At 47.2% G+C, this 72,089-nt stretch overlaps 2 protein-coding genes and 1 long non-coding RNA gene across 3 annotated transcripts; 2 read left to right on the top strand and 1 right to left on the bottom strand.

The window, feature by feature from the left end:
- Nucleotides 1–7,048: 7,048 nt before the first annotated feature.
- On the top strand, nucleotides 7,049–14,784 carry LOC123398182. Its single transcript, XR_006610102.1, has 3 exons — nucleotides 7,049–7,145; nucleotides 13,921–13,923; nucleotides 14,772–14,784. It is a non-coding gene; the product is annotated as an uncharacterized LOC123398182 (long non-coding RNA).
- A 37,819-nt stretch (nucleotides 14,785–52,603) lies between these two features.
- On the bottom strand, nucleotides 52,604–53,291 carry LOC123400155 (defensin-like protein 1). The gene is made up of 2 exons (XM_045094571.1): nucleotides 53,137–53,291; nucleotides 52,604–53,030 (listed from the first exon to the last, which is right to left on the bottom strand). The coding sequence occupies exons 1-2, from the start codon at nucleotides 53,198–53,200 to the stop codon at nucleotides 52,846–52,848; spliced, it is 249 nt and encodes an 82-aa protein (XP_044950506.1). The 5' UTR covers nucleotides 53,201–53,291; the 3' UTR covers nucleotides 52,604–52,845.
- A 1,578-nt stretch (nucleotides 53,292–54,869) lies between these two features.
- Nucleotides 54,870–55,567, top strand: LOC123400154 (defensin-like protein 1). The gene is made up of 2 exons (XM_045094570.1): nucleotides 54,870–55,043; nucleotides 55,177–55,567. Exons 1-2 carry the CDS (start codon nucleotides 54,983–54,985, stop codon nucleotides 55,347–55,349), a joined length of 234 nt encoding a protein of 77 aa, XP_044950505.1. The 5' UTR covers nucleotides 54,870–54,982; the 3' UTR covers nucleotides 55,350–55,567.
- The last annotated feature ends 16,522 nt before the right edge of the window (nucleotides 55,568–72,089 follow it).

Genomic DNA, 72,089 nt, shown 5'->3' with positions numbered 1-72,089 from the left:
CAGAGTGTTATCGAGCGTGACGGGAAACTTGGTGCACCCCTGCAGGGATGAAAATTAACTATTCGGATAGCCGTGTCCACGGTTACAGAACGACTTGGAGTTGTGCCCTGATCTTATACAACTACAACAATTACTTAACTCGAATTAGTTGCCCCGAGATTGCTTCCTCGCAGGGAGTCGAGGAAGGATCTCTGGGCGTGACCTCATATTAATATTGCTGCGACAATATGACTAATATTTGTGCTACCTTGCTCTACTCTCGTCTATTGCTGCAAGACCCGTGAAGATGCTAGTCTTCGATAGGACTAGGCCTTCTCTCTATTCTCGCATTGCTACAGTCAGTCCACATATAAACCCCTTCCTTGATACTGATGCATACTTAGCTTAGTCCTGATGTAAGTCTTGCGAGTATTTTGGATGAGTACTCACCGTTGCTTTGCTTCCCCTTTGTTCCCTTGATCTGTTGCTGCGACCACATGATGGAGCCCAGGAGATGGAGTTTCCTGCCGACGCCTGCCACCCCGATGGTGACTTCTTCATGGAGGCTGCTGAAGACCAGGAGTAGTTTAGAAGGTTCCCAGGCAGGAGGCCTCGCCTCGTTCGATCGTGTTTCTTTTGTGCTAGCCTTCTCTAAGGCACCCCATGTTTTATGTGTGTACTCAGACATTTGTTGCTTCCGCTGACTCGTGTGTTTATCGAGCTTCTGTATTCTAGCCCTCGAGGCCCCTGGCTTGTAATATGAAGCTTGTATTCTTTTATTTGTGTCTAGAGTTGTGTTGTGATATCTTCCCGTGAGTCCTTGAGTTTGATCGTACGCATTTGCATGTATGATTAGCGTACGATCAAATCGAGGACGTCACACATTTCCTCCATTCAGCACCGTCGCAGTTGCTCGTTGCCATGGGAAACCACCTCCATCATAGTCGCGCCTCTGCACCGCTACGGAGCGGCAAATCATAGTAGTGTACAGGCCCTAGGTGTTGGGGAACGTTTCATGGGAAAGAAAATTTTTCCTACGCACACGAAGACCTCTCATGGTGATGTCCATCTACGAGAGGAGATTTGGATCTACGTACCCTTGTAGATCGCACAGCAGGAAGCGTTAAGAAACGCGGTTGATGTAGTGGAACGTCCTCACGTCCCTCGATCCGCCCCGTGAATGGTCCTACGTACCGTCCCGCGATCCAATCCGATCTAGCGCCGAACGGACGACACCTCCGCGTTCAGCACACATACAGCTCGACGATGATCTCGACCTTCTTGATCCTACAAGCAAGACGGAGAAGTAGATGAGTTCTCCGGCAGCGTGACGATGCTCTGGTGGTGGTGAGGATCTACTCCTGTAGGGCTCCCCCGAGCTCCGCAGAAATACGATCTAGAGGTAAAACTATGGTGTCTAGATCTGAGTTGCACGTGGCAAAAGTTGTCTCAAATCAGCCCTAAATCACCACTATATATAGGAGGGAGGGGAGGAGGCTTTCCTTGAGGGCCAAGACCTTAAGAGTGCGCCGGCCCAGGGAGAGGAGGATTCCTACTCCAATCCTACTCCTACTAGGATTGAAAAGTGGAGTCCTTCTCTTCCTTCCCACCTCCGCTTTTTTTCTTTGGTTTTCTTTCCTTGGCACCAAGGCCCTTTGGGCTGTCCCACCAGCCCACTAAGGGCTGGTGCGCCACCCCTAGGGCCATTGGGCTTCCCCCGGGTGGGTTTCCCCCCTCCTGGTGAACTTCCAGAACCCATTCGTCACTCCCGGTACAATGTCGGTAATGCCCAAAAACCTTCCGGTTACCAAATGAAGTCATCCTATATATCAATCTTCATTTCTGGACCATTCCGAAAACCCTCGTGACGTACGTGATCTCATCCGGGACTCTGAACAACATTCAGTAACCACATATATATAACTCAACTATACTAAAACAATGCCAAATTTAAGTGTGCACACCGTGCGGGTTCGAGAACTATGTAGACATGCCCCAAGGGACTCCTCAGCCAATATCCAATAGCGGGACCTGGATGCCCATATTGGATCCTACATATTCTTCGAAGATCTTATCGGTTGAACCTCAGTGTCAAGGATTCATATAATCCCGTATGTCATTCCCTTTGTCCTTCGGTATGTTACCTGCCCGAGATTTGATCGTCGGTGTCCGCATACCTATTTCAATCTCGTTACCGGCAAGTCTCTTTACTCGTTCCGTAATATAAGATCCCGTGACTTACACTTAGTCACATTGCTTGCAAGGCTTGTGTGTGATGTTGTATTACCGAGTGGGCCCCGAGATACCTCTCTGTTACAGAGAGTGACAAATCTCACTCTTGATCCATACTAACTCAACGGACACCTTCGGAGATACCTGTAGAGCATGATACGTCTCAAACGTATCTATAATTTTTGATGGTTTCACGCTGTTATCTTGTCATCTTTGGATGTTTTATGTATCTTTTATATCTTTTTTGGGACTAACTTATTAATTCAGTGCCAAGTGCCAGTTCCTGTTTTTTCTATGTTTTTGGCTCTTTTCAGATCTCATTTTGGAACGGAGTCCAAACGGAATAAAATCCCCGAAATGATTTTTGCCCGAACGGAAGAAGATCATGGGGTAGGCCAAGCCAGGTGGGCTCCAGGGAGCCCACAAGATCCCACTCCGCCACCAGGGGGGAGGCGGCGGTGTCAGGGCTTGTGGCCTCCTTGGCCGCCCCCTGACCTAGATCCTTGGCCTATATATTCCATAAAATATAACAAAAAATGAGGGGAGCCTCGAAAATACTTTTCCGCCGCCGCAAGCTTCCGTTTCCGCAAGATCTCATCTGGAGACCCTTCCCGGCACCCTGCTGGAGGGGACTTTGGAGTTGGAGGGCTTCTTCATCATCATCATCATCGCCCCTCTAATGACTCGTGAGTAGTTCACTTCAGACCTACGGGTCCGTAGTTAGTAGCTAGATGACTTCTTCTCTCTCTTGGATCTTCAATACAAAGTTCTCCATGATCGTCATGGATATCTATCCGATGTAATCTTCTTTGGCGGTGTGTTTGTCGAGATCCGATGAATTGTGGATTTCTGATCAGATTATTTATGATATATATTTGAGTCTTTGCTGATTTCTTATATGCATGATTTGATATCCTTGTAAGTCTCTCCGAGTCTTGGGATTTGTTTGGCCAACTAGATCTATGATTCTTGCAATGGGAGAAGTGCTTGGTTTTGGGTTCTACCATGTGGTGACCTTTCCCAGTGACAGTAGAGGCAACAAGGCATACATTAAGTAGTTGTCATCAAGGGTAACAAGATGGGCTCTTTCGTTGATATGAGATTGTCCGTCTACATCATGTCATCTTGCTTAAGGCGTTACTCTGTTCTTTTGGACTTAATACACTAGATGCATGCTGGATAGCGGTCCACGTGTGGAGTAATAGTAGTAGATGCAGAAAGTATCGATCTACTTGTTTTGGACGTGATGCCTATAGATATAATCATTGCCATAGATATCGTTACGACTTTGCGCGGTTCTATCAATTGCTCGACAGTAATTTGTTCACCCACCGTCTACTTGATTTCATGAGAGAAGCCACTAGTAAACACTACGACCCCCGGGTCTATTCACATCCATCGTTTACACCTCTGCTTTTACTTTTCTTTGTTACTTTGTTGCTTTCGGTTCTCACTTGGCAAACAATCTATAAGGGATTGACAACCCCTTCATAGCATTGGGAGCAAGCTTTTATATTTGTGCAGGATCTTGTGATACTCCTCCACTGGATTGATACCTTGGTTGTCAAAGTAAGGGAAATACTTACCACCACTGTGCTACATCACCCTTTCCGCTTCGAGGGAACACCAACGCAAGGCTCCAAGGCCACGGGGGAAATCCTCTGCATACTTGCCTAGGAAGTCCCGTATGGCGTAGCCGCAGCAGAAGGATTCCTGGTGCCGTCGACACGACTATTCTTGGCGCCGTTGCAAGGGAAGCACAACTAACATCAGAAGTATTTCTGGCGCCGTTGCCGGGGAGGAGAGATCCAAGTAGGTCTCACAAACTCATCTCTTGCATTTACTTTTGTTGCCAGTTGCCTCTCGTTTTCCTCTCCCCCACTTCACATTTGCCGCTTTCATTTGCCTTTCTCCTTCGCCGTTTTCTTTCGCCTTTGCCGTTTTCCTTTGTCGGTTCTATTGCTTGCTTGTGTGCTTGTTTGTTTGTTTGTTGAAGTCATCATGGCTGAAAACACCAAACTTTGCGACTTCTCGAGCACTAATAATAATGATTTTATTAGTACTCCGATTGCTCCCGCCACTAGTGCGGAATCGTATGAAATCAACGCAGCTTTGCTGAATCTTGTTATGAAAGAGCAATTCTCTGGCCTTCCTAGTGAAGATGTCGCATCCCATCTCAATACCTTCATTGAGCTTTGTGATATGCAAAAGAAAAGAGATGTGGATAATGACGTGGTTAAGTTGAAACTTTTTCCTTTCTCGTTTCGAGATCGCGCAAAAACTTGGTTTTCTTCTTTGCCTAAAAATAGTATCGATTCTTGGGATAAGTGCAAAGATGCTTACATATCCAAGTATTTTCTGCTGGCTAAGATCATCTCCTTACGTAACGATATCATGAATTTCAAGCAACTTGATCATGAACACGTTGCACAATCTTGGGAGAGGATGAAGCTTATGATTAGAAATTGTCCCGCTCATGGCTTGAGTTTGTGGATGATTATACAAATCTTTTACGCTGGCTTGAATTTTGCTTCTCGCAATATCTTGGAATCCGCCTCAGGTGGAACGTTCATGGAAATCACGTTAGGAGATGCTACAGAACTCCTAGACAATATCATGACCAACTACTCTCAGTGGCACACTGAAAGGTCGCCTGCTAGCAAAAAGGTACACGCTATAGAAGAAATTAACTCGCTTAGTGCTAAGATGGACGAGTTGATGAATTTGGTTGCTAATAGAAACGCTACCGTAGATCCTAATGACATGCCACTATCTTCTTTGATTGAGAGTAGCAACGCTAGTTTGGACGTGAATTTTGTTGGTAGGAACAATTTTGGCAACAACAATGCTTTTAGAGGAAACTATGTTCCTAGGCCTTTTCCTAGTAACTCCTCTAACAATTATGGAAATTCCTACAACAACACTTATGGAAATCACAACAAATTACCCTCTTATTTAGAGAGTAATATCAAAGAGTTCATTAACTCTCAAAATATTTTCAATGCGTCCATAGAGGAAAAACTACTTAAAATAGGCGATTTGGCTAAGAGCGTTGATAGGATGTCTTGTGATATTGATGCTTTGAAAGTTAGATGCGCTCCTCCCAAGGTCAACTTGGATGAAACTTTGAAAGCTATGCGTGTCTCCATGAATGAGAGCAAAGAAAGAACCGCCCAAATTCGCGCTAGACATGAATGGTTTAAAAGGGTGCGTTCTAGTGATGCAAATCACGAAGGTCTTAAACTGCTTGGTGTGCCTCCTCTTGAATCTTTGTTTTCGCATGTCAAACCTACTTATGGAGGGGCTGGATATGGATCCACTTTGGTTCAAAAACGCCCCAATGATTCGGAGTCCACCTATCTTGATGATAAAGGTGTGGAGAGTGGAGTAGAAGAAGTCAAAATTTTGGGTAGTAATGAAACTCCCACTTTGGATTTCAAGGAATTCAATTATGATAATTGCTCCTTGTTTGAATGCATTTCTTTGATGCAATCCATTGCAAACTCTCCACATGCTTATAGCCAAAGCAAAGCCTTTACCGCGCATATCGTAGATGCTATGATGAAATCTCTTCAAGAGAAGCTCGAACTAGAAGTCTCTATACCTAGAAAACTTCATGATGAGTGGGAACCTACTATAAAAATCAAGATAAAAAACTATCAGTGCAATGCTTTGTGTGATTTGGGTGCTAGTGTTTCCTCGATTCCAAAGTCTTTATGTGATATTCTTGGTTTTCATGAGATTGAAGAGTGTTCTCTTAATTTGCAGCTTGCGGATTCTACTGTCAAGAAACCCATGGGAAGGATCGATGATGTTCTTATTGTTGCAAATAAGAACTATGTACCCGTGGATTTCATTGTACTTGACATAGATTGCAATCCTTCATGTCCCATTATTCTTGGTAGACCTTTCCTAAGGACTATTGGTGCTATCATCGATATGAAGGAAGGGAATATTAGATTTCAATTTCCTTTAAAGAAGGGCATGGAGCACTTTCCTAGAAAGAAAATAAGATTGCCTTATGAATCTATGATGAGGGCTACCTATGGTTTGAGCACCAAAGATGACTATACGTGATTCCATCACTTTTTGCCTAGCTAAGGGCGTTAAACAAAAGCTCTTGTTGGGAGGCAACCCAACGAATCTATCTTTTTTCTTTCTGTTTTGTGTTTTCCACACTTTAATAATTCTGTTATGATTGTGTTTTTTGTGTTTCTTTTTGCGTTTGTGCCAAGCAAAACCGTTATGATTAGTCTTGGGGATGATCGTTTGGTCATGCTGGAAAAGACAGAAACTTTCTGCTCACGAAAAGATTTTTCGTTTTTTTTTTCTGTAAGAGCTTTTGAGTTGATTCTTTTTGCTGCTGATTTCTACGCAAATTCTTCAGACTGACGTAAATTTTTCAGAATTTTTGAAGTACGAGAGGTATACGAAATATACAGATTTCTACAGACTGGTGTGCTGTTAAGAGATTCTGTTTTTGTTGTGTTGGTTGCTTATTTTGATGAAACTATGGATAGTATCGGGGGGTATTAGCCATGGAAGATTGAAAATACAGTAACTCAACATCAGCATAAGTAGAATTTAAGTTTTCTACAGTACCTAAGGAAGTGGTGGTTTGCTTTCTCATACTAATGTTATCACGAGTTTCTGTTTAAGTTTCGTGTTGTGAAGTTTTCAAGTTTTGGGTGAAGTTCTTATGGACAAAAAGATAAAGAGTGGCAAAAGCTCAAGCTTGGGGATGCCCAAGGCACCCCAATAGATTCAAGGATGCCGTAAAAGCCTAAGCTTGGGGATGCCCCGGGGAGGCATCCCCTCTCTCGTCTTCAATCACGGAACAGTAAAGCTTCATAGGGTCTTTCTGTCCAGGTGCAGGTAGTCCGCATCTTCACAGACATGTCTATTTCACCGAGTCTCTCTCCGAGACAGTGCCCGTCGGTAACGTTACTTGGGGCTATATTTTTATTCACCACATGTTATGTGTTTTTCTTGGAGCGTCTTGTATCGTAGGAGTCTTTTATTTTTGTTGTGTCACAATCGTCCTTGCTGCACACCTAGAGAGAGAGACATGCACTCACCGTGATTTTGTCGAGCTTCACTTATATCTTTTGGTAGACAATTTAGCTCACATGTGCTTCACTTATACCTTTTGAGCTAGATACTTTTGCTCTATGTGCTTCACTTATATCTTTTAGAGCGCAGCGGTGCGTGGCTTGGTAGTTGATCTATCCTTTGAAAGTAGTCTCAAAAGGGGTAGTTATCCAAAGGGATACGAAAACTTCCACCGTCATGTGCATTGAATAGTTAGAGAAGTTTGATTCATCTCAATTAGTTTTGAGTTGTGGTTATGGTAATATTGAAGTCATGCTAGTAAGGTGTTGTGGATCTAGAAATACTTGTGTTGAAGTTAGTGATTCCCGTAGCATGCACGTATGGTGAACCGCTATGTGATGAAATCTGAGCATCATTAGTCTATTGATTGTCATCCTTTGCGTGGCGGTCGAGATCGCGCGATGGTTTATACCTACCAACCCTTCCCCTAGGAGTATGCGTGGAATGCTTTGTTTCGATTACTAATAAAACTTTTGCAACAAGTATATGAGTTCTTCATGACTAATGTCGAGTCCATGGTTTAGATGCACTTTCATCTTCCACCATCACTATCTTCTTAGTGCCGTGCAACTTTCGCCGGTGCACAAAACCTACCATTAGCCTCCCTCAAAACAGCCACCATACCTACCTACTATGGCTTTTTCAAAGTCATTCCGAGATATATTGCCATAAAACTACCACCATGACATGTGCCACCACGTCTATATTGCCATTGCATGATCGTAAGATAGCTAGCATGATGTTTCCACTAATGTCTATGCCATGCTAGATCTTTGCCACGGTACACTACTGAAGGCATTCCATATAGAGTCATCGTTGCTCTAAGTTTTGAGTTGAAAGTGTGATGATCATCATTAATGGAGCATTGTCCCATGTGAGTAAATAAAAGAGGCCAAAGAAGCCCACCAAAAAAAAGAGGCCAAAGAGCCCACTAAAAACAATAAAAAGAAATGAGAGAAAAAGAGAGAAGGGACAATGCTACCACTTTTTCCACACTTGTGCATATTAAGCACCATGATCTTCATGATTGAGAGTCTTGTTGGGTAACGTAGCATAAATTCAAAATTTTGCTACGCACATTCAGATATTCCTATGGAGAGACCAGCAACGAGAGAGGGGTAAGAGCATCTTCGTACCTTTGAAGATCGCTAAGTGGAAGTGTTGCTAGAACGCGGTTGATGGAGTCGTACTCGCAGCGATTCCGATCTAGTGCCGAACAACGGCACCTTCGCGTTCAACACACGTGCAGCCCGGTGACGTCTCCCACACCTTGATCCAGCAAGGAGGAGGGAGAGGTTGAGGAAGAAGACCAGCAACACGACGGCGTGGTGTTGGTGGAGAGACGAGGTCTCCCGGCAAGGCTTCGCCAAAGCGCCGGCAGAGAGGAGGAGGGAGAGAAGCAGGGCTGCGAGAGAGAGATTAAACCGTGTCTCAAACAGCCCCGGACCTCATCTATATATAGGGGGAGAGGGAGGGGGTGCAGCCCTTAGGGTTCCCACCCCTAAGGGGTGCGGCAGCCCTCAGATGGGGAAGGGGTGGCGGCCAGGGCAAGGGGGAGGGGTGGCGCACCCCTCTGGTGGGCCTAAGGCCCACCTAAATTAGGGTTCCCCCCCTCTTTTCCTTTCCCCTGCGCCATGGGCTGAGTGGGGAGGCATACCAGCCCAACTAGGGGCTGGTTCCCACCCCCACTTAGCCCATCTTACCTCTTGGGGTCGCAGCCCCCCTTCGGTGGTCCCCTGGGACCACCTCCGGTGGTCCCGGTGGTCCCGGTACGTTACCGGTGATGCCCGAAACACTTCCGGTGTCCGAAACCATCCGTCCTATATATCAATCTTTACCTCCGGACCATTCCGGAGCTCCTCGTGACGTCCGGGATCTCATCCGGGACTCCGAACAACTTTCGGTAATCTCGTATAACAATTCCCTATAACCCTAGCGTCATCGAACCTTAAGTGTGTAGACACTACGGGTTCGGGAGACAGGCAGACATGACCGAGACACCTCTCTGGCCAATAACCATCAGCGGGGTCTGGATACCCATGGTGGCTCCCACTAGCTCCACGATGATCTCATCGGATGAACCACGATGTCAAGGATTCAATCAATCCCGTATACGATTCCCTTTGTCTGTCGGTATAGAACTTGCCCGAGATTCGATCGTCGGTATACCTATACCTTGTTCAATCTCGTTACCGGTAAGTCTCTTTACTCGTTCCGTAGCACGTCATCGTGTGACTAACTCCTTAGTCACATTGAGCTCATGATGATGTTCTACCGAGTGGGCCCAGAGATACCTCTCCGTCACACGGAGTGACAAATCCCGATCTCGATTCGTGCCAACCCAACAGACACTTTCGGAGGTACCCGTAGTGCACCTTTATAGTCACCCAGTTACGTTGTGACGTTTGATACACCCAAAGCACTCCTACGGTATCCGGGAGTTGCACAATCTCACGGTCGAAGGAAAAGATACTTGACATTAGAAAAGCATTAGCATACGAACAATACGATCTAGTGCTAGGCTTAGGATTGGGTCTTGTCCACCAGATCATTCTCCCAATGATGTGATCCCGTTATCAATGACATCCAATGTCCATGATCAGGAAACCATGATCATCTATTGACTAACGAGCTAGCCAACTAGAGGCTTGCTAGGGACACATTGTGATCTATTCATTCACACATGTATTACTGTTTCCTGTTAATACAATTATAGCATGAACGATAGACGATTATCATGAACAAGGAAATATGATAACAACCATTTTATTATTGCCTCTAGGGCATATTTCCAACAGTCTCCCACTTGCACTAGAGTCAATAATCTAGTTACATTGTGATGTATCGAACACCCATAGCATCATGGTGTTGATCATGTTTTGCTCGTGGAAGAGGTTTAGTCAACGGGTCTGCAATATTCAGATCCGTGTGTACTTTACAAATATCTATCACTCCACTCTGGACATGGTCCTGGATGGAGTTGTAGCGGCGCTTGATGTGCTTCGTCTTCCGGTGAAACCCGGGCTCCTTGGCTATGGCAATGACTCCAGTGTTATCACAAAAGAGTGTCATAGGACCCGACGCGCTTGGAACCACTCCAAGGTCGGTGATGAGCTCCTTCATCCAAATTCCTTCATGAGCTGCTTCTGAAGCAGCTATGTACTCCGCTTCACATGTAGATGCTGCCACGACTTCTTGCTTGCTGCTGCACCAGCTCACTGCCCCACCATTCAACACATATACGTATCCGGTTTGTGACTTAGAGTCATCCGGATCTGTGTCGAAGCTAGCATCGACGTAACCCTTTACGACGAGCTCTTCGTCACCTCCATAAACGAGAAACATTTCCTTAGTCCTTTTCAGGTACTTAAGGATATTCTTGACCGCTGTCCAGTGTTCCGCACCGGGATTACTTTGGTACCTCCCTACCAAGCTTATCGCAAGGTTTATATCAGGTCTGGTACACAACATGGCATACATTAGAGAGCCCACGGCTGAAGCGTAGGGGACAGAACTCATCTTCTCTCTATCTGCTGCCGTGGTCGGCGACTGAGTCTTACTCAATCTCATACCTTGCAAAACTGGCAAGAACCCTTTCTTTGAGTTTTCCATATTGAACTTCTTCAATATCTTGTCAAGGTATGTACTTTGCGAAAGACCTATGAGGCGTCTCGATCTATCTCTATAGATCTTGATGCCTAATATGTATGCAGCTTCTCCAAGGTCCTTCATTGAAAAACTCTTGTTCAAATAGGCCTTTATGCTCTCCAGCATCTCTATATCATTCCCCATCAATAATATGTCATCCACATATAGTACGAGGAAAGCTACAGAGCTCCCACTCACTTTCTTGTACAGACAGGCTTCTCCGTAAACCTGTATGAACCCAAACGCTTTAATCACCTCATTAAAGCGAATGTTCCAACTCCGAGATGCTTGCACCAGCCCATAGATGGAGCGTTGGAGCTTGCACACTTTGTTAGCACCCTCAGGGTCGACAAAACCTTCTGGTTGCATCATATACAACTCTTCCTTAAGGTTCCCGTTAAGGAACGCTGTTTTGACGTCCATTTGCCAAATTTCATAATCATAAAAGGCGGCAATTGCTAACATGATTCGGATTGATTTCAGCTTCGCTACGGGTGAGAAAGTCTCATCGTAGTCAACTCCTTGAATTTGTCGAAAACCCTTTGCGACAAGTCGAGCTTTGTAAACGGTTACATTACCGTTCGCATCAGTCTTCTTCTTGAAGATCCATTTATTTTCTATGGCTCGCCGGTCATCGGGCAAGTCCACCAAAGTCCATACTTTGTTCTCATACATGGATCCTATCTCGGATTTCATGGCCTCAAGCCATTTGTTGGAATCCGGGCCCGCCATCGCTTCTTCATAGTTCGAAGGTTCACCGTTGTCTAACAACATGATTTCCATCACAGGGTTGCCGTACCATTCTGGTGCGGAGCGTACCCTTGTGGACCTTCGCGGTTCAGTAGTAACTTGATCCGAAGCTTCATGATCATCATCATTAACTTCCTCTTCAGTCGGTGTAGGCACCACAGGAACAACTTCTTGCGCTGCGCTACTTTCCTGTTCGAGAGGGGGTGTAATTACCTCATCAAGTTCTACCTTCCTCCCACTTACTTCTTTCGAGAGAAACTCTTTCTCTAGAAAGGATCCGTTCTTGGCAACAAAGGTTTTACCTTCGGATCTAAGATAGAAGGTATACCCAATAGTTTCCTTAGGGTATCCTATGAATACGCATTTCTCCGCTTTGGGTTCGAGCTTTTCTGGTTGAAGTTTCTTCACATAAGCATCGCAGCCCCAAACTTTAAGAAACGACAACTTAGGTTTCTTGCCAAACCACAGTTCATACGGTGTCGTCTCAACGGATTTAGACGGTGCCCTATTTAAAGTGAATGCTGCAGTTTCTAATGCGTATCCCCAAAATGATAGCGGCAAGTCGGTGAGAGACATCATAGATCGTACCATATCTAATAAGGTGCGATTACGACGTTCAGACACTCCGTTGCGCTGCGGTGTGCCAGGCGGCGTTAGTTGTGAAACGATTCCACACTTTCTTAGGTGTGTGCCAAACTCGTGACTCAAATATTCTCCTCCACGATCAGATCGTAGACATTTAATCTTTCTGTCACGTTGATTCTCAACCTCATTGTGAAATTCCTTGAACTTTTCAAACGTCTCAGATTTGTGCTTCATCAAGTAGATATACCCATACCTACTCAAATCATCGGTGAGAGTGAGAACATAACGATAACCACCGCGAGCTTCAACGTTCATTGGACCACACACATCAGTATGTATTATTTCCAATAAGTTGGTGGCTCTCTCCATTATTCCTGAGAATGGAGTCTTAGTCATCTTGCCCATGAGGCACGGTTCGCATGTGTCAAATGATTCAAAGTCAAGAGACTCTAGCAGTCCATCAGTATGGAGCTTTTTCATGCGCTTAACACCGATATGACCAAGGCGGCAGTGCCACAAGTATGTGGGACTATCATTATCAACTTTGCATCTTTTGGTACTCACACTATGAATATGTGTAACATCACGATCGAGATTCATCAAGAATAAACCATTCACCAGCGGAGCATGACCATAAAACATATCACTCATATAAATAGAACAACCATTATTCTCTGACTTAAATGAGTAGCCGTCTCGCATCAAGCAAGACCCTGATACAATGTTCATGCTTAAAGCTGGTACTAAATAACAATTATTAAGGTTTAAAACTAATCCCGACGGTAGATGTAGAGGTAGCGTGCCGACGGCGATCACATCGACCTTTGAACCATTCCCGACGCGCATCGTCACCTCGTCCTTGGCCAGTCTCCGCTTATTCCGCAGTTCCTGCTTTGAGTTGCAAATGTGAGCAACAGCACCGGTATCAAATACCCAGGAGCTACTACGAGCGCTGGTAAGGTACACATCAATAACATGTATATCACATATACCTTTAACGTTGCCGGCCTTCTTGTCCGCTAAGTATTTGGGGCAGTTCCGCTTCCAGTGACCTTTTCCCTTGCAGTAGAAGCACTCAGTCTCAGGCTTGGGTCCGTTCTTTTTCTTCCTCCCGGCATCTGGCTTGCCGGGCGCGGCAACAGCTTTGCCGTCTTTCTTGAAGTTCTTCTTACCCCTGCCTTTCTTGAAACTAGTGGTCTTGTTGACCATCAACACTTGATGCTCCTTCTTGATTTCTACCTCTGCAGACTTGAGCATCGAGTACAACTCGGGAATTGTTTTCTCCATCCCTTGCATGTTGTAGTTAAGCACAAAGCCTTTGTAGCTTGGTGGGAGAGACTGGAGGATTCTGTCAATGATAGCATCATCCGGAAGTTCGACTCCAAGTGAAGTCAGACGACCGTGTAACCCAGACATTTTGAGTATGTGCTCACTGACAGAACTGTTCTCCTCCATCTTACAGCTGAAGAACTTGTCGGAGACTTCATATCTCTCGACATGGGCATGAGCTTGAAAAACTAGCTTCAGCTCTTGGAACATCTCATATGCCCCGTGTTGCTCAAAACGTCTTTGGAGCCCCGTTTCTAAACTGTATAACATGCCACACCTGACCAGAGAGTAGTCATCACTCCGCGCTTGCCAGACGTTTAGAACGTCCTGCGCTGCTGCGGGAGCGGGAGGGTCACCTAGCGGCGCATTAAGGACATAAGCCTTTTTAGCTGCTTCAAGGATGAGCTTCAGGTTGCGAACCCAGTCCGCATAGTTGTTACCATCATCTTTCAGCTTGTTTTTCTCTAGGAATGCGTTGAAGTTGAGGTTGACGTTGGACATCTACAATATTTATAAAGACAACCTTTTAGACTAAGTTCATGACAATTAAGTTCATTTAATCAAATTAAGTATGAACTCCCACTTAAATCGACATCCCTCTAGTCATCTAAGTGTTACATGATCCATGTTGACTAACCCGTGTCCGATCATCACGTGAGACGGACTAGTCAGCATGGTGAGCAACTCATGCTGATCGTATTCAACCATACGACTCATGTTCGACCTTTCGGTCTCTTGTATTCGAGGTCATGTCTGTACATGCTAAGCTCGTCGAGTCAACCTAGGTGTTTCGCGTGTGCAAATCTGGCTTACACCCGTTGTATGCGAACGTTAGAATCTATCAGACCCGATCATCACGTGGTGCTTCGAGACAACGAACCTTCGCAACGGTGCACACTTAGGGGAATACGTTCTCGAAATTTTAAGAGGGATCATCTTATTATGCTGCCGTCGTTCTAAGCAATAAGATGTAAAACATGATAAACATCACAATGCAATCATATAGTGACATGATATGGCCATTATCATCTTTGCTCTTTCGATCTCCATCTTCAGGCATCGCATGATCATCATCGTCACCGGCGTGACACCATGATCCCCATCATCATGATCTCCATCATCGTGTCTCCGTGAAGTCGTCACGCCAACTACTACTATCACTACTACTATAGCTAACCGTTAGCAATGAAGTAAAAGTAGTAAGCACATGGCGTTGCATCTCATACAATAAATTAAGACAACTCCTATGGCTCCTGCCGGTTGTCATACTCAACGACATGCAAGTCGTGAAACCTATTACAATAACATGATCATCTCATACATCATACATGCAACATCACAACTTTGGCCATATCACATCACATGTCAAACCCTGCAAAAACAAGTTAGACGTCCTCTAATTGTTGTTGCAAGTTTTACGTGGCTGATTTGGGTTTCTAGCAAGAACGCCTTCTTACCTACGTGACAGCCACAACGATGATATGCCAAAGCTATTTACCCTTCATAAGGACCCTTTTCATCAAATCCAATCCGACTAGAGTAGGAGAGACAGACACCCGCTAGCCACCTTTATGCACGATGTGCATGTTTGTCGGTGGAACCAGTCTCACGTAAGAGTACGTGTAAGGTCGGTCCGGGCCGCTTCATCCCACAATACCGCCGAAAAGAATAAGACTAGTAACGGCAAGCAAATTGACAAACCATCGCCCACAACTTTTGTGTTCTACTCGTGCATAGAATCTACGCATAGAAAACCTGGCTCGGATGCCACTGATGGGTAACGTAGCATAAATTCAAAATTTTCCTACGCACATTCAGATCTTCCTATGGAGAGACCAGCAACGAGAGAGGGGTAAGAGCATCTTCGTACCTTTGAAGATCGCTAAGCGGAAGCGTTGCTAGAACGCGGTTGATGGAGTCGTACTCGCAGCGATTCCGATCTAGTGCCGAACAACAGGGGTAAGAGCATCTATTTTGAAGTCCTTCAAAAACTTGTCAAGGCATGCATCTTATTGAAACTTTCATTAAGCGCTTTTGATCTATCTCCATAGATCTTTGATGCTCAACGTTCAAGTAGCGCAATCCAGGTATTCCTTTGAAAACTCCTTTCAAACAACCTTATATGCTTTACAGAAATTCTTCATTACTTCTGATCAACAATATGTCTACCACATACACTTATCAGAAATTCTATAGTGCTCCCACTCACTTCTTTGGAAATACAAGTTTCTCATAAACCTTGTATAAACCCAAAATCTTTGATCATCTCATCAAAGTATATATTCCAACTCCGAGATGCTTGCACCAGTCCATTGAAGGATCACTGGAGCTTGCATACTTGCTAGTATCTTTAGGATCGACAAAACCTTCTGGTTGTATCACATACAATGTTTGTTGAAGGAAACCGTCGAGGAAACAATGTTTTGACATCCTACGTGCAATATTTCATAAATAATGCATCAACAACTAACGTAACTCTAACAGACCTTTAGCATCGCTATGAGTGAGAAAGTCTCATCATAGTCAACTGTTTGATCTTGTCGAAAACATCTTTGCGACAAGTCGAGCTTTTCTTAATAGTGACTTATCACCATCATCGTCTGTCTTCTTTTAAAGATCCATTTTTACTCAATAGTCCTATGACCATCAAGTAATTCTTCCAAAGTCTACACTTTGTTTTCATACATGGATCCTCTCTCGGATTTCATGGCTTCTAGCCATTTGTCGGAATCTGGGCCCACCATCGCTTTCTCCACAACTCGTAGGTTCACTGTTGCTCAACAACATGATCTCCAAGACAGGGTTACCGTACCACTCTGTAGTAGTACGCGACCTTGTCAACCTACGAGGCTTGTAGTAACTTGATCCGATGCTTGATGATCACCATCATCAGCTTCCACTTCAATTGGTGTAGGCGCCACAAGAACAACTTCCTGCGCCCTGCTACACACTGGTTGAAGTGATGGTTCAATAACCTCATCAAGTTCTACTACCCTCCCACTCAATTCTTTCGAGAGAAACCTTTCCTCGAGAAAGGATCCGTTTCTTAGAAACAAACACTTTGCTTTCGGATCTGAGATAGGAAATGTATCCAACTGTTTTGGATATCCTATGAAGATGCATTTATCCGCTTTGGGTTCGAGCTTATCAGACTGAAACTTTTTCACATAAGTGTCGAAGCCCCAAACTTTCAAGAAACGACAGTTTAGATTTCTCTAAACCTCAGTCTATACTGTGTCATCTCAACGGAAATACGCGGTGCTCTATTTAAAGTGAATGTGGTTGTCTCTAATGCATAACCCATAAACGATAACGATAATTCGATAAGAGACATCATAGCATGCACCATTCCAAATAGTGTGTGGCTATGACGTTCAGACACATCATCACACTATGATGTTCCAGGTGGCATGAACTGCGAAACAATTTCCACATTGTTTTAACTGCGTACCAAAACTCGTAACTCAGATATTCATTTCTATGATCATATCGTAGACCGTTTATCCTCTTGTTACGACGAACTTCACTCCGAAACAGAATTGAACTTTTCAATATTTCAGACCTGTGATTCATTAAGTAAATACTCTTGTATCTACTCAAAACGTCATTGAAGTAAGAACATAATGATATCCACTGCGTGCCTCAGCACCCATTGGACTGCATACATCAAAATGTATCACTTCCAACAAGTTACTATCTTGTTTCATCTCAATGAAAACAAGGCCTTGCTCATGTGGTATGATTTGCATGTCACTTGTGATTCAAAATCAAGTGAGTATAAAGATCCATCAGCATGGAGCCTCTTCATGCAATTTATACCAACATGACTCAAGCGGCAGTGCCACAAGTAAGTGGTACTATCATCATTACCTCGTATCTTTTGGCACCAATATCATGAACATGTGTAACACTATGATCGAGATTCAATAAACCATTGAAGGTGATTATTCAAGCAAATAGAGTAACCATTATTCTCTTTAAATGAATAATCGTATTGCAATAAACATGATCCAATCATATTCATGCTTAATGCAAGCACCAAATAACAATTATTTAGGTTTAATACCAATCCCGATGGTAGAGGGAGCATGCGACGTTTGATCATATCAACCTTGGAAACACTTCCAACACGTATCGTCACCTCGCCTTTAGCTAGTCTCCCTTTATGCCGTAGCTATCATTTCGTGTTACTAATAACTTAGCAACCGAACCGGTATCCAATACCCTCATGCTACTAGGAGTACTAGTAAAGTACACATCAACATCATGTATATCAAATATAATTCTTTCGACTTTTGCCAGCCTTCTTATCTACCAAGTATCTAGAGTTGCTCTGCCTCACTGACTGTTCCCCTCATTACAGAAGCACTTAGTCTCGGGTTCGGGTTTAATCTTGGGTTTCTTCATTAGTGCAGCAACTGTTTTGCTGTTTCACGAAGTATCCCTTCTAGCCCTTGCCTTTCATGAAACTTAGTGGTTTTACAAACCATCAACTATTGATGTTCCTTCTTGATTTCTACTTTCGCGGTGTCAAACATCGCGAATCGCTCAAGGATCATTTGTATCTATCCTTGATATGTTATAGTTCATCACGAAGCTCTCACAGCTTGGTGGCAGTGACTTCGGAGAACCATCACTATCTCATCTGGAAGATTAACTCCCACTTGATTCAAGCGATTGTCGTACTCAGACAATCTGAGCACACGCTCAACGATTGAGCTTTTCTCCTTTACTTTGTGGACAAAGAATCTTGTTGGAGGTCTCGTACCTCTTAACAAGGGCACAAGCATGAAATCACAATTTCATCTCTTTAGACCATCACTTATGTTCCGTGACGTTTCAAAAACGTTTTCGGCGCCTTGCTTCTAAGCCATTAAGTATTTTGCACTGAACTATCGTGTAGTCATCAGAAACGTGTATGTCGGATGTTCACAGCATCCACACACGACGCTCGAGGTGCCGCACACCGAGTGGTGCATTAAGGACATAAGCCTTCTGTGCAGCAACGAGGACAATCCTCAGTTTTACAGACTTAGTCTGCAAAGTTTGCTACTATCAACTTTCAACTAAATTTTCTCTAGGAACATATAAAAAACAGTAGAGCTATAGCGCAAGCTACATCGTAATTTGCAAAGACCATTAGACTATGTTCATGACAATTAGTTCAATTAATCATATTACTTAAGAACTCCCACTCAAAAAGTACATCTCTCTAGTCATTTGAGTGGTACATGATCCAAATCCACTATCTCAAGTCCGATCATCACGTGAGTCGAGAATAGTTTCAGTGGTAAGCATCTCTATGCTAATCATATCAACTATACGATTCATGCTCGACCTTTCGGTCTCATGTGTTCCGAGGCCATGTCTGCACATGCTAGGCTCGTCAAGCTTAACCCGAGTGTTCCGCGTGTGCAACTGTTTTGCACCCGTTGTATGTGAACGTTGAGTCTATCACACCCGATCATCACGTGGTGTCTCGAAATGAAGAACTGTCGCAATGGTGCACAGTCGGGGAGAACACAATTTCGTCTTGAAATTTTAGTGAGAGATCACCTCATAATGCTACCGTTGTTCTAAGCAAGATAAGGTGCATAAAAGGATTAACATCACATGCAATTCATAAGTGACATGATATGGCCATCATCATGTGCTTCTTGATCTCCATCACCAAAGCACCGACACGATCTTCTTGTCACAGGCGCCACACCATGATATCCATCAACGTGTCGCCATCGGGGTTGTCGTGCTACTCATGCTATTACTACTAAAGCTACATCCTAGCAAAATAGTAAACGCATCTGCAAGCACAAACGTTAGTTTAAAGACAACCCTATGGCTCCTGCCGGTTGCCGTACCATCGACGTGCAAGTCGATATTATCTATTACAACATGATCATCTCATACATCCAATATATCACATCACATCATTGGCCATATCACATCACAAGCATACCCTGCAAAAACAAGTTAGACGTCCTCTAATTTTGTTGTTGCATGTTTTACGTGGTGACCATGGGTATCTAGTAGGATCGCATCTTACTTACGCAAACACCACAACGGAGATATATGAGTTGCTATTTAACCTCATCCAAGGACCTCCTCGGTCAAATCCGATTCAACTAAAGTTGGAGAAACTGACACCCGCCAGTCATCTTTGAGCAACGGAGTTACTCGTAGCGATGAAACCAGTCTCTCGTAAGCGTACGAGTAATGTCGGTCCGAGCCGCTTCGATCCAACAATACCGCGGAATCAAGAAAATACTAAGGAGGGCAGCAAAACGCACATCAACGCCCACAAAAACTTGTGTGTTCTACTCGAGAAGACATCTACACATGAACCTAGCTCATGATGCCACTGTTGGGGAACGTCGCATGGGAAACAAAAAATTTCCTACGCGCACGAAGACCTATCATGGTGATGTCCATCTACGAGAGGGGATGTGTGATCTACGTACCCTTGTAGACCGTACAGCAGAAGCGTTAGTGAACGCGGTTGATGTAGTGGAACGTCCTCACGTCCCTCGATCCGCCCCGCGAACTATCCCACGATCTAGTGCCGAACGGACGGTACCTCCGCGTTCAGCACACGTACATCTCGACGATGATCTCGGCCTTCTTGATCCAGCAAGAGAGACGGAGAGGTAGAAGAGTTCTTCGGCAGCGTGACGGCGCTCCGGAGGTTAGTTATGATCTCGTCTCAGCAGGGCTCCGCCCGAGCTCCGCAGAAACGCGATCTAGAGGTAAAACCGTGGAGATATGTGGTCGGGCTGCCGTGGCAAAAGTTTTCTGAAATCAGCCATAATACCTCAGTATATATAGCAGGGAGGGGGAGGGAAGAGGCAGCCTCAAACCCTCAAGGTTTGGCCGAAATTGGAGGTGGAGGAGTCCTACTCCAATCCTACTTGGAGTAGGATTCCACCTTCCCACTTGGAAACTCTTTCCACCTTGTGTTTTTTCCTTCTCAAACCTTATGGGCCTTAGTGGGAACTTATTCCAGCCCACTAGGGGCTGGTTTATCTCTTCCCATAGCCCATGAGACCCCTTGGGGCGTGACACCCCTCCCGATGGTCCCCGGCACCCCTCCCGGCACTCCCGGTACACTACCGATGAGACCGAAACTTTTCCGGTGATCAAAACAGGACTTCCTATATATCAATCTTTACCTCCGGACCATTCCGGAGCTCCTCGTGACATCCTGGATCTCATCCGGGACTCCGAACAACATTCGGTAACCAACCATATAACTCAAATACGCATAAAACAACGTCGAACCTTAAGTGTGCAGACCCTGCGGGTTCGAGAACTATGTAGACATGACCCGAGTGACTCCTCGGTCAATATCCAATAGCGGGACCTGGATGCCCATATTGGATCCTACATATTCTACGAAGATCTTATCGTTTGAACCTCAGTGCCAAGGATTCATATAATCCCGTATGTCATTCCCTTTGTCCTTCGGTATGTTACTTGCCCGAGATTCGATCGTCAGTATCCGCATACCTATTTCAATCTCGTTTACCGGCAAGTCTCTTTACTCGTTCCGTAATACAAGATCCCGCAACTTACACTAAGTCACATTGCTTGCAAGGCTTGTGTGTGATGTTGTATTACCGAGTGGGCCCCGAGATATCTCTCCGTCACACGGAGTGACAAATCCCAGTCTCGATCCATACTAACTCAACGAACACCTTCGGAGATACCTGTAGAGCATATTTATAGTCACCCAGTTACGTTACGACGTTTGATACACACAAAGCATTCCTCCGGTGTCCGTGAGTTATATGATCTCATGGTCATAGGAACAAATACTTGACACGCAGAAAACAGTAGCAACAAAATGACACGATCAACATGCTACGTCTATTAGTTTGGGTCTAGTCCATCACATGATTCTCCTAATGATGTGATCCCGTTATCAAGTGACAACACTTGCCTATGGCCAGGAAACCTTGACCATCTTTGATCAACGAGCTAGTCAACTAGAGGCTTACTAGGGACAGTGTTTTGTCTATGTATCCACACAAGTATTGTGTTTCCAATCAATACAATTATAGCATGGATAATAAACGATTATCATGAACTAAGAAATATAATAATAACTAATTTATTATTGCCTCTAGGGCATATTTCCAACACTTAATGCGTAGAATGTAAGCAGCTTCTCCTAGGTCTTTCATAGAGAAACTTTTATTCAAGTAATCCTTCATGCTCTCCAAAAGCTCCAAGTTGTTTCCAATCAGCAATATGTCATCCACATATAATATTAGAAACGCCACAGAGCTCCCACTCACTTTCTTGTAAATACAAGATTCTCCAACCACTTGTATAAACCCAAATGCTTTGATCACCCCATCAAAGCACTTATTCCAACTCCGAGATGCTTGCACCAGTCCATAAATGGACCGCTGGAGCTTGCATACTTTGTTAGCATTCTTTGGATCGACAAAACCTTCGGGTTGCATCATATACAACTCTTCCTTAAGAAAACCGTTAAGGAACGCCGTTTTGACATCCAGCTGCCAGATTTCATAATTATAAAAGGCAGCTATTGCTAACATGATTCAGACGGACTTAAGCATCGCTACCGGTGAGAACGTCTCATCGTAGTCAACTCCTTCAACTTGTGAAAAACCCTTTGCCACAAGTCGAGCTTTATAAAAGGTCACATTACCGTCTGCGTCCGTCTTCTTCTTAAAGATCCATTTGTTCCGAATAGCCTTGCGGCCTTCAGGTAGTTCTCCCAAAGGCCACACTTTGTTCTCGTACATGGATCCTATCTCGGACTTCATGGCCTCGAGCCATTTGTAGGAATCCGGGCCCACCATTGCTTCTTCATAATTCACAGGTTCATTGTTGTCAAACAACATAATTGATAAGACAGGATTACCATACTACTCAGGAGCAGTATGTGATCTTGTCGACCTGAGAGGTCCGATAGGAACTTGATCCGAAGTTTCATGATCATCATCATCAACTTGCTCCTCAACCGGCGCCGCAGCAACAGGGGTTTCCCCTTGCCCCGCGCCACCATCTAGAGGGATTAGAGGTTCGACAAGCTCATCAAGTTCTATCTTCCTCTCACTCAATTATTTCGAGAGAAACTCCTCAAGAAAAGCTCCGTTTTTAGCAACAAACACTTTGCCCTCGGATTTGAGATAGAACGTATACCCAACTGTCTCTTTTGGGTAACCTATGAAGACGCACTTTTCGGCTTTGGGTTCCAACTTTTTAGGCTGAAGCTTTTTGACATAAGCATCACATACCCAAACTTTAAGAAACGACAATTTTGGTCTTTTGCCATACCACAGTTCGTATGGTGTCATCTCAATGGATTTTGATGGTGCCCTATTTAAAGTGAATACAACTGTCTCTAATGCATAACCCCAAAACGATAACGGCAAGTCGGTAAGAGACATCATAGATCGCACCATCTCTAATAAAGTACGGTTACGACGTTCGGACACACCATTACGTTGTGGTGTTCCAAGCGGTGTCAACTGTGAAACAATTCCACATTGTCTCAAGTGAGCACCAAACTCGAAACTCAGATATTCACCCACACGATCAGACCATAGGAACTTGATCTTCTTGTTACGATGATTTTCAACTTCACTCTGAAATTGCTTGAACTTTTCAAACATTTCAGACTTGTGCTTCATCAAGTAGACCATATCTACTCAAATCGTCAGTGAAGGTGAGAAAATAACGATATCCGCCGCACGCCTCCACACTCATTGGACCGCACACATCGGTATGTATGATTTCCAACAAGTCACTTACAAGCTCCATTGTTCCGGAGAACGGAGTCTTAATCATCTTGCCCATGAGGCATGGTTCGCACGTGTCAAGTGAATCAAAATCAAGTGACTCCAAAAGTCCATCGGTATTGAGTTTCTTCATGCGCTTTATACCAATATGACCTAAGAGGCAGTGCCATAAAAACATGGCGTATCATTGTTAACTCTAACTCTTTTGGTCTCAATGTTATGTATATGTGTATTATTGCTATCAAGATTCAATATGAACAATCCTCTCACATTGGGTGCATGATCATAAAAGATATTACTCATAGAAATAGAACAACCATTATTCTCTGACTTAAATGAGTAACCGTCTCGCAATAAACAAGATCCAGATATAATGTTCATGCTTAACACATGCACTAAATAACAATTTTTTAAGTTCATAACTAATCCTGATGGTAACTCAAGTGAAACTGTGCCGACGGCAATTGCATCAACCTTGGAACCATTTCCCACACGCATCGTCACTTCATCCTTCGCGAGCCTTCGCTTATTCTGCAGTTCCTGTTTCAAGTTGCAAATATGAGCAACAAAACTGGTATCGAATACCCAGGCACTACTATGAGAGCTGGTTAAGTACACATCAATAACATGTATATCGAATATACCTGATTTTTCCTTGGCCGCCTTCTTATCAGCCAGATATTTGGGGTAGTTGCGCTTCCAGTGACCCATACCCTTGCAATAATAACACTCCGTTTCAGGCTTAGGTCCAACTTTGGGTTTCTTCGTCGGATTGGCAACAGGCTTGCCGCTCTTCTTGGAATTACCCTTCTTTCCTTTGTCGTTTCTCTTGAAACTAGTGGTCTTATTCACCATCAACACTTGATGCTCTTTACAGAGTTCCGACTCTGCAACTTTCAGCATCGCGAATAACTCGCTAGGTGACTTGTTCATCCCTCGCATGTTATAGTTCAACACAAAGCTCCTGTAGCTTGGTGGAAGTGATTGAAGAATTCTATTAGTGATAGCCTCTTGCGGGAGTTCAATCCCCAACTCAGCTAGACGGTTTGAGTACCTAGACATTTTGAGCACATGTTCACTAATAGACGAATTCTCCTCCATCTTGCAAGCATAGAATTTATCAAAGGTCTCATACCTCTCGATCTGGGCGTTCTTGTGAAAGATAAACTTCAACTGCTGGAACATCTCAAATGCTCCATGACGCTCAAAGTGACGTTGAAGTCCCGGCTATAAGCCATACAAGACTGCACATTGAACTACTGAGTAGTCCTCCTTATGTGTTAACCAAGCGTTCTTAACATCTTGGTCAGCCGTAGCGGGTGGTTCATCTCCTAGCGCAGCATTAAGGACATAATCCTTCTTCCCAGCGTGCAGGAGCAACCTAAGATTACGAGCCCAGTCTACAAAGTTGCTTTCATCATCTTTCAACTTAGATTTCTTTAGAGACGTATTAAAATTTAGGGTGACTGTCGCGTGAGCCATTGATCTACAACACAAATATTTCAAAGTGGACTTAGACTATGTTCAAGATACTTAGAGTTTAACTTAATCAAATTACTTGCGGAACTCCCACTCAAAAAGTACATTTCTCTAGTTATTTGAGTGGTACATGATCCAAATTCACTAACTCAAGTCTGATCATCACGTGAGTTGAGAATAGTTTCAGTGGTAAGCATCTATATGCTAATTATATCAACTATACGATTCATGCTCGACCTTTCCGTCTCATGTGTTCCGAGGCCATGTCTACACATGCTAGGCTCGTCGCTTAACCCGAGTGTTCCGCGTGTGCAACTATTTCGCACCCGTTGTATGTGAACGTTGAGTCTATCACACCCGATCATCACGTGGTGTCTCAAATCGACGAACTGTAGCAACGGTGCACAGTCGGGGAGAACACAATTTCGTCTTGAAATTTTAGTGAGAGATCACCTTATAATGTTACCGTCGTTCTAAGCAAAATAAAGTGCATAAAAGGATTAACATCACATGCAATTCATAAGTGACATGGTGATACGTCTCCAACGTATCTATAATTTTTGATGGTTTCATGCTATTATCTTGTCAAACTTTGGATGTTTTGCATGCCTTTTATATATTTTTTGGGACTAACTTATTAACTCAGTGCCAAGTGCCATTTCCTGTTTTTCCATGTTTTTGACCCCTTTCAGAGGAGGATTTTGAACGGAGACCAAACGGAATGAAACTGCCAAAAAGATTTTTTCCGGAACAGAAAAAGATCGGAGAGCTGGAGAATCAGGGCAGGGGCCACCAGGGACCCCACAAGCCCTCATGGCGCGGCCAGGGGGGCCCGCGGCCCCCTGGCTTGTGGGCTCCCTGAGGCCCCTTTGCCCTAGGTTTTGCGCCTTTATATTCCCTAAAAATCCCAAAAAATTAGGAGATCATGGAAAGTACTTTTCCGCCGCCGCAAGCTTCTGTCTCCGCAAGATCCCATCTGGGGCACGTTCTGGTGCCCTGCCGGAGGGGGGGTTCAGATACGGAGGGCTTCTTCATCAACACCATTGTTGGGGATATTATCTGCGACATGACCCGCCCTAGTTGGGCCGGGTCACCAAGTGGGCGAATCATCCTTTGGTGATGCAAGCCTTGGCCCAGAGGGCCCAGGAGCCGGATGGCGGTTCAAGATCTACACAAACGATAGGCCATCGAGGAGCTTTCCAGCCTTGGAAAGCACGACGACTTAGAGATAAAGGAAACCACGATCTATACCGTGGTTGGGACTCTTGTAAACCCTAAGGCCTCGACCTATATATAAAGGCGAGTCCCGGGGAGGATAGGGCAGGTTAGAAATCATCGAGAGCTAGGTCAGGCGAGTTACGCCCTCCTTGTAATAGAAACACCATCAATACAACACAAAGCAGGACGTAGGCTTTTACCTCCTCACGAGGGGCCGAACGTGGGTAAATCTGAGTCCCGCTCCCGTTCAAACCCCTTTGAGTCGCCACCAAGGTGCGATGGCTCCATCATTAAGTCCTTTCACTAGGACATCTGCCGTGACAAAACCACAACAGTTGGCGCCCACCGTGGGGCCTACGCATGGTGGAGTTGAGTTCTTGAAGGGAGCCCTATCAGGGTCAGGGAGCTACGCGGCGGGGCTCATGACCCGGAGCCGCCGCGAAAAGTACTACATCGACAACTCGCTGTGGGGGCCCGAGGCCGATTCAATGAATCCGGCTACAGAGTCCCCTTCGGCAAGATCAACATCTTCATCGGCATAGTCGGTGCACCCATGCCCGAGCCGGACATCTCCACCGACACTGTCGAGCCGGCCAGGTGTGTCCATCCCGTCGCACTGCCAAGCCTGACGCGCCCGGTTTTCGTCGGCTTCACGCAGGGAGCTGATGAGCCGGAGCGATCGGCGACTCAGGAGACTACGCCGGTCAACACTGACGATGAGTCATCCATGGGCGACACAGGTTCAATCCAGTCTCTGCACGAGGGCTGCCTCAGAGATCTGTCGCTGGCGATGGATCCCGAAGTCCTTGACCGGACCCGCCGTCAGATCGCCGTATATACGGCGGGGGAAATACAGTCCTAGCAAAACCCTGCAGGCAACAACGAGGCTGGCGAACCATCGAAGAGCCCAGCTGCGGTCCTGGTGGACCTGTCGGCGGAGATAACAAGGATCATGGCTACCCCAGTGATGGTAGAAAACCAAGGAACAATAAACGCCGAGTTGGCAAAGCTGCGAGACGAGATGGCGAAGGCCCAGCGAGATGCGGAGGCAGAAGCCACCAGGATTGAGACTCGGCAAGCTCAGATCACTGCGGAGACGGCCCGCTTGAACACCGAGAACTGGCGACTTGAGAGGCATCAGCGCGCGTCAGACGCTGTCCATCAAAGGAGGCACCAGGGGCGTTTACCCCCCGATATGAACCCTACCCACCTCTTCGACACTCTCCGCACCCCCGGGGCAGGAACCGTTCCAGGGGGAGGGCCGGCTCAGCCGCCAAACCCGTCGCTTCAGCCGGCAGATGGTCGCGTGCCCCGTTTCCAGACGCCTCAGGGCCACTTTTCCAACCCCATGGACAACGTGCTCGCTGCGACTCGCCACTTAGAATCTCTACCGATTTATGGCAACACCCGACTGAAATAGAAGCGAGAAACGCCGTTGAGATGTTGAAAACGGCAGTGGTCCAGAATGCGCAATTCTCACACAGCCTCGATCGGCCGCACTCCACCCCCCAGGCGAGCCACACCAGAAGCCGGACGGAGGACCAACCCACCATAACCAGCGGACCGCGACACCTACCTCAAGTTAACCCGCCTGACCATCGAGACCCTCCTGTCCGCAACACCTTTGGGGCGACAGGCCAGGATCACCAGGACATCCAAACCCGCCCAGCGCCACTTAGCGGAGGCGGCAGACAAGTAGGGGTGCCATGCTTGGCCCCTGCCCTACGCAACGAGTGGATGCCGAAGGACTTTAAAGGACCAAGGAAGGTGCCCAACTACACCCCGAACCTCGAGCCGGCATCATGGGTTGAGAGTTACGAACTTGCAATGGACATGCTCGACGTAAGTGAAGCAGTCTGTGCGAGGTACTTTACAATGATGCTCGAAGGGATGGCGCGCACTTGGTTGAAAAACCTGCCACCCAACTCCATCTAGACTTGGGCTGAACTGAAGGAACGTTTCATCCAAAACTTCCGGGGAACTTGCAAACGCCCGATGATGATCGTCGACTTACAGCATTGCGTTTAGCGCCCCGATGAGTCGGCCCACCACTGGACGCGGCGGGTTGCGGAAGTCATCCACTCGTCAGACGGCATCACGGCGGCTCAAGCCGTGCTGATCCTGGAGCAAAACTGCCACTATGAGCCCTTGGTACAGAAGCTGGGGCGACTCAAGTGCAAGGTCCAGGATATGGGCGAATTGATGGACACCCTCACTCGATACGCCAAAGTAGACGACACTAAAGATCCAGGAGAGGACGACAGCAAGGCCAACTCGCCGAGGAAAGGCGAGTCATCCAAAAATCACTCCTGGTTTCAGGGACGCGCCCACCATAATCATGGTGGAAATGGCAAGAGAAGGCAGCAGGAAGGATCTACGGACTTCGTCGCCAACACCAATGCTATCAATGGCAATCAGCGCCAGAAGAAGAGGGGTTACAGTGGCAAGAAGCCACGCAACTATAACGAGATACTGAAGGGCCCCTGCCCACATCATGCCACGACGGAAGGACCGGCAACTCACTCTTGTGAAGACTGCTACGTAATGCAGGAATTTTGGGCGGAGGCACTCAAAAAGGGCCAAACCGGTGACCAGAGCGAGCGGCAGGAACAGTTCGGTGCGCCTAATCAACGTCAGAACCCGTTCGGCGGTTTTCACGAACCAGGGGCCCAGGGCGGCTCGCAACCAAGCAGTGGCCAGTACCCTGTGCATAACCAGCAACGGTATAACCCGCCCGGAGTGTTTCAGCAGCCACCCCCGCAGGGGGATCCCCAGGGGCAAGATGATAATGGCGGATTCCGCAGCAATCCCAAACAATTAAACAGCGGACAATACCACGTGTTCACCACCAGTGCGTGTAAGCGAGACAAGAAGGTGAAGCACAAGACGTATAGCGTGTCCGAGCCGGCACTCCCTAGGTACCTCCACTGGTCTGAGCAGACTATCTCGTGGAGTAGGGAGGATCACCCGCCCAGAATCGACAACCCCGGCGACTTGGCATTGGTCGTGGCTCCCCAAGTCGGGGGATATACCCTTTCAAAGGTTCTTATGGATGGTGGCAACAACATCAACATATTATATTTCGACACCTTTCGAAGGATGAACCTCTTGGAGAAAGACCTAATGCCGTCAACCACGGTATTCCATGGTATCGTCCTGGGTAAGTCGGCATATCCAATTGGGCGGGTCAAACTTAATGTGGTTTTTGGTACATCATCCAATCACAGGAGCGAGTCACTTATATTCGAGGTGGTCAAGCTAAAGAGCCCTTATCATGCGTTGTTCGGGCTGCCGGCTTACGCCCGGTTCATGGCTCGCCCCTGCTATGTCTATCTTAAACTCAAAATGCATGGCCCTAAGGGACCCATCACGGTCGATGGTGATAGGAGGATAGCAAAGGAGTGTGAGGAAGGAGACGCGGCTTACGTAGAAATCGCCTGTGCTGCAGAAGAACTCAAGTATCACCAAGCCAATGTTGACCCGGCGGATATGTCACCTCTCAAGAAGCCAACGAATGATGCCGAGCCGCTCCTCAAGTTCAAGCCGACGGATGACACTAAGATGGTGGACTTTAATCCTGGAGATTCATCCAAGCGGTTCACTATCAGGGCGGGTCTGGATCCCAAATAGGAAAGCACGCTCATCGAATTCATGCGTGAGAATCGGGACATCTTCGCATGGAAACCTTTTGACATGCCTGGTGTACCGAGAGAATTTGCTGAGCACCATCTTAAAGTTGACCCTAAAGCAAAGCCGATTCAACAATATCTTCGCAGGTTTAATGAGGAGCGACGCAAGGCAATCGGAGAAGAAATCGCCCGTCTTTTGGCCGCCGGATTTATCGTTGAGGTCTTCCACCCTAAATGGTTGGCTAACCCGGTCCTGGTGGTAAAAAAGAATGGCACTTTCCGCATGTGCATCGACTACACCGACCTCAACAGGGCTTGCCTAAAGGATCCTTTTGCCCTTCCCCGCATTGATCAAATCATTGATTCGGCTGCGGGCTGCGAGCAGTTGTGTTTCCTGGACGCCTACTCCGGATATCACCAAATCAAGATGGCTGTGGAAGACGAGGAGAAGATAGCTTTCATAACCCCGTTTGGGCCTTTTTGCTATGTATCCATGCCGTTTGGGCTCAAGAGAGTTGGGGCGACTTACCAGCGCTGTATCCAAAACTGTCTCCGCGGCCAAATCAGACGCAATGTTCACGCTTACGTTGATGACATCGTGGTTAAATCTCGCAAGAAGGAGACGCTCTTGGAGGATCTCAAGGAAACTTTTGACAATCTGCGGGTGTATCAGATGAAGCTTAATCCCACCAAATGTGTCTTTGGCGTTCCCGCAGGAAAGCTGTTGGGTTTCTTGGTGTCCGAACGCGGCATTGAGGCCAACACGGACAAAATTGAGGCAATCACTTCGCTCGGGAAACCAACGAATATTAATCAAGTTCAACGCATGGCGGGTCGTATTGCGGCCCTGAGTCGCTTTATAAGCCGCCTCGGGGAGAAAGCCATCCCCTCTATCAGTTGCTTAAGAAAGATGGTCGTTTTGTTTGGACGGATGAGGCCAATGAAGCTTTTGAAGCTCTGAAGCAGTACCTGGTTAACCCGCCGGTTCTGGCCGCCCCGACTGAAAAGAAGCCTATGCTTTTATACATCACGGCGAATACCAAGGCGGTGAGCGTGGCAGTGGCTGTCGAACGAAAGGAAGAAGGAAAGGAATACCCGGTACAACGCCCAGTGTATTTTATCAGCGAGGTGCTAACCCTCTCCAAACAACGTTACCCGCATTGGCAGAAGTTGGTTTATGGGGTCTTTATGGCGAGTCAGAAGCTCAAACATTATTTCCAAGAACATCCTATCATGGTGGTTAGCTCCGCCCCTCTTGGGGACATCATCCAGAACCGAGAAGCAACAGGGCGAATCGCCAAATGGGCGATTGAGCTTGGGCCGCACCACGTGCGGTATGCGCCTCGCACAGCTATCAAGTCCCAGGCATTGGTCGACTTCATCAATGATTGGACCGAGTTGCACATTCCGGAAGATAGGCCTGATATCACGTACCGGACTATTTAATTTGATGGGTCTAGGCAATTGGAAGGCTCGGGGCTGGCGTGGTGTTAATTTCACCACAGGGAGACAAGTTCTGTTATGTTCTCCGACTCATGTTCCCGTGTACCAATAACGCTGCGGAGTATGAAGCCCTGCTTCATGGTTTGCGACTCGCCAAGGAGATGAACCTCACACGCGTTAGATTTGGGCGATTCCGATCTGGTGGCTCAACAAGTTTCAGGTACATGGGATTCCCGGGACCCCCTGATGGCAGCTTACAGAAGGGTTGTGTCTGATGTGGCGGGTCATTTCCATGGTTATCAAGTCGATCATATTGACCAGCGACTCAACGAAGCAGCTGATGCCCTCTCGCGTCTCGGCTCGCAACGTAAGTCGGTTCCTCCTAATGTCTTTCTGGATATTCTGCATAATCCTTCTGTGAGACTGCCCTCGGAAGAGGAGTTGGCGATACCAGATCCTGAGTCCCAGTTTGTGGCGGCTCTCTGTGTTACACCGGATTGGGTTCTTCCCTACTTGGTATACCTCACACGAGGCGAGTTACCTTCTGATGAGGTGTTGGCCCGTCAAATCGTTCGTCGGAGCAAATCCATGGTCATCATCAACGGCGAGTTATATAAGCGGAGTACTTATGGGGTATTTCAAAGATGCGTTTCTTCTGATGAAGGGTGCGTAATTCTGAACGAAATCCATGCCGGAGATTGCGGGCATCATGGCGGGTCACGTTCCCTGGTTTCCAAGGCGTCCCGACATGGATTCTTTTGGTTGACGGCTCATGCGGAATGCAGAAGAGATAGTTCGTCGATGTGATGGCTGTCAACGTTTTGGACGACAGGCTCATGTGCCGGCTCAAGAACTAAGGATGATTCCTATCACTTGGCCTTTCGCGGTCTGGGGGTTAGATATGGTTGGTCCTTTTAAGATGTCATCCAATAAAAAAACTCATCTACTGCTGGCGGTTGATAAATTCACCAAGTGGGTCGAAGCAGAGCCTGTTGGCAGCTGTGATGCAGAAACGGCCGTCAAATTCTTGAAAAAGTTGATATTCCGGTTTGGATACCCACACAACATTATCACTGATAATGGTACCAATTTATCACAAGGGGCGATGCAGAGCACATCCGGCTTGATTCGTCTGCGACCGCTCATCCACAATCTAATGGGCAGGCAGAACGGGCGAATCAGGAAGTACTACGAGGAATCCAGCCCCGACTTATGGTTCCCCTGGAGCGCACTCGAGGGTGTTGGGTTGAGGAGTTGCCTTCGGTATTATGGAGCATTTGAACCACCCCGAATCGTTCTATGGGTTTTACTCCTTTCTTCCCGGTGTACGGAGCAGAAGCCGTTCTTCCCAGTGACATTAGGCAAGACTCACCTAGAGTCGCCGCTTATGTGGAACATGATAATGAGTTGGCACGACAGGATTCTTTGGATGCTTTGGAGGAAGCACGCGATTTGGCTGCCTCCCGATCAGCTATCTATCAGCAAGATTTGCGGCGTTATCATAGCCGTCGGGTCAAGAGCCGAGCTTTTCAGGAGGGCGACTTAGTGCTCCGTTTGATCTAAGATCGCACTGGCATGCATAAGTTGTCACCACCATGGGAAGGACAATTTGTCGTCAGCAAAAACCTTCGCAACGGGTCATACTATTTGATGGATCTCCGGCCTGATCGGCCAACCACGGAGGCTGAGTCAACTCGCCCCTCGAACATAGCCTATCTGCAGCCTTACTACACTTGAGCTATTGGCTCCGTTTTTTCCTCTCTCTCTTCCATCTTTCACGATTGTAAGTCTCTCATTTATATAAAGCAATAAAGTTGATACCAACGAATTCTGGGTTCTTCCTACCACTTCATCTTCTTGAAAGCATGGATCTTTATTGTTCGTCGATAAGTCGCCCAAACATGAACGCTATCAATACCAGAGAGCATAAGTCGCCATGTTGCACATATTACAACACTGGGTATCGATAAGCCAAAGAGGATCAAGTCGCTACACGCGCACGATTCAAACATGGGCGCCTTATATGATTCTGAGGATTAGGCCGGCTTACTTGGGGGCTATCGGCCCCAAGTCGTTTTGTGGTAAGAGCGTATACGCTTCTACAATCCTATGACCGGTCTTTCCCCTAATCATAGGTCACTTGGGGGCTTCCTCTCACTGAGATCAGCCTAACTACCCATTTGGCTAGCGAAAAATTACCGCACTACAAATGGTTATACTGGACTGTGTGTTGGCCAAATCGCCATATGGACCCATGAACTCTTGGCGAGTCAATCCACTATTTGGACCCTGAACTCACCTTGTTTAAAACATGCATGGTACCGGCTAGCGCCCCACATGGAAAATAGAGAAACCATTGGTTCATTGAACCTGCTTGATACGTCTCAAACGTATCTATAATTTTTGATGGTTTCACGTTGTTATCTTGTCATCTTTGGATGTTTTATGTACTTTTTATATCTTTTTTGGGACTAACTTATTAATTCAGTGCCAAGTGCCAGTTCCTTTTTTTTCTGTGTTTTTGGCTCTTTTCATATCTGATTTTGGAACTGAGTCCAAACGGAATAAAATCCCCGAAATGATTTTTTCCCGAACGGAAGAAGATCAGGGGGCCTGTGGGCCAAGCCAGGAGGGCTCCTGGGAGCCCACAAGCCCCCACTCCGCCACCAGGGGGAGGCGGCGGTGGCAGGGCTTGTGGCCTCCCTGGCCGCCCCCTGACCTAGATCTTTGGCCTATATATTCCCTAAAATACAGCAAAAAATCAGGGGAGGCTCGAAAATACTTTTCCGCCGCCGCAAGCTTCCGTTTCCGCGAGATCTCATCTGGAGACCCTTCCCGGCGCCATGCCGGAGGGGACTTTGGAGTTGGAGGGCTTCTTCATCATCATCATCGCCCCTCCAATGACTCGTGAGTAGTTCACTTCAGACCAACGGGTCCGTAGTTAGTAGCTAGATGGCTTCTCTCTCTCTTGGATCTTCAATACAAAGTTCTCCATGATCTTCATGGAGATCTATCTGATGTAATCTTCTTTGGCGGTGTGTTTGTCGAGATCCGATGAATTGTGGATTTGTGATCAGATTATCTATGATATATATTTGAGTCTTTGCTGATTTCTTATATGCATGATTTGATATCCTTGTAAGTCTCTCCGAGTCTTGGGTTTTGTTTGGCCAACTAGATCTATGATTCTTGCAATGGGAGAAGTGCTTGGTTTTGGGTTCTACCATGTGGTGACCTTTCCCAGTGACAGTAGGGGCAGCAAGGCACACATTAAGTAGTTGCCATCAAGGGTAACAAGATGGGCTCTGTCGTTGATATGAGATTGTCCATCTACATCATGTCATCTTGCTTAAGGCGTTACTCTGTTCTTTTGGACTTAATACACTAGATGCATGCTGGATAGCGGTCGACGTGTGGAGTAATAGTAGTAGATGCAGAAAGTATCGGTCGACTTGTTGTGGACGTGATGCCTATAGATATAATCATTGCCATAGATATCGTCACGACTTTGCGCGGTTCTATCAATTGCTCGACAGTAATTTGTTCACCCACCGTCTACTTGCTTTCATGAGAGAAGCCACTAGTAAACACTACGGCCCCCGGGTCTATTCACATCCATCGTTTACACCTCCGCTTTTACTTTGCTTTGTTACTTTGTTGCTTTCAGTTCTCACTTGGCAAACAATCTATAAGGGATTGAAAACCCCTTCATAGCGTTGGGAGCAAACTTTTGTGTTTGTGCAGGATCTTGTGATACTCCTCCACTGGATTGATACCTTGGTTCTCAAACTGAGGGAAATACTTACCACCGCTGTGCTACATCACCCTTTCTGCTTTGAGGGAACACCAACGCAAGGCTCCAATGCCACGGGGGAAATCCTTTGCATATTTGCCTAGGAAGTCCCTAAAGGCGTAGCCGCAGCGGATGGATTCCTCGTGCCGTCGACATGACTATTCCTGGCGCCGTTGCCAGGGAAGCACAGTTGACATCAGAAGTATTGCGCCGTTGCCGGGGAGGAGAGATCAAGATATATCCAAGTAGGTCCCACAAACTCATCTCTTGCATTTACTTTTGTTGCGAGTTGCCTCTCGTTTTCCTCTCCCCCACTTCACATTTGCCGTTTTCATTTGCCTTTTTCCGTTCGCCCTTCTTCCGCTTGCTTTCTGTTTGCTTGTGTTACCATGTGCCTTCTTTTAGCTTGCATCTTTGCTTTCTAAAAATCCATTGATATGTATCCTCACCCACTAGCTAATCTCTTTAAGAGACCCACTTATGTGGAACGAATTGCTAGTGAGTTGAGGGTAGTTGACTATCTTTATGGCGTTTTGCTTGAAATGTGTGAATCTGAAAATTGTGATGAAGAAACTTATGAATTGATTCACGAGAGCTCCTTGGATGAAAAGCATGATTGCAATGGTTTCACTATAAATTCTATTAGTGACAATCATGCTAACAATATGGAAAACACTAAGCTTGGGTATGCTAGTTTTTCTTTATCCACCACTTGTTGCAATAATCATGATTGGGGTGATGATCTTTCTTATGATCTTGAAAATTTGTTCAAACCTCATGATGAATATGATATTTGCAACAATATTGAAAGTGGGATTGGAGAAGTCATGACTTTGGTTAATGACAATCCCACTATTTTTGAAAAACGTCAACTTTGCATGCATGTGGATCATGAAAAGAATATCCCACTATTACTATGAGAGAGGATCATATGCTTCTACTTATTGCAATAGTATCAAGCTTCCTCTCCATATGTTGAAATTTTTGAAGTTATGCTTGTTTTGCCTTCCTATGCTAGTTGATTCTTGCTCCAATAAATTGTTTGATCACAAAATCCCTATGCATAGGAAGTGGGGTAGACTTAAATGTGCTAGCCATTTGCTCCATGATGCTCTCGTTGTGTTTCAACCCTTACCTTTTATGTGAGCATCATTGAAATCAATGCCTAGCTAAGGGCGTTAAATGATAGCGCTTGTTGGGAGGCAACCCAATGAATAATTTTTTCTTTGTTTTTTGCTTCCTGTTTTGTTTTATCCACACCATCATAATTATGTTATGATTGTGTTTTTTGTGTTTCTTTTTGCGTTTGTGCCAAGCAAAACCGTTATGATTAGTCTTGGGGATGATCTTTGGTCATGCTGGAAAAGACAGAAACTTTCTGCTCACGAAAAGAATTTTCGTTTTTTTGTTGTAAGAGCTTTTGAGTTGATTCTTTTTGCTGCTGATTTCTACGCAAATTTTTCAGATTGTCGTAATTTTTCAGAATTTGTGAAGTACCAGAGGTATACGAAATATACAGATTGCTACAGACTGGTCTACTGTTAACATATTCTGTTTTTGTTGTGTTGGTTGCTTATTTTGATGAAACTATGGATAGTATCGGGGGGTATTAGCCATGGAAGATTGAAAATACAGTAACCCAACATCAGCATAAGTAGAATTTAAGTTTGCTACAGTACCTAAGGAAGTGGTGGTTTGCTTTCTCATACTAATGTTATCACGAGTTTCTGTTTAAGTTTCGTGTTGTGAAGTTTTCAAGTTTTGGGTGAAGTTCTTATGGACAAACAGATAAAGAGTGGCAACAGCTCAAGCTTGGGGATGCCTAAGGCACACCAAGAGATTCAAGGATGCTATAAAAGCCTAAGCTTGGGTATGCCCCGGGAAGGCATCCCCTCTCTCGTCTTCAATCCATCGGTAACGTTACTTGGGGCTATATTTTTATTCACCACATGTTATGTGTTTTTGCTTGGAGCGTCTTGTATCGAGGAGTTTTTTATTTTTGTTGTGTCACAATCATCCATGCTGCACACCTAGAGAGAGAGACATGCACTCACCGTGATTTTGTCGAGCTTCACTTATATTTCTTGGTAGACAATTCAGCTCACATGTGCTTCACTTATATCTTTTGAGCTAGATACTTTTGCTCTGTGTGCTTCACTTATATCTTTTAGAGCGCAGCGGTGCGTGGCTTGGTAGTTGATCTATGCTTTGAAAGTAGTCTCAAAAGGGGTAGTTATCCAAAGGGATACGTAAACTTCCACCTTCATGTGCATTGGATAGTTAGAGAAGTTTGATTCATCTCAATTAGTTTTGAGTTGTGGTTTTGGTAATATTAAAGTTATGCTAGTAAGGTGTTGTGGATCTAGAAATACTTGTGTTGAAGTTAGTGATCCCCGTAGCATGCATGTATGGTGAACCACTATGTGATGAAATCTGAGCATCATTAGTCTATTGATTGTCATCCTTTGCGTGGCGGTCGGGATCGCGCGATGGTTTATACCTACCAACCCTTCCCCTAGGAGTATGCGTTGAATGCTTTGTTTCGGTTACTAATAAAACTTTTGCAACAAGTATATGATTTCTTCATGACTAATGTTGAGTCCATGGTTTAGATGCACTTTCACCTTCCACCATCACTATCTTCTTAGTGCCGTGCAACTTTCGCTGCTGCACAAAACCCACCATTAGACTCCCTCAAAACAGCCACCATACCTACCTACTATGGCTTTTTCAAAGTCCTTCCGAGACATATTGCTATGCAACTACCACCATGACATGTACCACTATGTCTACATTGCCATTGCATGATCGTAAGATAGCTAGCATGATGTTTCCATTGATGTCTATGCCATGCAAGATCATTGTCACGGTACACTACCGAAGGCATTCCATATAGAGTCATAGTTGCTCTAAGTTTTGAGTTGAAAGTGTGATGATCATCATTAATGGAGCATTGTACCATGTGAGGAAATAAAAGAGGTCAAAGAAGCCCACCAAAAAAAAGAGGCCAAAGAGCCCACCAAAAAAAAATAATTAGAGAAAAAGAGAGAAGGGACAATGCTACCACTTTTTCCACACTTGTGCATATTAAGCACCATGATCTTCATGATTGAGAGTCTCTCGTTTTGTCACCACCATATAGCTAGTGGGAAATTTTCATTATATAACTTGGCTTGTATATTCCAATGATAGGCTTCCTCAAAATTGCCTTAGGTCTTCGTGAGCAAGCAAGTTGGATGCACACCCACTAGTTTTCTTTAAGTTCTTTCACATACTCGTAGCTCAAGTGCATCATTTGTATGGCAATCCCTACTCATTCACATTGATATCTATTGAAGAGCATCTCCACAACTCATTGATATGCCTAGTTAATGTGACTATCTTCTCTTTTTTTTGTCTTGCAACCTCCACCACATTCCACACTATTTATAGTGCTATAACCATGGCTCACGCTCATGTATTGCGTGAGAGTTGAAAAGATTTGAGAAAGTAAAGGTGTGAAACAATTACTTGGCCAATACCGGGGTTGTGCATGATTTAAATTCGTTGTGCAATGATGATAGAGCATAGCGAGACTATATGCTTTTGTAGGGATAACTTTCTTTTGGCCTTGTTATCTTGAAAGTTCATGATTACCTTGCTAGTTTGCTTGAATTATTATTGTTTCCACGGTAACAACAAACTATTGTTTTGAATCTAATGGATCTGAACATTCACGTCACATAAGTGGAGTTACAAAGGACATCTATGCTAGGTAGCATGAAAGCTTCAAAAAATCATCCTTTATCACTTCCCTACTCGAGGACGAGCAGGAGTGAAGCTTGGGGATGCTTGATACGTCTCAAACGTATCTATAATTTTTGATGGTTTCACGCTGTTATCTTGTCATCTTTGGATGTTTTATGTACCTTCTATATCTTTTTTGGGACTGACTTATTAATTCAGTGCCAAGTGTCAGTTCCTGTTTTTTCTGTGTTTTTGGCTCTTTTCAGATCTGATTTTGGAACGGAGTCCAAACGGAATAAAATCCCTGAAATGATTTTTTCCTGAACGGAAGAAGATGAGGGGGCGTGTGGGCCAAGCCAGGAGGGCTCCTGGGAGCCCACAAGCCCCCACTCTGCCACCAGGGGGAGGCGACGGTGGCAGGGCTTGTGGCCTCCCTGGCTGCCCCCTGACCTAGATCTTTGGCCTATATATTCCCTAAAATACATCAACAAATCAGGGGAGCCTCGAAAATACTTTTCCGCCTCCGCAAGCTTCCGTTTCCGCGAGATCTCATCTAGAGACCCTTCCCGGCGCCCTGCCGGAGGGGACTTTGGGGTTGGAGGGCTTCTTCATCATCATCATCGCCCCTCCAATGACTCGTGAGTAGTTCACTTCAGACCTACGGGTCCGTAGTTAGTAGCTAGATGGCTCCTTCTCTCTCTTGGATCTTCAATACAAAGTTCTCCATGATCTTCATGGAGATCCATCCGATGTAATCTTCTTTGGCGGTGTGTTTGTTGAGATCCGATGAATTGTGGATTTGTGATCATATTATCTATGATATATATTTGAGTCTTTGCTGATTTCTTATATGCATGATTTGATATCCTTGTAAGTCTCTCCGAGTCTTGGGTTTTGTTTGGCCAACAAGATCTATGATTCTTGCAATGGGAGAAGTGCTTGGTTTTGGGTTCTACCATGTGGTGACCTTTCCCCGTGACAGTAGGGGCAGCAAGGCACACATCAAGTAGTTGCCATCAAGGGTAAAAAGATGGGTTTTTATCATTTGTTTGAGATTATCCCTCTACATCATGTCATCTTGCTTAAGGCGCTACTCTGTTCTTATGGACTTAATACACTAGATGCATGCTGGATAGCGGTCGACGTGTGGAGTAATAGTAGTAGATGCAGAAAGTATCGGTCCACTTGTTTTGGACGTGATGCCTATAGTTATAATCATTGCCATAGATATCGTCACGACTTTGCGTGGTTCTATCAATTGCTCGACAGTAATTTGTTCACCCACCGTCTACTTGCTTTCATGAGAGAAGCCACTAGTAAACACTACGGCCCCCGGGTCTATTCACATCCATCGTTTACACCTCCGCCTTTACTTTGATTTGTTACTTTGTTGCTTTCAGTTCTCACTTGGCAAACAATCTATAAGGGATTGACAACCCCTGCATAGCGTTGGGAGAAACATTTTGTGTTTGTGCAGGATCTTGTGATACTCCTCCACTGGATTGATACCTTGGTTCTCAAACTGAGGGAAATACTTACCACCGCTGTGCTACATCACCCTTTCCGCTTCGAGGGAACACCAACGCAAGGCTCCAAGGCCACGGGGGAAATCCTTTGCATATTTTCCTAGGAAGTCCCTTAAGGCGTAGCCGTAGCAGAAGGATTCCTGGTGCCGTCGACACGACTATTCCTCGCGCAGTTTCCAGGGAAGCACATCTGACATCACTGCTTCACCGAAGCTTGAATCGCGCCTGATCAGCCGGTCTAAATACTTGAGCTTTTTTATAAAAAAAGTCTCCCTGGGGTAGCACTTGAGTTTGTCTAACTCGTCCTATCCTGTCACGACTTCAATGAGCCGACGAAATTTTTACTCTCACCTTCCTGGCACTGCCACAAGGTTTCACATATTTATAAGACTCTCCGGATCTTGTCGAGCCGGGTTTTCTGCATATAATTCGCCAGAACACCTTGAGTTGGTTATTATTTATTATCATCCATTACTCATTGAGATGGTTTGATGCATTTTTTTGTTAGCCCAACAGGTTGGTGATCAAAATCTTTACTGACACGGCGGGTCAAGCATCATAGGCGGCCCAAGGGCGGCACAAGGTTTTTTAAGGATCACAGAAGAGTTCCGCAACAGGCATAAGCAAGGGATTGTTTTCTACAATAACCTATTACATGGCTCGGATGGCCAAATCAGTAAGATTTATTCTGCTCGTGCCTCCGGGTCAACTTGCCCTGAGCTCTGGCCGACTTCAAGTTGTAAATCGCCCAGTACTCAATTACACTTGGATAGAGCGGCAAATTCGTCTTCATCATTCAAAAATGCCGAGAGATCCGCCTCCAAATCAAAAGGGTTTTTGGGCCGACGAGGAGTCAAGTTGGTTGTCACAAAGGTTGGACGGTTTACTTTCTTGTTCTTGTCGTCATAGGCGGCTTGGTACTTTGACAAATCCAAGCTTGCTTCTAGCTGAGTCGCCACCGAGCATGATTCCCTGACGACGCGCTTATAATCATCTTGAGTAAATTCTGACTCGTCTTCCTTGAGCTGTGGGAAGCCTGCTGCTACTTCTTCGGGTTTCAGTTCCGGAGCATATGCCAAACACCGACTCAACGTAGTCAGCGCCCCTTTCCGGGCGGCTGATCGGGTCAGCTCACCTATCTGAGGCGGAACGGTGGATAAGCAGCCAAGCATCTTTTTGATTGATGTGATTGGTTCCTTGGCGCTCATCAGTGCCTTCACAGTCAGCACGCTCCGAGTGTACAGCTGCTCAGTTAGTGTGTAAATCGCCTTTAACTTCAAGGTACAGTCGTCCTGAAGGTTGGCGGCTCTCGGACCTACGTGAGAGACAATAATGGTTAGTACTTTTTTCACATTAATTTTTTCTTTTAAAAGATACAAAACCATGGATTGCTTCTTACCAAAGATGGCCTGTGTCATGTTGGAGATATGTTTCTTTAAACCGGTCAGCTCTTGTTGCACGGCTCCCAGTTTTGTTTCTGCCATTTCCGCTCGCTTTAGCGCGGTGGCCTGATCAGCTTGAGACTTCTTGTTGGCGGCTTTCAGCTTTTCCATATCAGCTAAGATCGCCTGGTATTTTTCTTCTGCTTTAGCCCGCGCGTCTTGCTGGTCGGCTAAACTTTTCCTTAAGTCGCCCAACGTTGACTCAGCTTGGGCGAGAGATTCCTGTCAACATATTATCAAGGGAAAAGTCTCAGAATTATTGCAAGCAACACCCCTGATACTTGGGGGCTAATGTATAATTTTTTAGACAAAATTATACCACAATCAAGACCCGGCTCATCTATCAAAAGATGACCCGGCCCTTGGGGGTTACAGGTCAAAAGTTTTTCTACATCAAGACTCGACTCATCTTTCAAAAGATGACCCGGCCCTTGGGGGTTACAGGTCGAAAGTTTTTCTACATCAAGACCCGGCTCATCTTTCAAAAGATGACCCGGCCCTTGGGGGTTACAGGTCGAAAGTTTTTCTACATCAAGACCCGACTCATCTTTCAAAAGTTGACCCGGCCCTTGGGGGTTACAGGTCGAAAGTTTTTCTACATCAAGACCCGGCTCATCTTTCAAAAGATGACCCGGCCCTTGGGGGTTACAGGTCAAAAGTTTTTCTACATCAAGACCCGTCTCATGTTTCAAAAGTTGACCCGGCCCTTGGGGGTTACAGGTCGAAAGTTTTTCTACATCAAGACCCGGCTCATCTTTCAAAAGATGACCCGGCCCTTGGGGGTTACAGGTCGAACATTTTTTCTACATCAAGACCCGGCTCATCTTTCAAAAGATGACCCGACCCTTGGGGGCTAATGAGGAGGGTATGCATTAAGGCGTACCTCATGTTTACTCTTCATCATATGGAGCAGGTTCTTCTCCATTTCATAACTCGTTTCTAGGCGACTTGCGAAGCCGGAGCAGAGCTCATCAAACTCAAGTTTTTCATACTGGGAAAGTTTGGCCTTGGAAATCTCATGTTTGCTGGAAGGATGGGACGATGTTGATACATGCTTCGATAATATTGCCGAAGCCGGCTTAGAGAAGCCAGTACCAGTAATGACCACAGCGTCAGGATCTTCACCCGCCTTCAACGGACTTGGCGGGTTGGGCGCTTCCATGCTTTCCTTGGGAGAACTTGAAAGGTCAACTCGGTCATCAGATATATCTTTTGCCGGGTCAACGCGAGCCGGTGCTGGGTTTTCTTTAAGTCCTGGAGCCGGAGTGGAAGTTGAGCCACCAGTTTTTCTTTTCTTCGCTTGCGCTCTAAGGAAAAGAGGGAAATGCTTAAAGCAAGCATCATTATCATCAAGAAGGACATAAGTATTATAAGGACTTACCCTTGTACGCGAATCATTGGTGGAAGGGCCGACATCACCGAGTCACCCGATGAAGGGGGAGAAGTCTGCAAAAGTAATATCTCGAAATGTGAGCGAGTTACAAATGTGATCTAAAAGAAAACGAAGATGGACATTGATAGAGGATACCTCATTTTGCCGTTTCTTGGTAGGGGTTTTTGCTGGTAACCCGAACACCAAATCGCCTGAGTGGCTTCGAGTCTTCCGAAAGGAAGCGTGTTGCGCCTTCTTCAAGAGGAAATTAGGGTCCAGACAAGCATTCGGGTGAGACATGGGAACTTTCCCACAAACCCGCCTGGCCGGCTTAGGCGAAGGAGAAGATGAGTCGGAAGAAATAGAAATTACCTCTACGGCGTCATCCTGGCTTTCATTATCATCATTCTATACATTGGGATGCACAGATATAAGCACAAATTAGAGCAAAGGGCGCCAAGACAAAGAAGATAAAATTTTACCTCTGAAGACGCCTCGCCAACTTGGGATTCGTCCACATCAGACGATTCGGCGATGGCGGTTTTGTTTTTAGCCTTGGTTTTCTTCTTTGGAGGCGGTCCGGCTTGCTTCATGGCAATCTTTTTCGGCCTTTTTGACCAGAATCGGTCGCCTTTCTGAGGTGGGATTGTCATTATGCAAGTCAGAGTCCGAGTAAGTCGGAAAAAGTGAACCAAGGGTGGGTTAAATTATTTACCTTAGGAGCCGGGTTAATCTTGCAGAATGGTTTAAGCCCTATCTGGCTGCACTTGGCCAAGGGCTCGCCGGTTAGCTTCTTGATGATGCTCACAATGTCTTCCTCTGTGAGTGCTATGCGGAAGTAGCATTGGGGATGGTCCAAAGTACCATCAAACTCACACATCAAGCCATCTCGGCGACTCAAGGGAAGGATGCGCCATTCCACCCAGCAGCGGATCAGATCAACTCCAGTAAGACCGTTGTTTGTTAAGGATCGTAACTCGGATAGCAGTGGAATGAAATCCGACTCCTCCTCTTCGGTGAGCTTGTATGGAAGTTTGAAGTTTGTGGGCAGACGTTCCTTCCTGTAGCCGAGGAGTTTGTTTTCACCCGGAGGGGAAGTGTCCCGGCAATAGAACCAAGACTCGCCCCAGCCTTTGGGGTGGCTAGGCATGGCGAGTGATGGGAATGAGCTATCCATGTGTCGTTGAACATTAACACCTCCAAGTTCTAAGCTAGGGCCGTTGGAGAACTCGGTCTGGCGATTAAAATTGAAGAAGTACCAAAACAAAGGGACTGATGGTTCCATTCGCAGGTAAGCTTCACAGAATACTTGAAACTGGCACATGTTGCTGATCGAGTTGGGGCCCAGGTCTTGGAGACGGACGTTCATGAAGGCCATAGCGTCTCTGAGGAACTTTGATCCTGGCGGCTTAAACCCCTGTTCAAGGTGTTCAGCAAAAACAACTATCTCCCCTTCCTTCGGGTTGGGAATCTCGTCGCCTAGTCCAGATCGCCATCCGATGACTTCCTTCGGGTACAGATTCCCCGTTTTCACACAATCATTGAGGAAGGCGTCATCAACTTTAGTCGGGAGCCAATCGGCCTTGAAAACGGCAGCCATAGCTACAGAGGAAAAGGTCATGGGTAAGATAACCCGCCTAAAACTTGTTGAAGTGGCTAGGAGAATCCTTCAACTCGCCGAATACTTGTCGAGTGGCTAAAAACATCTATTAACTCGCCAATAAGGGACCAGATTTTGGCACAAGGGCGACTTAAGAATTTCCTTTTGTTTAGGGAAGACGTCTCAGGGCATCAAAGATGTGCAGTAAAATGATGAAGTGCGGATCTATAAACAGGTTTCTACACAGCACGCAGTGAAATATAGATCTACGAACAAGTTAAATGAACGGAAAAGGGCGTGGATAAGGTGAAATAGGCCATGGCTAGGGTAAATACAGTGAGGGTGATCTGACCGAAGCCCTTTTGGTTCCTCAAACAGGAGATAATCGATTGAGGATATGGTCGATGCTACCGTGCCTATTACTACTACGAATCAATCAACATATGTGGAGGCGTTCGAGGTGTTCTAAGAAATCGGCAGATGACGAACATCGAGGAGCTAAGATCTATTTATAATGGTGAAGGACTGACTTGATAATGGCGTTTGGAAGCGACCGTGGGAGATCCGCGGTGAATGTTGCGTCCTTGGTTGGCTCGGAGATGCGTCGGACGCGGTGGCCGGTGACGAAGTTCCTCGGGCGGCGACCGAGTTCTTGGTGCGGTCGCGAGGAAGAAGAGGCAGACGAAGTGAGTAGGTGGAGATGCTTTTCATTCCCTTTCCCGAGCCTATTTAATGGGACGGGCGCTGGAATCGAGGCGCCTCGAGCGGGAACCGAAAAGACAAGTTAAAGGTTCGCAATAATAGCGCCAAGATTTTCGGGATATCTGTGCCGCGAGATCCGTTGGGGATTGCGTCATCATTTTTCTGAGATTAAAGGGATAAGATGATGTCATCAAGAAATGGTTCGGCGACTTGGATATTTCTATGAAGGATGGCGGCTTAAGCGTATGATGCATAAAAGGAGCGGAATGAGCCGCCCCTAAACTAGGTAAGGGTTTATTGGCCTGAACAGGTTCAAGTCAATCTGGGGCCTAATGTTGGGGATATTATCTGCGACATGACCCACCCTAGTTGGGCCGGGTCACCAAGTGGGCGACTCATCCTTTGGTGATGCAAGCCTTGGCCCAGAGGGCCCAGGAGCCGGATGGCGGTTCAAGATCTACACAGACGATAGGCCATCGAGGAGGTTTCCAGTCTTGGAAAGCACGGCGACTTGGAGATAAAGGAAACCACGATCTGTATCGTGGTTGGGACTCTTGTAAACCCTAAGGCCTCGACCTATATATAAAGGCGAGTCCCGGGGAGGATAGGGCAGGTTAGAAATCATTGAGAGCTAGGTCAGGCGAGTTACGCCCTCCTTGTAATCGAAACACCATCAATACAACACAAAGCAGGACGTAGGCTTTTACCTCCTCACGAGGGGCCGAACCTGGGTAAATCTGAGTCCCGCTCCCGTTCAAACCCCTTTGAGTCGCCACCAAGGTGCGATGGCTCCATCATTAAGTCCTTTCACTAGGACATCTGCCGTGACAAAACCACGACAACCATGACCTCTCCGATGATGCGTGAGTAGTTCACCATAGACCTACGGGTCCATAGCTAGTAACTAGATGGCTTCTTCTCTCTGTTGGATCTTCAATACAAAATTCTCCATGATCTTCATGGAGATCTATCCGATGTAATCTTCATGGAGATCTATCAGATTATCTATGAATCTTATTTGAGTTTCTTTTGATATCTCATGCATGATTTCATATCCTTGTAATTCTCTTCGAGTTGTGGGTTTTGTTTGGCCAACTAGATCTATGATTCTTGAAATGGGAGAAGTGCTTGGTTTTGGGTTCATACCGTGCGGTGACCTCACCCAGTGACAGAAGGGGTAGCGAGGCACGCATCGTGTTGTTGCCATCAAGGGTAAAAAGATGGGGTTTTCATCATTGGTTTGAGATTATCCCTCTATATCATGTCATCTTGCTTAATGCGTTACTCTGTTCGTCATGAACTCAATACACTAGATGCATGCTGGATAGCGGTCGATGTGTGTTGTAATAGTAGTAGATGCAGAAAGTATCGGTCTACTTGTCTCAGACGTGATGCCTATATGTATGATCATTGCCTTAGATATCGTCATGACTTTGCGCGGTTCTATCAATTGCTCGACAGTAATTTGTTCACCCACCGTGATATTTGCTATTCTGAGAGAAGCCTCTAGTGAACACTATGGCCCCCGGGTCTACTCCACACCATATTTTCAGCCTTACACTTTTTACTTCGTTGCACTTTCCGCCTTCAGATCTCACTTTGCAAACAATCTTGAAGGGATTGACAACCTCTTTGAAGCATTGGGTGCAAGCTCATTTGTGTTTGCGGAGGTATTCTGGACTTGACGAGACTCTCCTACCGGATCGATACCTTGGTTCTCAAACTAAGGGAAACACTTACTGCTCCTTTGCTGCATCACCCTTTCCTCTTCAAGGGAAAAACCAACGCAAGCAAGTCTCCGTCAACGTGTCAATTTCTGGCGCTGTTGTTTGAGAAGTAGCACATGATATGGCCATCATCTTGTGCTTTTTGATCTCCATCACCAGAGCACCGACACGATCTTCTTGTCACCCGCTCCACACCATGATCTCCATCATCATGATCTCCATCAACATGTCGCCATCGCGGTTGCCGTGCTACTTATGCTACTACTACTAAAGCTACGTCCTAGCAATATAGTAAACGCATCTGCAAACACACACGTTAGGTTAAAGACAACCCTATGGCTCCTGCCGGTTAACGTACCATCGACGTGCAAGTCGATATTAACTATTACAACATGATCATCTCATACATCCAATATATCACATCACGTCATTGGCCATATCATATCACAAGCATACCCTGCAAAAACAAGTTAGACGTCCTCTAATTTTTTGTTGCATGTTTTACGTGGCTGCTATGGGTATCTAGTATGATCGCATCTTACTTACGCAAAAACCACAAGGAGACGTGCAAATTGCTATTTAACCTCTCCAAGGACCGCCTCGGTCAAAACCAGTTCAACTAAAGTTGGAGAAACCGACACCCGCCAGTCATCTTTATGCAACGAGGTTGCATGTCAATCGATGAAACTAGTCTTTCATCAGCGTATGAATAATGTCGGTCCGGGCCGCTTCAATCCAACAATACCACTGAATCGAGAAAAGACTAAGGAGGCAGCAACTCGAACATCACCGTCCACAAAACCCTTTGTGTTCTACTAGAGATAACATCTACGCATGAACCTAGCTCATGATGCCACTGTTGGGGAACGTTGCATGGGATACAAAAAATTTCCTACGCACACGAAGACCTATCATGGTGATGTCCATCTATGAGAGGAGATTTGGATCTACGTACCCTTGTAGATCGCACAGCAGGAAGCGTTAAGAAACGCGGTTGATGTAGTAGAATGTCCTCACGTCCCTCGATCCGCCCCGCGAACCGTCCCACGAACCATCCCGCGATCCGTCCCACGATCCGATCCGATCTAGAGCCGAACGGACGACACCTCCGCGTTCAGCACACGTACAGCTCCACGATGATCTCGGTCTTCTTGATCCAGCAAGCAAGACGGAGTAGTAGATGAGTTCTCCGGCAGCGTGACGGCGCTCCGGTGGTGGTGAGGATCTACTCCTGCAGGGCTCCGCCCGAGCTCCGCAGAAATATGATCTAGAGGTAAAACTATGGTGTCTAAATATGAGTTGCACGTGGCAAAACTTGTCTTCAATCAGCCCTAAATCACCACTATATTTAGGAGGGAGGGGGAAGAGGCTTGCCTTGAGGGCCAAGCCCTCAAGGGTGCGCCGGCCAAGGGAGAGGAGGAGTCCTACTCCAATCCTACTCCAACTAGGATTGGAAAGTGGCGTCCTTCTCTTCCTTCCCACTTTCCTTTTTTTTCTTTGGTTTTCTTTCCTTGGCGCCAAGGTCTTCTTGGGCTGTCCCACCAGCCCACTAAGGGCTGGTGCATCAACCCTAGGGCCATTGTGCTTCCCCCGGGTGGGTTGCCTCCCTCCTGGTGAACTTCCGGAACCCATTCGTCACTCCCATCCTATATATCAATCTTCGTTTCCGGACCATTCCGAAAACCCTCGTGACGTCCGAGATCTCATCCGGGACTTCAAACAACATTCGGTAACCACACATATAACTCAACTATACTAAAACATCGCCAAACTTAAGTGTGCAGAGCCTGCGGGTTCGAGAACTATGTAGACATGCCCCGAGGTACTCCTCGGTCAATATCCAATAGCGGGACCCGGATACCCATATTGGATCCTACATATTCTACGAAGATCTTAATGGTTGAACCTTAGTGTCAAGGATTCATATAATCCCGTATGTCATTCCCTTTGTCCTTGGGTATGTTACTTGCCCGAGATTTGATCGTCGGTATCCGCATACCTATTTCAATCTCGTTACCGGCAAGTCTCTTTACTCGTTCCGTAATACAAGATCACGTGACTTACACTTAGTCACATTGCTTGCAAGGCTTGTGTGTGATGTTGTATTACCGAGTGGGCCCCGAGATACCTCTCCGTTACACGGAGTGACAAATTCCACTCTTGATCCATACTAACTCAAAGACACCTTCGGAGATACCTGTAGAGCACCTTTATAGTCACCCAGTTACGTTGTGACGTTTGATGCACACAAGGTATTCCCCGATGTCAGTGAGTTATATGATCTCATGGTCATAGGAACAAATACTTGACACGTAGAAAACAATAGCAATAAAATGACACGATCAATATGCTACATTCATAGTTTGGGTCTAGTCCATCACATGACTCTCCTAATGATGTGATCCACTTATCAAGCAACAACACTTTGCACATAGTCAGAAAACCTTGACTATCCTTGATCAACTGGCTAGCCAATTAGAGGCTTGCTAGGGACATTGTTTTGTCTATGTATCCACACATGTATCTATGTTTTCATTCAATACAATTATATCATAGATAATAAACAATTATCTTGAAACAAGAAATATAATAATAACTGTTTATCATTGCCTCTAGGGCATATTTCCAACACTAGGCCTCTGCCACACCCAGTCCTGCGGCCTCCCCTTGCCCAGCCCAACCGATGATTCCCTCGTAAAGTTGCAATCACGGTTGTCGGTACCATGAGACAGCGTCGAGCTCACAACTGCAGGTATTTTAAGTTAATTGCAGGTATTTTAAGTTAATTGTAAGAAGATATCAGTCTTTAGCACCATGTAATGAATCAGTAACACAGTTCATGCATGTCATAGTTCATCCTCTGTTTCCCACTTCATCATTTATCCTCTCTTGTCTTTTTTAAACCTGTTTCTATAAGTTATTTCTCCCCTACCTCATCATTTATCCTATATGAAACTTTTCATCATTTATCCTCTCTTGTCTTTTTTAACTTTTTATAGTTTTCTTTTATTTATCTCATCATTTATCCTATGTGTAACTCCTAACATAGCATCATTGTAGGTGTCTTACTTTTTTTTAAACATGGTCCCTCAGGGTTACACATAGCATCATTGTAGGTGTCTTACTTTTTTTCAAACATGGTCCCTCAGGGTCCGATTCGATAAAAAAGATCACCCGATTAATAAACGAAAAACCGGATTAAAATCGTCACTATACGCCCGCAAAAACAAGGCACACAAGACAACCTACACAAAAAACGCACACACGCCGCCAAAAAGAAAAGCACCGTCGAGGTTGCAATCCGACATCATCATCATCACATTGACGACCACCTATGTAGCCTCCACCGCAGAGGCCTGCGTCGGTCAATGTCAAACAATCCACCACACACACGTCATCGACGACCAGGCAGCTCCGACTCCGTCGACGAGTATTGTAGGATAAAAAGCACCGGACCGATGCCCTCATATATAATATAATTGCGATTTAGCAGGTATATATATATATAAAATGTGCTATGTCATGAAAAGCATAACTTTGTCAAGAAAAGCATATGGATTCATATGGGAATATACTTTCTAAATATATAAATTTTATTATAAATAATGTATATTTAGCCAGCTAAATAGATGAACGAGAACTACACTCATGCCTCATGCAGGGGGGCGGAGAGAGACAATCAGCTGGTTTAGGTTAGAGACCTTTCAGAGTACATCTAGTCAATATGTGTTGTTTATTTTTGTAATTAGATGGCCCAGATTAATATACTACACCTAATATCCGGTAGTATATTGAGTGGTCAGGGGTTATTTTGAGTAGTTCCTTGTTTATCAGTCCGCGGGAATATTTCCTCTTAATACAAGTGGATGGCACCGATTGACGGTGTTCTGGACTGGGGTCGGACCAAGAACCCCATGACGATTCATTAATGGGTCATCTTGGATAATACGTGATGCATACAAAAGAGATTTTATAAGACTTGAAACATAAGATAAAGACTTTTCTCCATCGACGTAGCCAATTAAGACTCTTGTTATGCTATGTTTCTGGTATATTATGTAAGTTGAGGCTAGGCTAGTTAATAGACGATGGATACATAGAATCATTATCCGATCTATGTAAGGTTTAGTTCATCTAATCTCGTGATAGATCGGCTCTGCAATCGTCGTACACTCATTAATACAATCAAATAGGACGTAGGGTTTTACCTCTTCGAGAGGACCTAAACCTGGGTAATTATTGTTCCTATGTTTTCCTGTATTTCATTGATTCAAAGATCCACAACCCGAAACCCTACCTGATATCTGCTGATTGCTCGTCACCATGGGCATCTACGTCCATCGTAGTCGCCTTCGCAATGCTGCGGAGCGGCAGAGCGTGCAAGTGTATAGGCCCCAGGCCGTCGTCGCTCTCACCGTATCCCCGTGGTGCGGCCTCTCATTTCCTCCGTTCGGCACCGTCGCAGTTGCTCGTCACCATGGGCGGCTACCTCCATCATAGTCGCGCCTCTGCACCGCTACGGAGCGGCAGAGCATAGTAGTGTACAGGCCCTAGGCTGCTGCCCTCATCCCGTCCTGCGGCCTCCCCCTGCCTAGCCCGACCGATGATTCCCTCACAAAGTTGCAATCACAGTTGTCGGTGCAATGAGACAACGACGAGCTCCCAACTGCAAGTTTTTTAAATTAAATGCACGAAAATACCACTCTTCAGTACCAAAGTTAAATGCATGAAAGTAATGAATCAGTAACATAGTTCATGTATGTCACAGTTCATCGTTTATCCTCTCTTCCCCATTTCATCATCTTGTCTTTTTCAAACTTTTTTTATAAGTTATTTCTCCCCTACCTCATCATTTATTCTATATGAATCTTTTTTTATAAGTTATTTCTCCTATTTATTCTATATGAAACTTCTCATCATTTGCCCTCTCTTGTCTTTTTTTAATCTATTTTTATAAGTTTTTTTCCTCTATCTCATCATTTATCCTACATGTAACTCTTAAAAAAGATCTTTGTTAGTGTCCTTAGATTTATTTTTTAAATATGGTCCCACAGGGTCGGCTTCATTAAAAAGGCCCGACTCATTAAACAAGATTCCTTAGATTTATTTTTTAAATATGGTCCCACAGGGTCGGATTCATTAAAAAGGCCCGACTCATTAAACAAGATCGTCCGATTAATAAACCAAAAACCTGACTAAAATCGTCACAAATACGTCCGTCAAAATAAGACACACAGAACGATCTGACAACCTACACAAAAACGCACACATGCCGCCAAGAAGAGCGTCATCGAGGTTGCAATCGGACGTCGTCATCATCACATCGACGACTACCGATTAGCCGCCGGCAGCTTCCATTCTGTCAAACGAGCATTGTAGAATACAAAGCGCTGGCCGGTGCCCTTATAATTTTGATTTAGCAGGAATGTAAAAAAGCAGGGAAGAGAGAAGGCCAAGATGCCGCACTGGCCTGGCCAGAGACGCCGCCTTCTTCCCGGCCATTCTCGAGAACCATGCACATCCGACTTGGTGGACTCGAGATCTTACAAGCTGCATATATTATTCACTGGTAAATCCATGGACATTTTTCACTGAAAAGCAGCGCGTTGCATGCATTATGCTACGTACAGCGGCGACGCGCCGGCGGGTGCGCGCGCGCGCCACGTTTTATTACATTCCCTGACAGGCAGCGAGTGGGTGGGTACATGGTAATTAAGATACTAGTACGGCTTGTCGGCGCCATGGACGGGCCGGGGATGGAGCTCGCGCGCGGGGCGTCTGCCCTAGCATTCCCTCTGGCAGGTGCAGCGCCTGAGGTGGCAGTAGCCGGCCGTCCAGTGCGCGCCGTGCTCGCTGACGCAATTCCTGGCGCAGCTCTTGTCCGAGAAGCACGGGAAATGGTGGTGCTGGCTCTTCCCCGTGCAAATCCGCGCCTCCGCCACGCCGACGCCGCCGTCGCCGCCGTCGTCTGAAAAAACATGTCCCGGTGGCCGGCCACAAGCGTTAGACCATAACAATAAGCAGCAGCAAATCATAATAAGTTTGGGAGCGCCCGTTCGGGCTTAATTACGTACAGGACGAAAGCAGGAGCAGCACCAGCAGCGCCGCGCACACGGTCGCCTTCGTCTTGAACTCCATTGGCTTCTGTGGGTGTAGGTAGTAGATAGGTGGATGGAGCAAAGCTAGAGCTTCTGATCAAGGCGACCGTGTGTTCTCTGTTGTTGTTGTTGCCAGGAAGAGAAGCTCTCTACTTATATAGGGGGTTTGGGCCGGAGGAGGACGCTGCCGTGCTTGCATGCAGGTGCGTTCGTGGCAGGCATCCTGCATGTAGCGTCGCCACCTGTCGGGCTGGAAGGCCGTGTTGTTCAGCTGCTTGTTCCAACTCAGCGTGCGTCTGGATGCTTTGGGACGAGAGGAGTCGCCCCTTTGGACGCAAGAATTTGAACCGAAGTTCTCTTGTGAGTTGTGACGAAGGGGCGTTGGACTACGAGATGATCGATGGTCTCGAAACTGTCAAGTGCCTGGTCGCAAAAAGGGTCTATACGTACATGGAGGTCTCGGAAGGCTGCGCCGCTCGAGCCGATCGATCCGCCCGTTTCAACTCTATCCAATCCAATCCAATCCTTTAAAAGTTAAGAGGATTCAACGAAGTAAAGTTAGTGTAGATTTTTTTTACTCCTTCAATGATGTCTTTATATGCTCTTATTTAAAAAAGTATCTTTATATTAGTTGAACAAAATTGAAACTGTGTAAACATTATTTTCTAGCCGCATGAATTTCAAACACTATGCAATATACTTCCTCCGTTCTTAAATATAAGTCTTTTAAGATATTTCACTAGGAGTCTATATACGAAACAAAATGAGTGAATCTACAAATCTATATACATCCGTATATAGTACACTAGTGAAACCTCTTTAAAGACTTATATTTAAGAACGGAGAGAGTATATCATAAAAATATTTGATTTAAACACGTGGGAGAAGGAGGGGCGCGCGCGGGATGAGCGTATTTAGAAAGCAAAGATTGAAGTGTGTTTTCGACGATGGAAGATAATTTTACTTGTGTAATATGTTTAGGGGATCGACTAGACGTGGTGTAAGGTAAGAAAACCGAATTTATCCTTCCTTACGGTCGAATAGGGGATCGGTCAAAGTTGTTCTGAAGTGCAACATCGATGCCGCATTGCAAGCCAGACAAAAACTTGCTGACAATCTTCAGAAAAAGCAGTCTTACAGATCTGATAACAAGGTAAGCATGCAGTGAACGAAATTACATGTGTTCCCACATGAAAATGCATGCATGCCATCTGATCGAAGTATTGGCCCGACAGAGGCCGGCCGAGGCGATCTTCCATCGTCTAAACGAGTGCGTGCGTGCACTTGACCCTGGGATCACTCTCGAAGTCTCGATCGATCCGTGGTCCTACCGGCGGGCAGAGCTTGCCTGGCGCGCGCTGTCCTGCATGCAAGCCCAGGCCGGCCGTGGACGAGCCACGCGCCCAGGGCAGCTCGCCGAGATCTACTACCTCGGCGGCCGCCCTACCTGCCCGCCGACTACCAAACGCTCTCGTGCCCGGTGCCCTGGCAACCTGGCATGCATGCACCGCCGCAGCCAGAGGCGAACACTGTCTCGTGCGTATATACCTGGGCGCCGCATGCACCGAGGCCGCCACGTGAACGACATCGATCACGCGGCACGCCACGCGGCCAGCCTCTCCGCCACGATGCATGCATGCATGCATGCTGCTTCCAGTCCATGCACGACCGCCTCCGAGCTCATGTGTATATATAAAGCTGCTATCACCAATCCGCATATAGCTACCCACAGCATACACACGATCGACTCCACCAGCCACTGCCAGAGACGTAGTACGTAGCTAGCACAAAGTTCAGACCGCTCCCAGCCCGGCCGCTCAGCATGTGGACCAAGAAGGTGGCGACGCAGGTGGTTTTGGTCCTGCTCCTCCTCCTCATCGCACGTACGTGTTAATTCATTTGTTCCCTCGCCATTTTCATCAGATTACACACACAGTTTGTATATATTACTATGCCATGTATGTACATGTCGACGTACGTTTGACAAACATGAACGGATCGGATGGATGGATGCAGAGGAGGCGGCGGTGCCGGGGGCGGAGGCGAGGATCTGCCGGCGGCGCAGCGCGGGGTTCAAGGGGCCGTGCGTGTCGAACAAGAACTGCGCGCAGGTCTGCATGCAAGAGGGATGGGGCGGCGGCAACTGCGACGGGCCCCTGCGCCGGTGCAAGTGCATGAGGCGGTGCTGATCGTAGCTGCAATGGCAGCTGCTCCTCACCGTACGTCAGCTAGCCAGCCCATGGAACCATACGCTTGTGTACCTACTTGAATCGAATGTGTGCCTGTGTCCCCCTTCTACGTATCATCGTATGTACTCCACTAGCCAGCTACTGCATCTCGATCGATGCATCCATGGGCGGGCTACGATATAATAATGTATAAGAATAAAAACGTACGGTTCATGTTCCGTTCCTTTGTCACTGTTATAAGTTTGCAAAGTGTCGATCAATAGTCCGGTCGTCTCGATGTTGGAGTTATGCTTGTGGCCACGTTGATCGAGGTTTCCTAAGAGCAACTTTAATGGAGGGCGATTTCGTCGGCCTTTTGTTCGTTTGGATCGACCGCTCCGTCCTATTTTAGACATTGATCGATAGCGCTCCGTTCTATTTTAAACATGGGTCTATCCGTTCTATTTTAAACATGAAACATGGGTCGGTAGCGCGTTCAACGCGCCGATTCATATGTGCCGACGTGACCGGCTAGTCGTTCTAATTTGCATAGAATGAATCAAATAACATAATTTGAATCGAATAAAATAGCATAGTTATTACAAGCCAAATAAAAGTAACACTTTTCACATAGTTTTGCAAACGAATAAAAGAAACAACATGAGTTCACATATGCTCAACCTTATCATTTTGCAGGGTTTTTCAATCACGCATGTCTTAAAATTAGGTGAACTGTTTAAACGTTGTCGTTCCTTCATGCGCAAGTACAACATTCTCACCCTAAAACTGACACCCTATCATACAGACGTTCCGAACGCTCGTCTTCTACGATTATATTATGCATGATCATACAAGCAGTCATCATCTCTCACCGTTTCTGCGTGCTTCAAGCGCTTGTCTTCTACGATTATATTATGCATGATTACGATTATATTATGCATGATCATACAAGCAGTCATCATCTCTTACAGTTTCTGCGTGCTCCAGGTACAGGATACCTAATGATGCCCCATTGAAATTGTAAAACACCAAAAGGCACGTTCGACATCCTTCCTAGCACTCTCTTGTTTTTGAATAAATCTTTTCCTCTTCTCTCCGACAGGGTTGGGTATTGTCTTGACAATAGTGATGCACTGAGGATAGATACCGTCATCCAGGTAGTATCCTTTGTCGTAGTTGTGGTCGCTGACAGTAAAGTTCACCGGTGGGTTGTTGCCTTCGGCAAGCCTATCAAACACCGACGAGCGCTGAAGCACGTTGATATCATTGTGTGATCCGGCCATGTCAAAGAAAGAATGCCAGATCCAGATATCTACAGATGCCATGGTCTCTAGTATGACAGCGCAAGCCCTGACATGGTCCTTATACTGTCCTCGTCAAGCAGAAGGGCGGTTCTTTCATTTCCAGTGCATGCAGTCTATGCTATCAAGCATCTTTGGGAAGCCCTGCTGGTATTCATCGCCAACAAACGGGCTGTATCTTCAGCAGTCGTCTCTCTCAAGTACTCAGGGACAAACACAACAATAACATCCTTGCAGAACTTATACAGGGACTTTAGACAAGTAGACTCGTTTATACGGACGTACTCGTCAATGAGATCACCGGACACTCCGTATGCAAGCAATCGGATGGCGACAGTGCATTTCTGAGAAGAGAAAAAAACTATCTTGCCAACGGCATCCTCTTTGCACTCGAAATAGTCATCATAACCGAGCATTCCATCTCTAATACGATTGAAAAGATGCCTACTCATACGGAAACGACGACGGAATTTCTGATGTTTAAACAACAGGTTTGTTGTATCAAAGTAGTCCTTTCAAAAAAGGAAATGCCCGCTCTCTCGGTTGCGATTCAACGCCGGAAGGTGGCCCGGAATGGAGCCACGGAACAACGATTGCTGGTTGTTGAGGTGGTGATGGACCAACAAGACAACCAATATCTCCTCCTCGTCATCGAACGACGAATCGTCGGAGTCGCAAAGGAAATTATGAAAAAAGAACTCGTCGGCGGAGTCCATTTTGTACCTTGGAAAACTGTCGAACAGCTTGCGGGCGTCGACGAAGGAGACGGCCGGCAAAGGGAGTCGCGACACGCACGGACCAGCTAGCTGCCCTGTCGCCGTCTGACGAGTGGGCCGGCGTCCGACGAGCGTGTCGGTGAGGACCTGGCCGGGCGGCGAGGCGGCTTCTTGGTCGGGGCAGGCTGTGTGGTGCGGGCATGGGGTGGGAAGCAGTCGGCTCCCCGACGGCAAGACGGCGACGTCGGGCGACGTGGGAGTGGGCGGTGTTGCTCGGCGGATGTGGAGGCGCCGACAGCTGGCAGAGTCGTCGGCAAAAATGGGCGGCGACGTCGGCGACGAAGGAGGCACGCGAGGTTGGATGGCGGGAGGCCAATGTGCCACCGACCAGCGGGCCCGGGGGAGGAGAAGGCGAGCGTGTGCGCGTCCATCGCGTGTTCGCGCCGACGTAAATTTGGCTCAAAAATAGGCCGGGAATGGATTGTCTGCGGACGAAAACCGAACGCGCGTCCGTTTGGATCGACGAGTTGGGCCGCCTTTTGTGTCCACGCCGATCCAAACGGACGGCGGCGGACGAAATGGATCGTCCTATTGAAGTTGCTCTACCAGGCTATCATGTTGGATAGAGAAAAATATGTTTTTATCCTAAGTATAGACTGGTATACATTTGGTCCTCAAGTCTCAAAACTGGATAAGTTTGGTCTAAAACGAGATTAAGCAGGTCGACCGGGTTTAACTGATGAACAGTAAATAAAAAAAACAACAAGTTTAGTTGATGAACAGTAGATTCTAAAAACAACAAAGTTTAAGTGATGAACAGTAAATAAAAAAATAGCAAAAGAATTCAGAAAAATCTGAATTTCGGTGGCCATCAAGATGCTTGGGTGCGTGCGTGAAAATTGGCCTTGGTCTCGTGTTTCAACAACATTTGAGGAGCTCGTGGCGAAAAATATAATATTGGCTGTCAAAATTTGCTTTTTTGGTTGTCAAAATTTGCTTTTTGTCACAAAATTTAAGATTTCTTAAAATTTATTTCCTATTGTTTTAATTAACTGTTCACGGTCAAACCTCATCAACATGGTCAAACTCGGTCAAAGGCCGGTCAAGTGTATAAAATCTGGTTTTGAGACTTGAAGGATCAAATCTTTACCTAATAACAAAGGGGGCTGCTACGCATTCACCGGCGGATGTTTTAGTAAACATCTTCCACCTGGAGGGCCGTCCGATCTACGCGCACCCGTCCGATCTGCTCCGGGCTGGCACCACATAATTCCGGAAACGACGGTTGAGTTGTAGAAACTTTCGCTTTGTTGCAAGAAAATAAACTTTGAACCCGTTAATTCCTGGAACAACGGCCGAGTTTCAGAAACAATTCGCTTGTTGCAGGATTTTTTTTCTTCGTCTTTCTATAACATAGGTACTTTTACGGAAGAATTTTTTGTAACAAAGGTCATGTTTCAGGAATTTTTGCAACAAAGGTTAGGTTGCAAAATTTTTTGCAATGTTCATGACGCGGCTGGCGGCGACCGGATGGCCGGCCGGCGTCGGGGCCGAGCGGCTGGCGGCGTGAGAGGGTGCGGGGAGGGGAGGGCCCCGGCATCGGGGGCGGCGGCGCGGCTGGCAGGGTCGAGTGGCTGGCGGCGCGAGAGGGTGGAGGAGGGGAGGGCCCCGACATCAGGGGCGGCGGCGTGGCTGGCAGCGACTGCGGAAGGTCGCCGGCGTCGGGTCGAGCGGCTGGTGGCGCGGGGGTGGGGGAGGATGGAGGCAGGCGACGGCCGGCGGCGCCGCCTGTCACCGCCGAGAGGCTACTGCTTTAAGGGATTCAGATTCAGATCCTGCAACATAAGAGCTGTTGCGGTGCGTGAACCGCAACAAGTGGTAGGTTGCGTAAATCATAAGCAGATAAGTCCCACGTGTCGCACGGACGAAGCGGCAGATGCCTACATGCGATCCGCCGGCTGGAGGTCAGAATTTCCCATAATAAAGAGGCTATCGCTTCCGTCGGAAAACCCACCGAGGTGATTTTACAGAAAAGCCCTTACTGTTTATGACATTAAACTCGTAGTATATATTAAATATTTTTTTAAATACTCATATCTTTTAAACCGTAACTCCAAATTTAACATATTATACATGGAATTTGATTAGAAAAATATGTAGAATTTAAATATGATATTATTTTATTTGTTAAACGTTTAATAAAAATACTATCTAGGGTGCAATCTTAATAAATAAGTCATTATTCGTCTTTCTTCATACCGGTACTCATCCGGGTTGGGGATGAACACGTCAACAAAATCAGGATTAGAGATGAAATTGAAGGTCACTTGATCGATTCTTTGTACGTATTAAATCTACATGCAAGCCGTGTTAAAATAGAAGACCTGTGAAATTTTGAACTGCATTTTTGTAGGATAAGACCATCTTTATTTGTATCGTAACTATAAATTCTCAAATTATAGACATTTTTTATAAATTAAGAGCGTGTGCCGTGTGATATTTCTTTCTCCCGTTGCAACGCACGGGCTCTTTTGCTATGTATACCAAAAAATATTGAGGAACAAAGTCTATACTTTTGAAAAACTTGAGAGACAAAAACATACTTTTCTCTATTGGATAACACATTGGGGGATGTTCTTCTAGAAACGCAGAAGAAATCGCTCACAAAACGTACGCATTGGAAAGACAAATTTTGAGACTGCATCCATATAAGCATCTTGGAAAGACAGATTTAAGATTAGGGAAGTCTTTAGAGACACTCTTCATTGGAAAGACAAATTTTAAGAACTCTTCATTGGAAAGACAAATTTTAAGAACTCTTCATTGGAAATTCAAATTTTAAAACTACATCCATATGAGCATCTTGAAAGATAAATTTTAAGACTAGGGAAGTCCTTATAAACACACTTCATTGGAAAAACAAATTTTAAGACTCTATCCATATGAGCATCTTGAAAAGACAAATTTGAAGACCGGAGAAGTCTTTATAAACACATTTCATTGGAAAACTAATTTTGAGACCCCATCCATATGGGGAGAGGATCCCCGTATGGGATGTTGTCCAAGTAGATGTGGGATGTTGTCAAAGGATTATAATACCAAGACTCTGCAAACAACCTAATGCATCGGCCCGACGAACGTATCGAACCCACAACAGAGGATCAACCATAACCAATGAGTGCCAAACTAAACACGAACCTAGACTAGAAGATCCGCCACGGATGGTCGAAACGATTAGCGGGTTGGGAGGTTGGGGAGGCATCATTGCTTCCGCATTGAGCAAAGTTGAACCAAGACCACACCAAGAACCTGAAGCTCGCCGCAAGACAACGACAACTATGATAGCGTCTTGAGCATGCACGGATGTCACCCAAAGAGCAATCAAAGAGAAAGACATGAAGAATAATGCAACCAGCACAAAAGGGGCCTCAACTTCCATCTTCATCTGACCAAGCAAGGAGAGCCTTGAACGTTGGTCATGTAGTCGCCACCCAACACCCGCAAGAAGAGGTGTCCTATGAGAATGAAGTGCTCCGGGGAGGAGCACACCCCACTAACCCGCCTTCGGAAGGAAGAATCGTAACCACACCAAGGGATAGTCGAACTCACGAGGGGGAAACAGATGGCCGCCCTATGGCGCCAAAGGCACTGCCGTCGAGCCCCAAAGAACACCACCGAACAACCATCGTCGATTCCAAGCTAGTCGCACCACCTCCACCACACCACCACTGGTCCCTCTGGCTAGTCATTGCTCCAAAAATGATGCCAATAAGAGGAGAACGACAGAGTGCGTCGCCATCGTCCGATCTGAGAGAGCACAGATCTAATGTTTCCCTCGGAGCACGAGATGGTAAGGAAGAGAAGCACATCACCACATCAACGCCTTCAAGAAGGCAACGATCCCCACAGACACCACTGCTGCCGGCTTCGACCATGGTCAGAGACTGACTTTCGCCTGACATCGTCCTCCACTCCACAAACCAAATGAGCTGGACCCACCATCGGCGGCTTAACCGAATGTAAGGCCCCGTACACGCCCGTCGGCGGTCATTACTCCTGATGGGATCTAGACTGGCCTGACATATCAATACTAGTCTTTTCTGCGTACTTTGTCCTCACTCATGCGCACCCGGGATCAACTTTTCGGTCGGTCACTCATCCTAGAGTAGTCTATCATCCCTAATAAGCTAGGCTATCACATACACCACCACTCAGAGGAACCGACGTCTTCGTCGGGCCACATGAGCGTTCTCTCTTGGCTCAAATGTCTGTGCATCTAGTTCAGTACATGTTCCATGCCGTGTGCCACGATGGGTCACAAACGTCATGAACAACATGGTCGCACACCTGTCCGCAAACATCCATGTAACCATGAGGGTCGGCTGTGATACCAACTTGTAAGGCCCCGCCGGCGGTTGTTACTCCTGACGGGATTTAGACTCGTCGACATATTAATACTAGTCTTTTCTGCGCACTTCGTCCTCGCTCATGCGCACCCAGGATCAACTTCCCGGTCGATCACCCATCCTAGAACTACTCCAAGCTAGGATGGTAAGGAAGAGGAGCACATCACCACATCAACGCCTTCAAAACAGAAGGAATAAAGATCAAGGGCGGGTCAGCTTTGGTTACCTTGGGCGCCGGGTTGATCTTGCAGAAGGGCTTAAGGCCGACTTGGCCGCACTTTCCTGCGGGCTCGCCGGTCAGTTTTTTGATGATGGCGACGATGTCTTTCTCCGTTAATGCTTTGTGAAAGTAGCATTGGGGATGATCCAGAGTGCCGTCAAATTCACACATTAGACCATCTCGGCGGCTCAGAGGAAGAATCCGCCATTCGACCCAGCAGCGGATCAGGTCAACCCCGGTAAGACCATTATTCGTCAAGGATCTCAGTTCAGACAAAATTGGGATGAACTCCGACTCTTCTTCCTCGGTGAGCTTGTCGGGGAGCTTGAAGTTAACCGGAAGGCGGGTTGGCCTGTAGCCCAGAAGTTTGTTCTCACCAGCAGGGGGCGTTTCTTTACAATAAAACCAAGATTCACCCCAGCCCTTGGGATGGCTAGGCATGGTGAGTGAAGGAAAAGGACTGTCCCTACCGCGTTGGACGTTGACACCGCCGAGTTCCAAACTGGGGCCGTTGTGGAATTCCGTTTGGCGATTCAGATGGAAAAAGTGCCAGAATAGGGGAACGGAAGGCTCGATCCGCAGATAAGCTTCACAAAGGACTTGGAACTGACTCAAGTTGCTTATGGAATTGGGTCCCAAATCCTGGAGTCGGACATTCATGAAGGTCAAAGCGTCCCTAAGAAATTTGGATCCGGGCGGCTTAAAACCCCGTTCCAAGTGTTCCACAAAGACTACTATTTCCCCTTATTTGGGGTTGGGGAGGTCTTCTCCCAACCCGGTGCGCCATCCAATGACATCTTGAGGATCCAAACAGCCGGCTTTCACGTAATTAGCTAGAACAACATCATCAACTTTGGTAGGAAGCCAATCGCTCTTGAAAACGGCACCCATGCTACAAGTAGGTAAAAGTATGGTATTACATATCTCGAACATCTACTGTGTGAATCGGGATCAGTTCATATTCACCCGCCAGACTAAGAGGCCGGGTTAGGTTGATGTGGCGACTTGTCGAAGCAGGGCTATTTGCAAAGGCAATATTACTGTGAGTGGTAAGGTCTATTCGTTCCGAAGCACTAAGGGGGGGATGAAGGTTACAAACAATTTTTTACAAACAGTGAATGAGGAATGGATCTGCCGAACAGATATAAGACCTACGATTATGGCTGAGCATGAACAATATATTATCAGGTAATGCCCCTCGTTTGGAGAAGGTATTGTGTTCAGAAAATCACAAGAACAGCGAATGGTTAAAATTATTCGAAGCACCGGTTAGCCTAGCAGCGCTCGGACTCATGGATTCGAGGGAGATAAACGACTACGAGCGGAAAGCTTCTAAGCTACGGCAATGGCGAAGATGCGAGCAAAGAATAAACCTACTCCTAAGAGGGGGAACGAGGACCTAACCTGATGCTCTCGGTCGAAGAAGACCGGCGGTGACGAAGATTGCCGGGGAAGCGTGGGGGTCCCGACGAACGAAGAGGCCTTCGGCGGCGGCGGAGCTCGGGGCAAACAGCGAGGTTGTCGATGATGGTGCGATGGACAATAACGGCGGACGGATTGACCAAGGTACGGAGCCTGACGACGGCGATGGCTTGCGGGCGGCGCTGGAGCTCCTCGAACGGGGGCGAAGGTTGCGGCCGGCGGCGAAACCCTCGGGAAGCGGTGCGGTTTTCTGTCGCGATAATGGGGGGGACTGACGAGACTGGTAGGTGGCCAGTGTCAGCCCTGTCCCTTCCACCTATTTATCAGGACGGGCGCTGGAATCGAGGCGCCGTGAGCGGGAACCGTTTGGGAATAAAAGATTCGCCATGATGACGTCCGAAAATTTTGGGATAATGATGCGCTAAAAGATCCGTTGGGATTGTGTTAAATTTCCCAAAAATCGAGGGCTAAGGAAGGTGCTGACGGGAAATGCGTTGGCGGCTCAAAGATTTTTCCAGTACCGGTTGGTGAGTTAAAATTTCTGGCGTATGGAGGAACACGAAGGAGTGAATCACCTTCCACTAAAACAGAAGCATTGGCATGAAGATTCAAGTCAATTTGGGGCCTAATGTTGGGGATATTGCTTATTAAGTGACCCGCCCAATATGGGCCGGGTTACTAGTAAGGCGATTCATCCTTTGGGGCTAGTAGGGCCTCCGCCTGGGCGGTTCAAGGCCGCAGGATGGTTATGATTTATGGAAGGTCTCTGGGTTTTGCAAGACGGCGACTCAGAGATCGCGGTGGTCACGATTTGTAAAGAGGAGGGGACTCTTGTAAAACCCTAAAGCCTCGACCTCTATATAAAGGCGAGTTTGGAGGGGGATAGATAGGTTAGAAATCACCGAGTGCTAGGTAAGGCGAGTTACGCCTTTCTTGTAATCGAATCCACATCAATACACACCAAGCAGGACGTAGGCTATTACCTCCACGCGAGGGGCCGAACCTGGGTAACCCGCCGCGTTCCTCCTGTTCAACCCCTTTGAGTCGCCACCAAAGTGCGATGGTTCCCATACTAAGTCCTTTCACGAGGACATCTGCCGTGAAAAAACCACGACAGTTGGCGCCCACCGTGGGGCCTACGCACGGTGGAGTTGAGTTCTCAAAGGGAGCGCTACCAGGGTTTGGGAGTTATGCGACGGCGTTCATGACTTGGAGCCGACGCGGCATAGCCTACATCGACAACCAACGATGGGGACCTGAAGCAAATTCTCTCGAATCAGGCTACAGGGTCCCCTTCGGCAAGATCAACGTCTTCATCGGCATGATCGGGTCATCTGTTCCTGAGCCGGACATCTCCTCCGACATCGTCGAGCCGGCCAGGTACGTTCATCCAGTCATAACACGGAATCTGACCCACCCGGTCTTTGTGGGGTTCACGCAGGGGTCGGAGGAGCAAGATCACGCGGCGGCTCAGGAGGTTACCCCCATCAACTCCGACGATGAATCATCCATGGGCGATTCAGATTCCATCCAGTCCCTCCATGGAGACGGTCTCGGAGGCTTGTCATTGGCCATGGATCCGGAAATCCTCGATCGAACCCGCCGCCAGATCGCCATCTACATGGCTGGGGCGACTGAACCCGCACAGAACCCCGCCGGAGGCGATGGGACCGGCGGGACATCCAGAAGTGCTTCAGCAGTCCTGGTGGACTTAGCGGCGGAAATCACGAGACCAATGTCAACCCCCCTCACGCCAGAGAACCAAGAAGAGATAAACGCAGAGTTCGCAAAGCTGAGGGAGGCGGTGGCAAAGGCCCATCAGGATGCTGAGACGGAGTCCGCCAGGATGCAAACTCGACAAGCCCAGATTACGGCCGAAAGGATGCGATTGAACACCGACAACTGGCGGCTTGAAAGAAAGCAACGCTCGTCCGACGCCGTCCATCAGCGGAGACACCAGGGTCGCCTGCCCCATGATCTCAATCCGACTCGCCTGTTCGACACTCCCCAAACACCCGGGATGGGAGCCGCCCCAGCAGGAGGACCGGGCCGCCCTCCTAACCCGCCGATTGAGCCGACTGAGGGTCAAATTCCTCGTTTCCGTACCCCTCGAGGCCACTTCTCTAACCCGGTGGATAACGTGCTTGCCGCAACTCGCCATCTGGAGTCTCTTCCGATCCACGTTAACACCCCAGCTGAGATCGAAGCAAGGAACGCCATCGAGATGTTGAAAACGGCAGTGGTCCAAAACGCGCAGTTCTCGCATAGCCCTGAGCGATTACACTCCACCCCCCAGGCGAGCTATACCAGGAGTAGGCCGAAGGATCAGCCAGCCATAAACAGTGCCCCGCACACTTCCCGCAGGACAACCCGCCCGAGCAGAACCCGCCGGGCAGAGGTCCACCCAACATTCAAGAGGCTCAGACTCCTCCCGCGGGGACCGGAGGGCGAGTTGGGGTGCCCTGCTTGTCCCTAGCCCTTCGAAACGAAAGAATGCCCAAGGATTTCAAAGGACCAAGAAAGGTGCCTAATTACACACCAGATCTCGAACCAACATCTTGGATCAAGGGCTATGAGATCGCCATGGACATGCTCGACGTAAACGAGGCGGTTTGCGCCAGATATTTCACCATGATGCTCGAGGGATCGGCGCGCACTTGGTTGAAAAACTTACCCCCCAATTCTATCCAGTCCTGGGCCGAGCTGAAGGAGCGTTTCATCAAAAACTTCCGGGGAACCTGTAAACGGCCGATGACGATCGTCGACTTGCAACACTGCGTACAACGCCCGGATGAGTCGGCGCACCATTGGTCGCGGCGAGTCGCAGAAATTATCCATTCATTAGATGGCATCACGGCAGCACAAGCTGTGCTTATCCTCGAGCACAACTGCCACTATGAACCGTGGTCCAGAAATTGGGGCGACTCAAACGGAAAGTTCAGGATATGCGCGAGCTGATGGATACCCTCACTAGGTACGCCGAGGACGATGATACCAAGGATCCCGGCGAGGATGGTAAGGGTAACTCGCCCAAGAAGGGCGATTCAACCAAAAACCACACCCGCCTCCAAGGCCGCAACCGTCACAACCAGGGGACCAACGGCAAGCGTAGGCCATAGGAGGAGCCCTCGGATCTGGTTGCCAACACCAACGCCAATGACGGCAAAAAGAAGAATCGAGGCTTCAGTGGGAAAAGGCCGCGTAATTATGAAGAGCTACTCAAAGGCCCTTGCCCGCACCACGCCACGGCCGACGGCCCGGCGGGCCACTCTTGGGAGAACTGTTTCATGATGCGAGAATTTTGGGCCGAGGCAATCAAGAAGAGCCAAAGCGAAGATCCGAACCGTCGCCAGGACCAACTCGCCGCGCCCAACCAAAGGCACAACCCCTTCGGCGGTTTTCCCGAACAAGAGGCACAGGGGGGCCCGCAGCCAGGCGGCGGCCAGTACCCGGTGCACCACCAACGGCGGTACAACCCGCCGGGAGTTTTCCAGCAGCCGCCCCCACAGGAGGCTCCGCAGGACCAGGATGACCACGGGGGCTTCCGCAACAATCCTAAACAGCTAAGTAATGGGCAGTACCATGTTTTCACCACTAATGCTTGCAGGCGTGATAAAAAGGTAAATCACCGGGCGTACAGCGTAATTGAGCCGGCAATTCCCAGATATCTCCACTGGTCCGAACAGACCATAACATGGAGCAGAGAGGATCACCCGCCGAGAATAGATAACCCGGGCGACCTGGCATTAGTCGTGGCTCCCCAAGTGGGGGGCTACAATCTGTCGAAAGTACTAATGGATGGCGGCAGCAACATTAATATCCTATACTTCGACACCTTCCGGAGGATGAATCTATTGGAGAAAGACTTGATGCCTTCAACCACGGTCTTCCACGGCATCGTCCCGGGCAAATCGGCTTATCCCATAGGCCGGGTCAGGCTCTCAGTAGCGTTTGGAACTGCGCAGAATTACAGGTCGGAGTCTCTGGTCTTCGAGGTGGTCAAACTGAAAAGCCCGTACCATGCGCTGTTCGGGCGACCGGCTTACGCTCGCTTCATGGCCCGCCCGTGCTACGTCTTCCTCAAGCTCAAAATGCCTAGTCCTAAAGGACCCATCACGATTGACGGAGATAGAAGAATCGCAAAGGAGTGTGAGGAAGGAGACGCGGCCTATGCGGAAGTCGCCTGCGCGGCGGAAGAGCTCAAAAACCATCGGGCCAATGTTGACCCGGCAGACATGTCACCACTCAAGAAGCCGACTACAGATTCCGAGTCGCCCCTCAAGTTCAAACCAACGGATGACACGAAGACAGTCGACTTCGTCCCTGGCGATTCATCCAAGCAGTTTACCATTGGGACGGGTCTGGACCCCAAATAGGAAAGCGCGCTCATCGAATTCATTCGTGAGAATCGGGAAATCTTCACATGGAAGCCCTCTGACATGCCGGGTGTACCGAGAGAATTCGCTGAGCACCATCTTAATATTGATCCAAAATGCAATCCTGTCCAACAATACCTTCACAGGTTTAACGAGGAACGACGGAAGGCGATTGGAGAGGAAGTCGCCCGTCTTTTAGCCGCCGGGTTCATCGTGGAAGTCTTTCACCCCAAATGGCTAGCTAACCCGGTGTTAGTACTCAAGAAGAATGGCACGTTCCGTATGTGTATTCACTATACGGACCTCAACAGAGCTTGTCCCAAGGATCCTTTCGCTCTTCCCCGCATCGACCAAATCATTGACTCGGTGGCGGGATGCGAACGATTGTGCTTTTTGGACGCCTATTCAGGTTATCATCAGATCAAAATGGCTGTGGAAGATCAGGAGAAGACGGCCTTCATAACCCCCTTCGGGGCCTTTTGCTATGTGTCCATGCCGTTCGGGCTCAAGAGCGCAGGGGCGACTTACCAACGCTGCATCCAGAATTGTCTTCATAACCAAATTGGCCGCAACGTCCATGCCTATGTTGACGACATTGTGACCAAGACCCGCCGGGAGGAGACACTTCTGGAAGACCTCAAGGAAACCTTTGAGAATTTACGGGCATATCAGATGAAGCTAAATCCTACCAAGTGCGTTTTCGGTGCGGGAAAACTACTAGGTTTCTTGGTATCGGAGCGCGGCATCGAGGCTAACCCGGACAAAATTGAAGCGGTTACTTCCCTCGGCAAGCCGACGAATGTTAATCAAGTTCAGCGATTGGCGGGTCGCATTGCGGCTCTCAGTCGTTTCGTGAGCCGCCTCGGAGAAAAGGCGATTCCTCTTTATCAATTGTTGAGAAAGTCCGACCGATTCGTATGGACAGATGAGGCAGACGAGGCATTTCAGGCCTTGAAACATCAATTGGTTAACCCGCCGGTCCTGGCGGCCCCGACTGAAAAGGAGCCTATGCTCCTGTGTATCGCCGCGAATTCCAAAGCGGTCAGCGTGGCTGTGGTCGTCGAAAGAAAGGAGGAAGGAAAGGAATACCCGGTGCAACGCCCGGTGTACTTTATCAGTGAGGTGTTAACTCTTTCCAAACAGCGATACCCACATTGGCAGAAACTGGTCTATGGGGTGTTCATGGCGAGTCGAAAGCTTAAACATTATTTCCAGGAACACCCAATCACCGTGGTCAGTTCCGCGCCCCTCGGTGACGTCATCCAAAACCGGGAGGCAACAGGGCGAATCGCCAAATGGGCAATAGAGCTTGGGTCGCATCACATACAATATACCCCCCGCACGGCCATCAAGTCCCAGGCACTAGTTGATTTCGTTAACGATTGGACGGAGCTTCAGGCTCCGGAAGATCGGCCTAACCTTACCTATTGGACTATTTATTTTGATGGATCCAGGCAGTTGGAGGGCTCGGGGCAGGTGTGGTGTTGATATCCCTTCAAGGAGATAAGTTCTGCTACGTTCTCCGGCTCATGTTCCCTTGCACAAATAATGCGGCCGAATATGAAGCTCTGCTTCACGGTTTGCGACTGGCAAAAGAGATGAACCTAACCCGAGTCAGATGCTTTGGGGATTCAGATTTGGTGGCGCAACAGGTTTCGGGCACCTGGGACTCTCGAGATCCTATGATGGCGGCTTACAGGCGAGCTGTATCTGACATGGCGGGCTATTTTCATGGGTACCAGGTTGATCATGTTGATCGGCGACTCAACGAAGCAGCTGATGCCCTCTCGCGACTCGGCTCACAGAGAAAACCGGTCCCCCCTAATGTTTTCTTGGATGTCTTGCATAAACCGTCTGTGACTGTACCCACGGAGGAGGAGTTGGCGATACCAGATCCCGAGTCTCAGCTTGTGGCGGCTCTCCATGTCACTCCGGATTGGGCTCTTCCTTATCTGGCTTATCTCGCTCATGGCGAGTTACCCACTGACGAAGTTTTGGCTCGCCAGATCGTTCGACGTAGCAATTCCATGGTCATCATTAATGGCGAGCTATATAAACGAAGTGCTTCAGGGGTCTTTCAGCGGTGCGTTTCTTCCGAGGAAGGATGCATAATCCTAAATGACATCCATTCTGGAGACTACGGGCATCACGCCGGGTCACGTTCTTTGGTATCAAAAGCTTTTTGACATGGTTTCTTCTGGTTGACGGCTCATGCAGATGCAGAAGATATAGTACGGCGGTGTGAGGGGTGCCAACGATATGGGAGACACGCTCATGTGCCGGCTCAAGAATTGAGGATGATTCCCATTACTTGGCCTTTCGCGGTCTGGGGGCTGGACATGGTCGGTCCCTTTAAGATGTCCTCCAACAAGAAAACTCACTTATTGGTGGCGGTTGATAAGTTCACTAAATGGGTTGAGGCGGAACCTGTTGGGGCTTGCGATGCAGAGACTGCGGTCAAATTTCTGAAAAAGCTAATTTTCCGTTTTGGATATCCACACAGTATTATCACGGACAATGGTACTAACTTATCCCAAGGAGCGATGCTGGATTTCTGTCGCCGTGAACATATCCGGCTTGATATTTCTGCAGTTGCTCACCCGCAGTCAAACGGGCAAGCAGAGCGGGCGAATCAGGAAGTCCTACGAGGGATTAAACCTCGCCTCATGGTTCCCCTGGAAAGAACTCCAGGGTGTTGGGTTGAGGAACTACCTTCGGTGTTATGGAGCATCCGGACCACCCCGAATCGATCCACGGGGTTCACCCCTTTCTTTTTCGTCTATGGAGCAGAAGCTGTCCTTCCTACCGACATAAGACATGATTCTCTCAGAGTCGCCGCATATGTGGAGCAAGATAATGAGTTGGCGCGTCAGGATTCCTTGGATGCCTTGGAAGAGGCGTGTGACTTAGCGGCGGCTCGTTCAGCTATCTATCAGCAAGATCTGCGGCGTTATCATAGTCGCCGAGTTAAGAGTCGCGCTTTCCAGGAGGGCGACTTGGTACTTCGTCTGATACAAGATCGGACAGGCATGCACAAGCTCTCGCCCCCTTGGGAAGGGCCTTTCGTCGTCAGCAAGAACCTCCGCAATGGCTCTTACTACTTGATGGATCTTCGGCCTGATCGACCGACTACACAGGCTGAGTCAACTCGCCCTTGGAATATTGCCCATTTGCGGCCTTACTACACTTGAGTTCTTAAAAACTCCATGCTTTGTAAGTTTTTCAGTTTCATTATGAAGTAATAAAATGTTCCCCGACTTGGGGGCTTCTTCCTTAAAAAGAGCAATTTGTGTCATCCTGTTGCGACCTTATGAGCCGACAGAATATGCATTTAGGGTGGGTGCACGAGCTTTCTGACTCGCCTCCCCCTGTCGCGACCGTATGAGCCGACGAAACCTGCATTTAGGGTGGGTGCACGAGCTTTCTGACTCGCCTCCCCCTGTCGCGACCGTATGAGCCGACGAAAACTGCATTTAGGGTGGGTGCACGAGCTTTCTGACTCGCCTCCCCCTGTCGCGACCGTATGAGCCGACGAAACCTGCATTTAGGGTGGGTGCACGAGCTCTCTGACTCGCCTCCCCCTGTCACGACCGTATGTGCCGACGAAACCTGCATTTAGGGTGGGTGCACGAGCTTTCTGACTCGCCTCCCCCTGTTGCGACCGTATGAGCCGACGAAACCTGCATTTAGGGTGGGTGCATGAGCTTTCTGACTCGCCTCCCCCTGTCGCGTCCGTATGAGCCGACGAAACCTGCATTTAGGGTGGGTGCACGAGCTTTCTGACTCGCCTCCCCCTGTCGCGACCGTATGAGCCGACGAAACCTGCATTTAGGGTGGGTGCACGAGCTTTCTGACTCGCCTCCCCCTGTCGCGACCGTATGAGTCGACGAAACCTGCATTTAGGGTGGGTGCACGAGCTTTCTGACTCGCCTCCCCCTGTCGCGACCGTATGAGCCGACGAAACCTGCATTTAGGGTGGGTGCACGAGCTTTCTGACTCGCCTCCCCCTGTCGCGACCGTATGAGCCGACGAAACCTGCATTTAGGGTGGGTGCACGAGCTCTCTGACTCGCCTCCCCCTGTCACGACCGTATGAGCCGACGAAACCTGCATTTAGGGTGGGTGCACGAGCTTTCTGACTCGCCTCCCCCTGTTGCGACCGTATGAGCCGACGAAACCTGCATTTAGGGTGGGTGCATGAGCTTTCTGACTCGCCTCTCCCTGTCGCGTCCGTATGAGCCGACGAAACCTGCATTTTGGGTGGGTGCACGAGCTTTCTGACTCGCCTCCCCCTGTCGCGACCATATGAGCCGACAAAATT

This window comes from Hordeum vulgare, chromosome 5H (assembly GCF_904849725.1).
Source record: "Hordeum vulgare subsp. vulgare chromosome 5H, MorexV3_pseudomolecules_assembly, whole genome shotgun sequence".
NCBI classification, from domain to species: domain Eukaryota; kingdom Viridiplantae; phylum Streptophyta; class Magnoliopsida; order Poales; family Poaceae; genus Hordeum; species Hordeum vulgare.
This window is presented reverse-complemented; position numbering and strand designations above follow the sequence as displayed.

Bases quoted from the DNA above. Each gene is read 5' to 3' on its own strand.
- LOC123400155 (XM_045094571.1), bottom strand. From the start codon at position 53,200: ATGGAGTTCAAGACGAAGGCGACCGTGTGCGCGGCGCTGCTGGTGCTG. The intron at 53,031-53,136 runs GTACGTAATTAA...ATGTTTTTTCAG, and splicing joins GCTGCTCCTGCTTTCGTCCT to ACGACGGCGGCGACGGCGGC.
- LOC123400154 (XM_045094570.1), top strand. From the start codon at position 54,983: ATGTGGACCAAGAAGGTGGCGACGCAGGTGGTTTTGGTCCTGCTCCTC. The intron at 55,044-55,176 runs GTACGTGTTAAT...GGATGGATGCAG, and splicing joins GCTCCTCCTCCTCATCGCAC to AGGAGGCGGCGGTGCCGGGG.